The 72089-nt window shown below is 39.9% G+C and overlaps 1 protein-coding gene across 1 annotated transcript; it reads left to right on the top strand.

The window, feature by feature from the left end:
• Positions 1-22896: 22896 nt before the first annotated feature.
• Positions 22897-49427, top strand: tmem26.L (transmembrane protein 26 L homeolog). The gene is made up of 6 exons (XM_018225109.2): positions 22897-23352; positions 40121-40199; positions 41205-41294; positions 41823-42034; positions 45619-45695; positions 48407-49427. The coding sequence occupies exons 1-6, from the start codon at positions 23162-23164 to the stop codon at positions 48832-48834; spliced, it is 1077 nt and encodes a 358-aa protein (XP_018080598.1). The 5' UTR covers positions 22897-23161; the 3' UTR covers positions 48835-49427.
• Positions 49428-72089: the final 22662 nt, after the last annotated feature.

Genomic DNA, 72089 nt, shown 5'->3' with positions numbered 1-72089 from the left:
AACTGCCGCCTAGCTGTGTGAGCTTGTTCACATTCTGTCTAAATATCAATAATAATACCGTCTCCAGAAACACCACCTGAGTGACGTTTTCCAAGCAGCAATAATATATTCCGTATCCACTGCTGTAGTGTATACGTTGACCTTGCAGGCATTGTTTGCCCAGTGTGTTCTTCAAACAACTGCCGCCTAGCTGTGTGAGCTTTTTCACATTCTGTCTAAATATCAATAATAATACTGTCTCCAGAAACACCACCTGAGTGACGTTTTCCAAGCAGCAATAATATATTCCGTATCCACTACTGTATACGTTGCCCTTGCAGGCATTGTTTGCCCAGTCTTTAACCAAGTGCCACCTAGCTGTGTGAGCTTTTTCACATTCCGTGTCCAGAAACATCACCTGAGTGACGTGATTTCTGCCCTTTACAGCACAAAACGCAGCGCTGTGTCAACAATGTATTTTTCAGATACATTTTTGCCCTTGATCCCCCTCTGGCATGCCACTGTCCAGGTCGTTGCACCCTTTAAACAACTTTAAAATCATTTTTCTGGCCAGAAATGTCTTTTCTAGCTTTTAAAATTCGCCTTCCCATTGAAGTCTATGGGGTTCGCGACGTTCGCAAACCGTTCGCATTTTTGACGCAAGTTTGCGAACATTTTTTCCGCCGTTCGCTACATCCCTAATTACAGAGTGGAGTAAACATTATAACTGAACTAAAACAGTATCCTTGTACTATTGCCTTCTTATGAGAATGTCAAACAATAGCTGAACTTTCCAAGTCCAAGGGGCACTCATACTATGAGGGATGTAACTCACTGTCTTACTGTCTGACTCTTAGGCGGCCCTTATGTCTGCAACTCTGCTCTATAAAAGTTTGTTGATGTGCCTGTACTATTGCAGGGCAATCTCTGAGATTGTCCATCCCTATACTGCTCAACAACATCCAGTGGTTACCTGTGAGCCACATTTAATTGCAAAAAGAGTTGTGGAGCAACACAAGCATGAAAAATGTTCCTGGACGGGGTGCCAAATAAGGAATGTAATTGGCTATTTGGTTGTCCTTATGTGGACTGGCAGCCTACAGGAGGCTCTACTTGGCAATTCACCTGGTTTTTATGCAACTAAAACTTGCCTCCAAGCCTGGAATTCAAAAATACGCATCTGCTTTGAGGCCACTGGGAGCAACATCCAAGGGGTTGGTGGCCAACATGTTGTACATGAGCCACTGGTTAAGGATCACTGATGAAATCCTAAACCTGTGCCACATCCTCGGCCTCACTACCACTCTCTCTCTGTCTTGATGAAAAGAAAAAATAATATCAAGGGTAGTCTAACATATACATTTTTTACTTGTAGAGGGCCCTGGAGTCCTGCACCTGGACCCACAACCCGCATACTAACCCGCCTGGACCTGCTACCCGACCCACAAGTACCTTATCGTCAACCCGATCCGCAACATCATTAGATGTAGGCAAGAAAAAAAGGAGTAAAACTCGCTATTGAGAAGACCTGCGACCCGCAAAACCGCCGACTGACGTCTATACCCGCTCCTGAAACTTCTACCTGCAACCCGCAGGGGACCGCTGGTTTTTGCGGCTAACCCGCTGGGGTACCCGACCGGCTGTAAGACTCTAGTCCTGTCCACCAATGTTTTTTTTACTTGTAGGGTACCAATGTTTATCTTCTTTTTACTTTTCATTTTTTTTTAAAGGTATGTTTTATTTGTTTTAATAAACATTACAACAAAAAACATTGATATATCAATCAACATATGTACAGTTAAACATCTGTGGATGAATTACTTTCAAAGGTTTCAGCTTATTTTGAGATGGAATTAGTCTTGGAAGTCATTACAGGTACAAAGTAAAAAAGATGCATTATCAGGTTGCATAGTGATCCCTTGGCCCATTTTCCACCAAGGACTCCATACCTTCTCGAATTTATCTGCTGTGCCTCTCGCTTCATGGGTAAGCTTTATTTTGGGTATCGTAGAATCAACTACGTTTATCCAGGAGTCCTTTGTGGGAGGGGTGGGCCCCATCCAGTGCATATTCACACATTTTTTTAGCATAGAATAACAATGCTCTAAACCTCAATTTTGCATAGGCAGGGGGCACTAGGTGCTCCACTACACCCAGGAGACATACTGTGGGGGAGAGTATTTGTGGGAATTCCAAAATGTTTGCTAAGGAAGCCATTACTTGCGACCAGTAGGCATTTATTACTGGGCAAGTCCAGATCATGTGTAGAAAGTTGTCTTCTGGGGTCCCACATCTGGGGCAGGTATCATCATCCTTCTTATTTTCTTTTTACTTAATGTAGAGAGCCCTGGCCACCAATGTTTTTTTTAAAAAAATCTCCTGCTAACCATTTATGCAGTTCGATGTGGGACAGTCTTAATAATCCTTTTTCCAAAAGTGTTTTTACTGTTGATGAATCCTGTGTCTATACAGTGGGACTGGGGTGGCCCAGAGAATATTGTCATATGGGGCCCCGTGATTTCTGCTGACTGTACTTTGTGGTTTATGCCTTGACATCCTCCCCCTCAGTTCTCTATGGGATGCTGGGATTACATTATAATATCAGAAGTCCCTTGAGAGTGATCATCCCCACGCGCTCCAGTAGTTACTTCTTAACCATTTCAAGAACTGGAAGAATCGTCTTCCCTTCATTCTATTTCACAGGTTTCAGATAAATTGCATCAGTCTGAAAAATAACCTTGTGCTTTGATCAAAAAAAAAATCAAATCATCTCTGTATCCACGTCTTTTTACTATCTGATGCTAGCGGCAAGCTGTAACGTTAAATAAAAGAATTTCATCAAAGGACACAACTTTTGCAAAATAAACAGGAAAAAACCCCCATGTAATGTGACTTCAGAGGAAACAGCCAGAACTTGGAATTAACACTGGGAGATCCTGGTGGCAGATAATCTCAGTTATTACTTATAGGAGAAACTGAGACTCGTACGTTTATGGTCAGGGCACACGCTCAGATTCGGGGAGATTTTTTTTTTTATATAGTTTAATGATTTGCCTTCTTCTTCTGATTCTTTCCAGCTTTTAAATGGAATGGGGGTCACTGACCCCATCTAAAAACAAATGCTCAGTAAGGGCACATATCAGATTCGGGGAGATTAGTTGCCTGGCGACAAATCTCCTCTTCTTCGGCGACTAATCTCCCCGAACTGCCTCCAGCCGGCAAGAATGTAAATCGCCGGCGAGATGGCACTCGGAGCACTTCGTTTTTCGAAGTCGTCAAAGTTTCTTCGTTATTATTATTATAATAATAATCATCATCATTTAATAATCATTTTTGTAAATGTATACAGGTATGGGACCTATTATCCAGAATACTCAGAACCTGGGGCTTTCCGTATAACAGGTCTTTTCGTAATTTGGATCATCATACTTTAAGGGCAAGGCCATTGTGGCGTTTTTACGTTGCGTTTTTAAAAAAGCTCAGTCGGGCGTAAAAACGCCACTGAAACCACAGGTGACCGTCAACATGCGTTTTTCATGCGTTTTTCAGCACGTAGGTTTCTTTTCCCAACATGCACTTTTGTTCTCGTTCCCCATAATTCTTCTGGCTGGAAATAGAAAATAGAAAAGCTATTTAGAAATAGAAAAACTATTTACATGCAAAATGGAGAAGGAATAATCATCAGAACGCAACGTTATTACGTCACTGGCCCTAAAAACGTATATGCGTCATTTATATTGCGAGAATTTGGACACCATATTTAAAATACGCTGCTTATTTACATAAGGTGTGGTTTCAAACTTACAAAGTATAGAGTCTATTGATTTGGTCGTTTCTTGGGGTATTGGCATTTCTACTAAAAAACCCAATACTGGTGTCCTGTGACGGATTTCATTCGATCGATCGCTTAAAATCGTTCGAATCTTTGATTCGAACAATTTTATCATTCGATCGAACGATTTTTATTCGATCATAAAAAGTGCCCAAAACCAATCTACAATGTCCCCATAGGCTAACATTCAATTCGGTAGCTTTTATTTGTTCGATCGCACCTTTTGCACTAAAATCCTTTGAATTTGATATTCAAAGGATTTTACTAAGAGGGTCGAATTCAAAGGTTTTTTTAACCCTTGAAATTCGACCCTTGATAAATCTGCCCCCAAAAGTTAGCTTAAAGGTGAACAACCCCTTTTAATCTTTTGTATTTGTCTAATGTTCATTTTCATACCTTAACAAGTGATGGGCAATAAATTCGGCAGACACGAATTTGTGGCGAATTTTTGTTTTTTCGCCGCAAGCGAATGAATTCCCGAAATTGCAGCGACAAGTCAGTGGCGAAAAATCCGCAAAGTCCGAAAAATTATACGTGTGACTATTCTGACGTGCGTCAATATTTTTCAAATATATTTTCAAAATTATTCGGACGCCCACTGAAAATTGATGGGCGAATCAAAATTATTGTGACGCTCTTTGACTTCAATGCGTTTTGCAACTTTTTCGCAGTTTTGTGAATTTTCCTGTAAATTTGCACATTTTTCGCCAAAGCGAAACGCCACAGATTCGCCCATCACTATTACTGTGAGAGTTTTTGGCTCAGCTTGCAGCTTCAGATTTGCATGAGATGCTGTTGTAACTAGTACAGTTGAGTGAGCTGTTCTTTATAACAGGGCACAGAGTCCGTTAAATTGAGGAACTCGCCCCTGCTGATTCATGGCGAAACTTTAATGACACTTTTTAAAGCTGGGACAATATATCTGTCAGCAACGTGCCAACATATGAATTATCAAATGTCTGTTTCAGGAAGTTTCAGGCGCTGCAGTCTAGCGCTTATAACAAATGGAAATGCCCTTTGATCATTCTGAAGACCTTTTGCTCAGACTGAACAACAGACAATATAAGAAGCATCACAAGTTCACAACTCACATCCTGTTGTGGTTCCTTTACAAAATACGTCTAAAGAAAACACACTATCATTTTATTTCCCAAAATATGGGATATAGGATGCACTTAGTTTCCTGTCTAACACCCCCCCCAGGGATTTCATATTTCAGCAGCAAAATTACATCTGTTAATAATTTATCTTATGGCTTCCCTTAATGCAAACACCATAAATACGGGGGTTCAGTGTAAAAATACAGAATAAATAAAAGCACAACAAGCACAGAAACATCCCCCACAGTAAGTTGGTTATTTATTAAAACTCGAATTTATCTCAAATTTTATTTAAAAAAAACCATGACCAAACTCCCATGCCCAATTGTAGCTTATTTATTAATTAAAAAACTCGATTTAATCGGATCACAGAAAAACTTGTTAAAATAAAGCAAAAACCCGAATCACTCAATTTTTTCCCGAATTGCTCAAATTTTTCCAGATTTTCTCCAGAATCAAATTTTTCTAGTTTTTGCCCGAAAACCTAGAAAAAAAGTCAGATGTTCGGGTTAAACCCAGCACAGACCACAAAACATTAAATTGAGATAGGTGTGTCTCCCATTGATTTATACAGGACTTCGACAGGTCTGAGATGGCGGATTTTTGGATTCGGATTTTTGCAGCATAATGAATCTTGAAAAATTTTATTTTTTTTTCCGCTAAAGATTAGAGTTTTCTACTGAAAAAACCTCAAATTTTTCGAGACTTTAACATTCGAATTTTAATAAATAATCCCGTAAATATACAGGTATGGGACCTGTTATCTAAAATCTTCAGGACCTGGGGTTTTCCAGATAAGAAATCTTTCCATAATTTGGATCTTAAGTCTACTAGACAATCATGTAAACATTAAATAAACCCAATAGGCTGATTTTGCTATAGGATTAATTATATCTTAGTTGGGATTAAGTACAAGATACTGTTTTATTATTACACAGAAAAAGGAAATCATATTTAAAAATTTTGATTATTTGGATAAAATGGAGTCTATGGGAGACAGCCTTTCCTGGATAATGGGTTTCTGGATAACAGATCCCATGCCTGTGCAAAGTTCTACACTTTTTTATTAGAAATTAAGAGAATAACGCTATAGTAGAATGTGATATTGCAGCAATTATTGACAACATAAAAATTGTGTTTTTTTATTTAATTTGCCATTTAAATATGCAGAATCATATGACATCCTCAAAATAGTTATACTCTTTAATTCAACTTGTCCCCGTCTAAAGACTATTAGGGGCAGATTTATCAAGGGTCGAATTTCGAAGTAAAAAATACTTTGAAATTCGACCATCGAATTGAAATACTTTTTCACCGAATTTGGCAATTGAACGATTTTACTTAGATTTGAGCGATTTCAGCGATCGATCGAAGGATTTTCCTTCGACCTCTAAAGACTAATCTAAAGATCTAAAGAAAAATGTTGAAGAAGTGTGATAACTCACCCTGGTGGTCTAGTGGGAGGAGGTCTGCAGGGACACCTGCAGCCTCCTCTGAGGGGACGCCTGCCACGCCACCTTTCCTCTGGGCTGCAAGTGGAGTAATAGGGCGCGCGCCCCGCTACCTTATTTGTTTGCGCATGCGCGCTGGCATGTGACGTCAGCGTGCAGTGGCGCAAAATTTTTAATTAATTAAAGCCAAAACACACATCCACACATTGCCAGTTATAGGATCTTGTTCCTGGTGCTTCTGTGCGTTTGAGCGTCTGATTATTCTCCATTGATTCCTGTTGTCACCCCTGCCTGGCTTCTGACTATTCTGACCTCTGATTCCTGACCCTTGCCTGAATACCGACTACCTCTTCTGCGTAAACCCTCTGATTGTCTTCCTGGTTTGACCCTTGCCTGCCTGACTACGTTTATTCTCTGCCTGCCCCGTCCCGGCCGTATCTGACTACTCTTTTGCCTAACGTCTTGTACCACGACCTTCTGCCCAAAGACTTTACTAAACAGTTGTGCCCCTTTGCCTATCTAGTACCTCTAGCCTTGCACCTCTCGTTTAAGTCCTGGTGGCATCCAAGTAGCTGAGGGCTCCTCCCGAGGACAAAGGCGGTCACACTACAGGCGAAGCACGAGCCGAGAACAGGGTGCTTGGCATTTGTTCTGGTGTTGGGTGCCGACCGTGACAAGAAGGTCCCCATAGTCTAACATAGCACTTCGGCAGATTTAATTTGGCAAAGTATCGAAGTCGAAGTATATTCAAAGTCGTAGTATCCTATTCGATGGTCAATGTATCCAAAAAATTACTTCGAATTTTTTAACTTCGAAAATTCCCTCGAATTCCCTTTCGACCCTTGATAAATCTGCCCCTTAATATGTACTTGTTTTACTAAACTACAACAAAGAGCAGTTAGTCTAGTGCAGGAAGTAATGTGAACTCTGATTGTTATGGGTAAACTATTTTATAAACTAGCTATTAAAAGGCATTTACAGAATCCCCAAATATTTTATTTGGGGTGACATTTCCCCTTTCAGTTGTATTTAACAACATCCTTGAGGTACCACTATCTCACTATCTTACCGTTGAAAAAACAAAGGGCACGTAGCTAAAGGAAATAGTTGTTGACAATCTTGTATCCGATAAGGAAAAATGATGCAGAGATGAAGTTCCGGACTTTTCACTGATTTCCCTTACACAATTACACAGCTCCACATGACTGCCTCTTATTATTAGCTGCCCCCTAGAAATAAAGTCATTTATTATTACATTAGAGTTGTGGCACCCACAGAACTTGGTGCTGTATTGCATTTGGGCTAAAGATGAAATAACATCCAGGCCTGGATCAGACCAACCCTTCACCTACTAGGCCCCATGGCCGTCCCCAGCACTAATGGTTGACTAGCAACATGTTTTTTCCATTTACTTGAACGAACTGCAATAAATTAGACTCTGTTGCTGCCATTCTGTAACTGTTATGCCTGAAACGTGGATTCCACCGAATGAATTCAGTTACATAAAGTGATGTCATAATGTAGAACAGCTGTGAATTAGTTTCCTACCCCTGCTTTGCTTAGCTTTCTTATCCCACTATCTCCATCACTGTCCTTATTAATTATCATTAAAGGCTCAGCATCCAGCACTGATGGAGATCATGGGTTACCTGTAGCAACCCATTAATAGAAATTACCGGTCTTTGCATAAAAAGGAAACAATTGGCAAGAAACTCCTTTCTTAATGGACCTGGAATGGTTGCATTTACTGACAAATGGAATGCGTGAGCTACTTTGGCAGCTTTATGACTCTTTACACTTAATATAGATCCTTGGGGATCACAGCGAATGAAATTCCTTTAGCAGAGGATATAGGTTTTCTCATTACTCTATACCCAGTCCTTTTCTATTTGTTACACTGAGGCTTGGAAACTAGGTTCCTGTTAGTGATGTTCAGCTCAAGAAAGTTACTCAGTATTAATTAAGGGCCAGGTTTATTAAGGGTCAAGTTGTGTTTTCCACAAAAAAAAATCGAGTTTTTAAGGGTATTTTTGAGTCAATAGATTTTTTGGGTTAAAATAACTAAATTTTTTTCGAGATTTATGTTACCCCCACCCTGGAAATCGCTCAAATCTGAGAATACACCATTGAAAACCTGTCAAGGTCATATAGAAGTCAATGGCAGAGGTCCCTTGAACCATTTGAAGATGTTAATAGCCTTCAGTTTTTTCAGAGGGTTTTGCTCAAAAAACTCAATCAATTCTAGCGAAAATCTTTTTCACCCTGACTACACTGATACGAGTTTTTTTCTTAAATTAGAGACCATTCAAGTTGTGATTTCATTCAAGTTCATTTGCGGTCTAAAAAAGCTCATACATCTCTAAAATTCTACCTCTGATAAATAACGTGGGCGTCAAAATTAAGAGTTTCGAAAAATTCGCAGTAAATTTGCAAATTTTTTGACGAAATGGGAGAAATTTGGCCATTACTAAACATCACACATATCCACAGCCACAAACATGGTAAATATAGAAGAATGGTAAATACAGAATGGTAATTATTTTTAAAATACAGGTGTGGAATCTGATATTAAGTTCCATACTACAAGAAGGCCGTCTCCCATAGGCTCCATTTAATCAAATAATTCATAGTTTGAAAAATGATTTCCTTTTTCTCTGTAATAATAAAACAGTAGCTTGTACTTGATCCCAACTAAAATATAATTAATCCGTATTGGAAGCAAAACCAGCCTATTGGGTTTATTTCATGTTTATATGATTTTCTAGTAGACTTAAGGTATGAAGATCCAAATTATGGAAAGATCTGTTATTTGGAAAGCCCCAAGTCCCGAGCATTCTGGATATCAGGTCCCATACCTGTATTGTATTACCGCTGAGTATGAGGCAATAGGAAATCAGATAGAAAACAGATAATGGCCTTAGGCATTTCTCTAATGGAAGGTTTGTGCACAATACACGGGCTCTTTTCAGACGGGCGGATCATTCTGATATGTTTTCCCAATTTGCCTTGAATTTGAAACTGTGCGATGAAATGAGGCCCGGGAAGGAAGGCAGGTCAATGTCTACTTTATTCTGTTGGCATTCCTTCCTTTCTCATGTGCTCTAATCTGTTTGTCTTTCCCGGATGGGTGTCGATGTTTTGCTATTTGCAGCTATCAATACCAAGCCTGGAAAATAACGTTGGGATGGTTGGAGCCACATGGCAGATAATAACGGTACTAAAGTGCACTGGCCCGGCCCATCTGATGACTTGTTTACATTATACAGCAAGTCCAAATATATTTTTTCATTGCCTATCAGTGCAACAGCTGACACTTTACTACTAGGGGACTGTGTTGTACCCACAACCAGTGTCGGACTGGGCCGGCGGGAAACCGGAAAAAGACGGTGGGCCCTGGCCCTCTTGGGCCCCCGCCGGCACAGTCCCGGTCCTAGATTGGGCCCCCCGAACGGAAATAAAAATTGTGCGGCGCTGTTTAATCGCCATTGGTGCATGCGCGCGGTGGGCCTGACATTAGCGCATGCGCACAAGCTTTTGCGCATGTGCACGGGGCCCCCAAGGTTCACAACCCGGTGGGCCCCGACTGCGCCAGTCCAACCCTGCCCACAACTTTGTGAGTAGGATGCCAATAAGAGAGACTACTCTTGACCCCGCACATACTGGGGCATCACAGCGCATCAGCGAATGGTATGAGCAAAGATTTTGTTAAGTTATGCCAAAAAAAATGCCATATATTCCAAAGGATAGGAAAAAAATGATGCACGGTTTAAAAAAATGCTACATGGTTTATGTCTATGAAGGTTTTCATTTATGCAGGTCATGTTATATCCAGTAGAATAAATCTAGAGCAACTGGACTTGCTGATGAAGACGTTTCGCTACTCCTCCTCGCTGGTACGGGAAATCCTAGGCATATAAATTCTTCCACTATGTTGTGTAATAAAACGCCAATGCGTTTGGTAATTATTATTTTTTGCCATTTCGTGAAACAGGTCAGATTCGCCGATCACTATCCCATCACACTGGAAATCTAAAGTTAAATAGAGGTATGAGATCCATTATCAGGAAACCTGTTATCCGGAAACCCGTTATCCAGAAAGCTCTGAATTATGGGAAATAATTTTTTTTTAAATAGTTTACTTTTTCTCAGCTGCTTGTACTTGATCCCAACTAAGATATAATTAATCCTTATAGGAAGCAAAACAATACTATTTACCGTAGTAGACTTAAGGTATGGAGGTCCAAATTGCAGGAAGATTATTATCTGGAAAAACTCTGGATAACAGGTCCCATACCTGCATTATTATTTTTATATGTCGACATGCTTGGTTAAGGGGTTATTTACTAAAATCCGAATGCAAAAATCAAGAAAAATTCGTGATTTTTTTTATATAAAACTGGACTTTTAAAAAATCATGAATTTTTGGGAATTTATTAAACCCCGAGGATGGAAAAGTCTGAATCATAAAATCCGGCATCTCAGACCTGTTGAGGTGGCATATAAGTCAATGGGAGAAGTCTCAATGATTTTTTGATGTGTGCTGGGTTTTGTGCAATACCCTGAAGTAATTCGGGCAAAAAACATAAGAAATCTGAGTTTTCGGTTGAAAAATCCGAAAAAATCGTGTAAAACTAATTTTGATCGATTTTTTCCCGCAAACAAAATTTTCAAGAAAGTGTATTAATGAATAAGCAGAAAAAACCTGAGCAGATTTGGTCGGAAAATCTTCAAATGGTTCACGGAACCTCTGCCAGACTCCTACATGACCTTGACAGGTTTTAGATGGTGTATTTTCACATTCAACTATTTCCAGGGTCAGGGTATAATAAATCTCGAAAAATTTTAAAAAAATGTTTGTTTTTTTTTAACCTGAAAAATTAATCTTTGACCAAAACAAAACCTTGATAACTCGAATTTTTGTCGAACCTTAATAAATCTGATCCTATGGGGGTTATTTACTAAACTCTGAATGCAAAAGTCACGTAAAATTCGTGATTTTTTTTAATAAAATAGGACTTTTAAAAAAATCTTGAATTTTTCAGAATTTATTAAACCCAGAGGATGGCAAAGTCCAAATCTGAAAATCCGGAATCTCAGACCTGTCGAGGTTGCATATAAGTCGATGGGAGACGTCCCAATGATTTTTTGATGTGCACTGGGTTTTTGGCAACAGCCAGAAGTTTTCAGAGTTTTCGGGCAAAATTCGGAGAAAAACGTGAAAATCGCATGAAAAATCGGAAAAAATCGTGAAAATCCAATTTTTCATGATTTTTTCAGATTTTTTCCCCGCAAACAACATTTTCGTGAAAGTGTAAAAATGAATAAACCCAAAAAACCAGTGCGGATTTGGTCGGAGTTTTTTTTCAGAAAATATTGAGATAAATTCAGATTTTGATAAATAACCCCCTTAATGTGGTACAATTTCCACATTATTTTTATTTCCTTCTGCCTTTGAGCCGTCTGCCTGATGCTGTGTCATGGATCAAGTATTGTGTGTGTGTCAGTGAAACAAGGGAACGTGCCAGTCAATAGGGGGAAGGTGGGGAACCTTGGCTGCCGTACAAGCGGCTGTGCAGTTTGGCAGTCTCGGCTGTCAAGTTCTGGATTTCAGTGGCCATAAAAGAAAGCCTCTGTATCAGTTATCATGTTAGTGACAAGCCGTGTAGGTCATTTTTTCCGCGGGTGCGTTCCTGGGAGGTACTGTGGCATTAGCGTATCTCTTGCAAGTCAAAGACGCCCACTTTGCCACTGTCGGTTAGATAAGAAGGGCCCCTTGCAATGGGCATGAGAATTTTATATACACATATATATAATATGCTCAGACTACCTCTTCCTTCTGTAGAAGGGGTTGTTCACCTTTAAATTAACTATTAGTATGATGTAGAGAGTGATACTCTGAGACAATTTGCAATTGGTTTTCATTTTTTATTATTTGTGGTTTTTGAGTCATTTAGCTTTTTATTCAGCAGCTCTCCAGTTGGCAGTTTCAGCAATCTGGTTGTTAGGGTCCATATTAGCCGAGCCACCATGCACTGATTTGAATAAGAGACTGGAATATGAATAGGAGAGGGCTGAATAGAAAGATGAGTAATAAAAAGTAACAATACATTTGTAGCCTTACAGAGCATTTGTTTTTTTAGATGGGGTCAGTGACCCCCCATTTGAAAGCTGGAAAGTGTCAGAAGAAGAAGAAGGTAAACCATTCAAAAACTGTAAAAAAGAAAAGAAAGATTAGAGTTGGCCATTTTATAAAATGCTAAAAGTTTACTTAAAGGACATGTAAAGCCAATATTTCCTACCATGTACTGTATATAAATTGGGCATATCTCCCCCACCCAAGCCACATCATTTGTACTGTATATACCCCCTCCATATGCCAGCGCCATCGCACTTTCCTAAAACAAATAGCTTTCACCCGGCGGCCATTTTCCCTCTGACACATCATTAGTAACATTGACATGTGGAAACAGGACATGTGTGCCATAAAGATCATACAATGCAGAATGCAGGGTTACACAGGCACAACATACTTTGATAAAAAGTCCTGCTGGGGTTGAACAATGTAATGGTTAAGCTGAGCTCAGGAGAGGGGGTTAGGAGAAAAAAAATTCAGACATCTAGAGCAGAGTTTCTATGGGAACCAATAATGCTATCTCTATAATGCTAGTCTGTTAGACTGGAGGGTGTGTTTAGTAATCTGAGCTGAGAAGAACTGAGCATGCTCATAAATCAACAGCCAAAGCAAATTCCTGAATTAAAGGACAAAGTGGGTAAGAGGAGGAGAAGGATTTCTAAGTGATTAAGGTGATGCTGCAGCCTTACTGTTAACCTTTTAACAACCAGAGTAGCAGTTATCTAAAGATTTCAAAGAGGCTGTTCACTGATTCGATTTTTGTGGAGGGGGTTTACATGTCCTTTAAAGGTGAACCACCCCTTTAATATAGTCATGGAACGGAAAGTCATGGAAAATGTATTTGCAGTTTACTATCAGGCATATGTTATATATTACACTATATAATTAATAATTAATGATAATGATCTTGCTTTAACCACAGCCTTTTACCGGAATAAACTCTATACACTGTATAAATATTTAAGCACCCAAATAATCACAGAAATCCCTTTATTGCGCTAAAACTGCCCAGAAATGAATCATTTAATAATCCATAATGGGCAATGCACTTCAATTTCTGTGAATTTCAATGGTTTTGCTACTTATGGTCTCCAAGATATTCTGCCATCATAAATTCCTGTAGATCCATTCACTGGGACACGTGTAAAAATGTCCCTTTCTGTTTGATTTTAGCTACAGAAACAAGGTTTTTTTGTAATTTTACAGCTGTAGAGTATTTTTCTCATTTGGAATAACATATGGCAGGGTGTAGAGTGATTCACTTCAACCTCTAGAGGACTCATTGACTGCACAGCTCTCCGAACCCGAAATGTTTGCCAGATGTTCCCGGTGCAAAGGTAGTGCTGATAAATATATGGTCCTGAGCTAATATATGGGAAATGTAATGGAAGTGAATGTTATAATCTAAAATAATGTGTTTAGTGTTTAAAGGAGAACAAAACCCTAATAATGAATGTGGCTAAAAATTGCATATTTTATATACTGAGCTTATTGCACCAGCCTAAAGTTTCAGCTTGTCAATAGCAGCAATGATCCAGGACTTCAAACTTGTCACAGGGGGTCACCATCTTGGAAAGTGTCTGTGACACTCACATGCTCAGTGGGCTCTGATTGGCTGTTGAGAAGCTAAGCTTAGGGCTCGTCACTAATTATCCAGCAGAAAATGAGCTTCCCTGGCTGTAATATAAGCTGATGCTACAGGTTTGCTGATTATTAAATTCTGATGCTAATTGCACTGGTTTCTGTGCTGCCATGTAGTAATTATCTGTATTAATTACTAATCAGCCTTATATTGTGCCATTTCTATTCTATGTGTACTGTATATTGTGAGTGGGTCCCTAAGCTCAGTAAGTGACAGCAGCACAGAGCATGGGCAGTGAATCAGCAGAAAAGAAGATGGGGAGCTACTTGGGCATCTTTGGAGACACAGATCTTTACTGCTAAAGGGCTGTGGTTGCCTTGGGCTGGTACAGAAGCACAAAACACAATGTACAACATTTCTACCTACTCCTTTAGTTAGGCTTTAGCCTACCTCCCAATAGTCCCGTTTTCAGTGGGACAGTCCCACTTTTGACAGCTCAACCCACAGCCCCTCGTTTGTACTGAAAAGTCCCGACTTTCTCTGCACTGAACAGCCAGAAAAAGAAACAAAGTGTCTAACTTAATTGGCTTTCAGGAGAGAGCCCAGCAACTAAGTAATTGTAACAATTTAGATAATGAGGTCTCTTGCAAAAAGTTAGATTCGAGGAGATTTAGTTGCCCAGCGACAAATCGCCTCTTCTTCGGGTGACTAATCTCCCTGAAAAGTCTTCACGTCAGCTACAATCGAAATCACCGATGGGATGACACTCGGAGCGCTTTGTTTTTCTCTCATGGGAAACAACTTTGAAGGCCTGGATCATTACTACTATAGAGATGCTGAACGTTTAGGCTGGTTCAATAAGTTCAGTGTGTAAAATATGTCATTTGTAGCCAGGGCCGGTTTTAAAGATTTTGCACCCCTAGATCCCCCACTGCTCGCAAACCCGTCACTACCCCCCCCCCCCTTGCACCCATTCCCCCTCCTTACTGACTGTGCTGCTTCTGGCCAAGCAATATCCATTGAGATTAAAACCGCTGTCAAAATCTCCAGCCCAGTCCCCCCAATCTTTGCCGCTCAATGGCCTGGTCCTTTGTGACCTTCGTAGTCACTTGAAAAGGAACGGGAAATTGCAAGTTGCTCTCTTGACATCACATGACCTTTATTAACCCATTGTAGATTTTTCATAAACACCAGAACAATCACTGGGGGGGTAAACATTGTAGTCGAGATATTTTTACTTTTTGTAATTTAGTCACAAGGCCCTTCTCGTTAAGACCAAAATTCTGATTAAAGAACTGAAACAGAAATTGCGCCAGATTCCGTGACATTATTTGAAATTCCAAAACATAGAATTCTGAAAACTGCTGAATAATTTTGCCCATCTGGACTCTTTCAACTTGACTTTAAACCAGTATCCCGACCAAGGAACGGCCTGAATCCTTCGTGCCGTACTGACTCGATTATGTCCAGGCTGCTTTGTAAGTTTTCCATTTAGAGGGCTCTAATGAATTCTCAGCTGCTTCAACTAATCTATAAATGGTACGCTCCAGCTCTCCATTGTTCTGACATGTTGGTTTAAGTTAGTTTTGCCAAGGGCAGGGCCGCCACGAGTTCAATTCTACTGAACACCAATGTGTTTTGTTTTTTTTCTAATCCCCTGGCCACCAATGTATTATTTTAATATTCTATAGGCCCCTGCCACCAATGGTTTTTTTTTAAAATATTTTTTTTTTAACTTGTAAGGGGGGCCTGGCGCCAATGTTTTTTTAAAAAATATTATTTGGGGCCCCAATTTTTTTAATTTGTAAGGGGGGCCCAGCCACCAATGTTTTTTTAAAAAATAAAATTTTGGGGCCCCAATTTTTTTTAACTTGTAAGCGGGGCCCTGGCGCCAATGTTTTTTTAAAAAAAAAATTTTAACTTGTAAAAAGTTTTTTTTAACTTGTAAGGGGGCCCCTGGCACAATTGTTTTTTTTTTTTAACTTATAAGGGGGCCCTGACCATCAATAGCTTTTTATAACTTGTGTGTGGGGGGGGGTTACTTTTTTAGCACTGATTTCTGTGTGGTATTTGGGCAAGATGGAGTGGGGCTTGGGTGGAGTGGGCGGAATCTGGGGTGGGGCTTGGGCGCTAGTGTGGCCTCCTCAGATCTTCCCTAAAGAATCTGCATTTAGGGCTGAACTTGTGTTATTCCAGCATTATCTCAATCAGTCTGTTCTTCTGGTCCTTTATTATCTGTGTTTCCGCATCCTGCAGAACTACTAACTCTTTCAGCTGAAACACAAATACATCCTCCTTTGTGGTGAGTTCTTGGTTTCCGGTTTAATAAGAAAGAAAATCTGTAAATTTATACACTCGTTTTTTTTCACATACATTTATTTTATAGTGCAAGAATTTATGTTGATAAGGATGTAGTCAGAGTTTTCCAGCACATCTGAAATAAAGTCCAGAGAGATGGGCAAATAAATCCACAAATTCACAGCAAATTTCAGCTTTTTGCTGCTGCATCTGAATAAATTTAGCGAAACTCCGACAAAAATTTGCCGGCATCAAAAAGATTTGGACGCATGCCCGAAGAGCTTCTCGCATAAAAATCGTTGCGCGTCAAAACTATTGGGATGCCCATTAACTTTAACGGCAGCGACAAAATTGATGCGATCGACTTTTCGGACACGCGTCCAAAATTGACACGGGCGTCAATTTTTTCGTTTCCAAATTTACAGTATCCCTAATAGTTTGGACTTGTTTCCAAATGTATCCCTAATGTTTCGCGGGAAATTTGCACAATTTTTTGATGAAACAGGAGAAATTCCCCCATCACTACCAGAGACAAAGAAATCAATTGGATCTGAATAATGAGCATCTGTGACATCAAAATTAATCAGTAATGAATCTCAATAGTGTAACATGAAATGATCTCAAATGAGCATGAATCATTTTCGAATTGTAAGGGGGTTATTTATTAACGTCAGAATGGTAAAAACTCAAAATTTGAGGTTTATTATACTGTAAAATTAATTAGTTAATTAATTAAAATTTTAGTGAGAAAAAACCTCAAATTTTTCGAGATTTAATATACCCTGAGGCTGGAAATAGAATCCGAATATACTTCAACCTGTTGAGGCTCTGTAGAAGTCAATGGCAGGGGTCCTATTTGCAATTTGAAGATCTTATTGCCTGCGATGGGTTTTTGTACGATAACCCAAACATTTCAGTCTTTTTTGACGATCAGATTTTCTGTGGTTTTTTTTAATGATCAATATGGGTAAAATGTTGATTTTAGTTTGGTCTGACTTTTTTATTTAAAACGTCAGAAAAATTCGGATTTTGATAAATAACCCTCCTAATGTCCCGATGGCCCAGAAACAGTTACCGAAATAATACCCCAATAATAAATGCTACACATATACAGTAGAGTCAGTTCCTGGACTCCTCGTTTTCCTACTCCCTTGTTTCAATTTCCCTTTTCTCTTTTATCAAGGAAATGTGTTTTGTCACTTCCTGGCACTCGGGGTCCCTCCAACAATAAAGGACAAATCATAGACTTGCTTATCTTCTAGATAACTCTGTTGTGCTTAATGTTTAAACATTACTGAATGTAATAAAGGGGCAGATAAAGAACTAATAATGGCTTAGCAAGGATACATTCCAGAATCCTACTAAAAAATTAAATATTTAACCACTTCAGTGTATAAAAGAGAAAAAATGTCTAATTTATACAGAATATTGTTTAAAACATGCACTTTTTTTTGGCACTATGTATATTTTACTTTGCCGAAAACTCTTGTGTTCAGAAACAAAAACAAATTAATTCTTGATGATAATGTCAATTTAAAGAGATAAGGAATTCACTGGACGCCAATCAGGATGAGTTCATCATGTAATCTGGCCTACCCTTGCCTTCTGAGGGGTGGTGCTTGTTATTATATAAAAAAAGCTTGAAAAATCATGTTTTTGAGCAATACATCTTATATATATTCGAACTGTTATATATGTTTAAAACAAATGCATTCATGCTTTTCATAAACGTTAAAGGGAGTTGAAAAGGAAACTGAATAACCCCCAAGCAAATTAATGTAAAATTGCTCTTGGGGAAAACGTTTTCCATTATTATTTCTTTTAGCTTTCGTGATATAAACAGTTTTACACCGCTAAAATCATACATTTGTGACAGGAGTAGGGATGCACCGAATCCAAGATTAGGTTCGGGATTTCGGCCAGGATTTGGCCTTTTTCATCTGGATTCGGCCGAATCCTTCTGCCTAGCTGAACCGAATCCGAATCCTAATTTGCATATGCAATTTGGGGGGAGGGAAATTACGTGACTTTTTGTCACAAAACAAGGAAGTAAAAAATGCAAATTAGGGTTTGGTACGGTATTCTGCGAATCGTTCGCAAAAGATTCGGGGGTTCAGCCGAATCCAAAATAGTGGATTAGGTGCATCCCTAGAGAGGAGTGTCTGCCGCTGTTCTGTCCTTATGTCACGCAAGTTGGGGACAGGTGGGGGGTTGGAGGGGGTCATCAATGTGCCACCCCCAACACCTCTCTTGAATGGATCACTGCCTAATGCAGGTTCCATTTTGGAGCAAAGAGGCGCACACGCAAACAAAGGGTGCAAAGTACAAATAAAAATTGCCAATTGCAGTCTTTTTTGGCACTTTGAGTTCAATGAGGCCTCTAACGTTTCTACCATGTAACTTCCTTACAAATGGATAATATTAAAACTTCTACCCCTGCTCATATAAACCACCCCTCTTATCCAAGGTCATTAAACTCTATTTGGGAACTGATAAATGCGCCAGACTGGGTCCATCAAAGGAGCTGAGTCCAAGGGCTCCCACTTCTAATAACACCAACTACCTCATCCCCCATGACATCCTCCATGCCCCCTATGCAAAAACATTTGCAACGAACACCCACAACAAATTCTGTGATGGGATCTAGGGTGGAGGGTTCCACCAGGGTTAAGATCCACTGAGATTTCTCTGAGTTTTCCAGTGGCCAAGTCCAAACCCAATTATTCACTATTGGATAATTATGGTGCAGCATGAAGCCCACCTGACACCACTGCTTCTTACCTGGGGAGACTTAAAGGGGACCAGTCACCCAAAAAAAATATTCCAAATCCTATTTTATCATGTTAGTCAAGCAAAATTAGTTTTAATTAAACTGTATAAATTATTGGAATCTTGTTTCCTTCAGTCTTGGAATTCATAATTATAACAAGCAGGCAGGAGCCATTTTGTGGACACTGTTATTAAGACAAGCCTTGTATCATCTCAGAATCTTGTTTGTGCACCAGAATGGGGGACCTGATGTCCATCCCCATGCCCTGGATACACAATTAAATGGTTGAGAAAACTGGGGGATTTGGGGAGAGCAGTGACATGTAGGAAGTGCTGAATGGAAAGTGAAAGTAATTGCCTAAGGCATAGAGGAGGGGCAGCAATATTTGATTGACAGCTGAGACTTTGCATTTACAACAGCTATGATTGCTTCAATAAAAAAAAGAATTTGGATTTCATGTTTAATTTGAAAAGCTCTTTAATTATACAGCTTTTTATGTCCGGATGACGGGTCCACTTTAAGACTGCAAGATACTCTTCTAGTCAGTCTCCAGTACTGGAACCAGTATTTATATACTTGGCACGACGGCTCAGTGGTTAATACTGCTGCCTTGCACTGGCATATTGAGTTCAAATCCAGCCAGGTCACTATCTGCAAGGAGTCTCTATGTTCTCCCTGTGTCTGCTTGGGTTTCCTCTTCCCTCACTGTCTTACTCTCCTAGAGAGTCTATAACATTATATACCTGCCAATCACTAGCCTCATTCACGGGGTTCCTGTACCCCAACTTCCACACTAGAAGTTCAGGCCTCTAGGGCAAACTGGTTTTACTGGGCCTTGTTGTACCCAGGCTCCCTGGAAACAACGAGCTGGATCAGCAACCAGAAACCAAAGAGAAAGATCCACCCCTTCTCACTTACTAAACCAAAGTGGGACAGGGTGTGGTCACAACACCTCTTGGTCAATAACTTGGATATGTAAATTACAACTAGCTACATGGGCATCTGCCCAACAACTTAGGAAGTGTAGGGATTTAAAGCCATAGGGGTACATTAACCCTATGGGTCCCTACATATATATTTAGAATAAAAACATGCTGCATAAAAGGGAAACCATATGCCCCATTCAGCTAGGCAAAGGAGTTCTATAGTCAAAAAGCCAGAGCTACACTGAACATTCAAACAAATGCAGTAACACAATGAGGGGCATGAGTTTATGTACAAATGCAAGCGTACACAAATGGGCTTTCATCCAACTTGCAGCTTAGCCTGCTCAGACGGATTGCATGCAATTGGTTATGGATGCAAAGGAGTCCGGGATGGCAACTAACTTGCACCAGGAGAATTGGAGGCTGAGTCCATTATTCAGGTGAAACTGTGCCATCATGGTCTGCAATTTGTGTATGATTTGCCACAAGGAATATTAATTTGCATCCACATTGATGCATTGGGAATTGTGCACACCTGCATTGACACTGGAATTGTGGGTAAAACGCTGCATTGTGGGTAAAAACAACCATTTGGGTCTAAACTTTGTATGTGTAGTGTGGCACTTCATATGTAATCGAAAGGGCGCAACTGAACCGTTTTCCTTTATCTCTTCTCTAATTTATTGCTCTTGAAAAAACTCTCAACAACCACAAAAAGAAATGTTGGACATTTCCTGGTGATTTGACGATTATATAATGTACTTCCACATCCCTTAACCACCACTTAAGCACAACATAAAGGGACTTGGGTGTTCCATTAATAATTACAGATAAAACGTTGGACTTGTACTTTGTGCTTTTCTTGTGGCTGATCAGGTAATGTGTTTGCTACTCTGAGATTAAATAAACAAGGATTCTCTGAGCATAATGTGCTAAAAGGTGCGAGGGCTCATTTACAGACTACAAGGTAGAGCGAAAAGTGCAAAAAATGGTGCAATATGAACTGTGCCTTCCTGCTTATATGAATGGCCACAGGATTCTGGGCTACATTTTAGTAGCACAGGATAGATTAGTAACTAGTGATGAGCAAATTTTTTCACCAGCCACGGATCTGCAATTTTTTTACAAAACTGTGGCAAATATTCGCTGCGGAAAAATTTGCTGCAACAAAAAAAGTCGCCGAGACAAAAATGACGCCATAGGAAAAAACGCCCATTGACTTTTATGCATTGGGACAAAAAGCTGCCATAAGAAAAATTGGCCATTGATTGCACCTGGATCAAAAAGTTGCAGAGACAAAAAAGTCGCCACAAGAAAAAAAACCCACTTTAATGCATTTGGAGCAAGAAAAATTGTTGTGCGCGTAAAAATTGTTGCACATAAAAAAAATTTTGTTGTCAATTGACATCAATGTGTTTCATAAATTTTTTGCCATTTTGCAAATTTTTTATTTTTCGACGCTAAACTGGACAAATTCGCTCATCACTACTGGTAACATACAAATACAGTTGCTCTAAAATGGACTCAAGAACTGCAAAAACTTCTGTATTATGGGTAAAAAAATATGGCGTTTTGGCATCCAAACAGGGTCGGACTGGGATGGTGGGACACTGGGAAAAAAACCTCGGTGGTTCCTGCCGGCCCAGACTCACTCCCCCCGCCAGCCTATAACTATGCAGTTCCGAACTCCCCCCCCACCACAATGATGGCATTAGAGCAGGTACTAGCGGGGGGAGGGCTGTGGAGTTGGCGGGGTGGGAACCCCCAGTGGGCTCAGACCCCTCCAGTCCGAGACTGCACCAAAATTGCACTTTTCACACAGCTGTTGTATAAGTTAACAAACCCTATAGGGTCATAGACATAGGGAATTATGTGTCACTTATCTTATAGATTGTGAGCTCCTCTGGTAAAGCTCTCATTACCTACTGTATTAGTCTGCCTGTAATAATAATAATAATAATAATAATAAAGGGGAAACTGTTGAAAGGGTGAAAGCCTCCTCTGTTTTCATTTCTTCTCTAGAATGAGGCATTGGCGGCTCTGCATAGTGCCTAATATATACATAATGTTTTTGCCATCCCCATAGATTTATGTTGTATAAGTTTCCAATTCTCAGTTACTAATTGCATGGCATTGTGTTTTACCAGAGTATCAGCAAACCAACTCGGTAAAAAAATGTTGGGCCTATTTATAGCGTTCTGTGCATAAGGAGTCTGGATTATAGATCTCATACTATTCTTTTGGATTTATGATAGTCTGTTTATGGGTAGTTATACTAACCATGTGGACCCAGTAGGCTCTTCTGTATCACATGCTTACATATCACTTAACAAGGGAATTAACTATACAGGATAATAAATGTGAATTTACCTTGGAATATAAATATTTGCATTAAATATGCTCATAGAAAATAACAAGTCGGACTCACACTTAGGCAGTTTACAGTAGATAATAGCTGAGCAAATTTAATCTTAAACCCATATATACAGAGACTTCAGTATAAAGAACTTTCCTACCATTTAGCAGATATCAGTTCCCACTCAGTGCCCAGAAATTGGCATTAGGATCATTCTGATTGCATTAATAATTTACTATATATATATATATATATATATTGGACTACTCTGTTAATTGCTAAGGCTAGGGAATACAAATGACTAGATAATAGCTTTGTAATTATGGTCTTGAGAGCACCAGAAGGAATATATATAGGAAGAATTCCTGTGAGCTGGATAGAAAGGGAACAATAACTGGATAAAGTAATATATATTTTTTTAAAGTTGTATTTTTGTTATCAAGTCATCAGGACAGACATTTTTGGTGGTGTCCCTCACATATGTATATAGGCAGCTGTAAGCCAACATACAGCAGGACACATTCTAAAGCAGAAAGGATTTCAGGAAGTCTGGAGGAGGGGCGTTTATAGAAAGAGCTGCTGTAAGCTTCTTTGTTGTAAGAGAAGAGGGGAAAAAAGTCACTGCACATACACACACACACACACACGCGCGCATCCCATATCCCAAGAAGAACTTTCCTGCAGTCAGCGAGGAAGAGGGGGAAAGAAAGTCAAGAGAAGAGCACCGTTACACGATGGAGCTAATAGTATTTCTCAATGCAGTCATTACGAGACTCCTTTTCATGCTTCACTCTTTGGTGGGAGTTTGGAGAGTCACGGTCATTAAAAAGGACAGCATGTATTGGCTTTTGGCTCTTGCCAACCTCCTTTTGTGCCTGGAGATGGTGTTGACGCTGAAATTTAAGAAAGGCAGAGGCTTGAAATGGTAAGAAACCCCTTGCATTTAATTGCTGAATGAATGCTTTCTCTCTTCTTACTTTTCTACTTTCATGGAGCATCTTCTTTTTCCTTCAGTACAGAAAATAGTCATCAATATACCCGAACTGTTCCTTTCTTTTGCTACCTGTAATATATAATGTGTTAAGGAGTAAGCTTTAAATTACTTGAATGCACTTTATTTACTTATTACGATTTCACAAGTGAATGGCAGGCTGCTGTCACATTTCATGCATCTTGGTAACCAGCAGGTTGACAGGGGAATCAGGCGACGAGTAAAAGCTCCACTGGGGCACGGACTGATGTGAATGATGTCTGGTAACGTGCTGCAGAAAGTGTCAGTACTATGTAATTAAAGGATAATAATTAATAAAGTGGATGTAATTATCTTGAGTTGCAACACTCCACCTGATGGAGCTTTCTCCTTGTTGGATGGAGCTGGAGACTTCAGGTTCAACACTTGATTAAGGTAATAATTGAGAGATCAGTTATGGAGAGGGCTCATGTATTACTATGTAAACATTTCTATCAACAGTTAGTAGTAGTAGTTTAAGTATGGTAAGGTCATCACACCAAAAGATGCCTAAAGCAGTCAACTCCAAAATGAATTAGTATAAAATAAAGTTCTCCCCTTAGGCATTGACTTTACTTTGTAACTAGTGCTGCAAACTTGGGTTCAATACCAACTAGGAAGTACAGTATCTAAATGGGGGTCCTAGAGACATTGGGGGGTCTCTTTGATTTCCCCCATAGTCATCAAGTCCCCCATAGTCATCAAGTACACTGTCTTCCAGTAAATGTGCCCTTATGTGTATGAGCCTGTGTGAGAGGAATTAGACTGTAAGTTCCCCAGGGAGTGAAATGAATTAAGTGCTGAGAGTATGTTGGCTCTAATAAAGGATTGTAATGTTCAGCACAATACAGTTCTTCCCTAACACTTTGCAAGTCTACTCTTTGCAAAATGTATTGTTTCCAAATAAGGTTCATAATTAAAAGACACATATCATAAAAGAAGGCACTGATTCCCAGCCCTAGCCTATTCTTGCATTCGTTCAATGACACCCTACAGTAGAATACATGTAGTAATATCATTATAATACACAAAAGCCATGAATATCTTGTAAATTATATCCTTATAAACGGTGAGTTCTGATGTCATCAGTTATAAACGGTGAGTTCTGATGTCATTTCTGTCACATGACTCACTGAAACTTGTGTATTATAATAAATAAAGTACCCCCAGTTGCAAAATATGAGGATATTAGAAGTTACCTTGGAGTTCCATGATCTGTATAAAAACACTCGGCCTTCGGCCTCGTGTTTTTATATGGTCATGAAGCTCCTCGGTAACTTATAATATCCTTATATTTTACAAGAGGGGGTACTTTATTCACTATATAATCTGATTCTACAGTACAACTGTGACTATAAAATATTGGCTAAAATTGTCCTGGCTCAGTTACCGACAGCAGCCAATCAACTGTAAGATTTTGTCAGTGAAGCTAAACTAAACCAGTCAAAGCTTATTGCTGATTGGCTGGTGTGGTGGGGGGGGGGGATGAAGATAAAGCAGCTTTTCCTATATAAATACCATTTTAATGCCAATGTTTTTTTTTAATGCTTTTCAAAAATGTCATTTAGCATTGATTTGCTTTGTTTTTGGTAAAGTAAAACACTGTATACTGTAAATTTGAGATCAAAGAATGATTATATAAGTATGATTTTTAATAAAATAATTTGCTGTAATGCCCAGTAATATTTAGTTACGCCACTGGCTGGCTGATGACAGTTAGGGGGATCATTGTATAGAATGTCTATTTGCTCTACTAGATGAACCTGAAACCCAGCTTAGAGTGAGATCCGGGGCAAATAAATATTTGATGTCCTAAATATTATTGGATCTGACCTGAATGGCTGAAGCATCAATATTTGCTTTGTCATGTTATTCGCTATGGGGTGGTGGAGAGTGACCAAAGGGTGGACCTGCAGTGGAGGTTTGAACTGCAAAAGTCTAACAACCACAGCTCCAGATGAACGGTCTATCCATATGTACCCAAGTGACATCCACTCCTCTGAAATGCTCTTAGTCTGTGGTTTGGAAACACCCAACTACTAGTTATTGGTTGGCAGTATATAAAATTTCTCCTCATCCCAAATCCAGCCAATGAGTGATGTATGTGACATACCGACTAACATCATGCACTCCAGGAGAACCATTATACTTTCACGCCAAGCTGATATTCTAGCCAGTGGATGCTTCAGACCGCTGATTTATATATTGTATAGTAACTTTTATAGGTTCCACCTGCATACTTTCATTATGTAAAACCCGTGTTCCCCCCAAGCATATCATTTACTTTATTCCCTTAACTCCATAATTTACATTCAGGTCCAGCAGTCAAAAATCATCAGGCCCCAATTATTGCTGACTACTTAAAATATAATTTTAGTCTTTTGGCAGATCATGTGTCGGATATCCATACAGTACAGGGTCCAAGCACAGTAACAGCAATAAAAAAAATATCCAGTCCAGATTTTTTTGTTGTTGTGGAAGCAGTTATATTACATGTATATTAAACTGGAATTTAACGTTTCCATTAAACTGTATCTGCCAATATACATGTTATGAGCCACCTGCAGACCTTGGCTTCAGATATGGATCTCAGCCTTCTGGTCAACTCTACTATAAGAAGTGATGTCAAAATAAGTGAACGCAGAAAGTATTTCTGTGTAAGTTGGTCATTTCATTCCATTGTGTGTTGGAACATGGTCCTCACAAGACAAGACTCGTTCCAACAGCCATGCCTGTCATAAAGATAATTGAGCAATCGTCATTTTCCTTAATGCATTGTTCCCTAGGGGCCTTGCTTTATTGGAGTCCAATGACAACTTCTCTAGAATCTACATAAAGAAAATGAATTAGGGAGCATCATCCATCAGGTTTGAGAAACAAAGCCTTCATGCAAGCGGGTGAAACTTTTCTAATAATTGTTGGGCAGGGCAACAGAAAAAGACTTATAATGGGCAAAAGTTTACCACCTTACCGGGAGGGATGCTTTGTGGGTGAAGGGGTTGGCCTTGGTAGTTTAAGAAGGGGTAGCTGACATTTATCTTAACCCAGACACAGGAAAGTGCTTCAGATCCTAGGGAAGTACTACAGGCAGGCTATGCAACCGCTTCCACATCTGCACAAGATCGGCTTGTTACCTCTGGGAGGGGTTGCTTTGTGGGTGAAGGGGTTGGAGACCTACGGAACACGTAGGGGCATTCCCCATGTGAAAATCTATAGCTACCAGGTGCAGGCTCGCACTTTGACTAGGTAGATAGTTACTCGGTAACCTCCAGGAGGGGACGTTGTGTGGGTAAATGGGTTGGTAATGAAACTTATTGTGGAGGTCAAAGTAATGTTTTACAGTTGTAATTGCCGTATTTCACCTTAGGGGTAGTTGAATATATTGACTAGACAATCGTCCTACTCCTGTACATAAGATCACACATGTACCAACAAACCTACAGCCTCCAGTTATTCCGGCCCCCTGCTCTTTACCTTTGTTTTAATCAATTTTGCGTGTATAGTGTATATTTAGTTGCACATTAAAACTTAAATTTTAAATGCTACAAATGAGTCTTTGGAATTAATAGATGGGTAGGTAAAGTTTCATGGGTCTACTTTTTTCTCTTCGTCTATTTATTCTCTAGAATATATCCTGTGTCCAGTAGCCATATACCTTGCAGTTATTTGTTGAAGGAGGTCGATAGCCATATGGAAGAAGGTCATGGATTGTATCACCCCAAACTGCACATACATTGTTTACTGCATAGTTACATTGCTTCTAGGGAAAGTAAGCGAAGCAACTCCTCTGGAACTGCTTTGGCTCCTACATCTATGGCTTCACCCTCTGTGATGAGGGAGCTTTGCCACCCCAGGCTGGCAGAGATTTTACAACAAAACTTGGAATAACACTCCATTAGAATGCCACATTTGGATCACAGAGGATTTTAAAGAGGCACATCTGTGTATCTTTTTGTACAACCCAACAGTGTTTAGTTCTTGGCCAAGGATTTTCACCCAAAAACACAGCCCAGGCATTTTTAAACTGTTTCTTGGAAGTAATAACCAAATGCCTCTGTTCCTCAGGCTAACGCTGAATTTGGTTTTTGAAAGTGAGGGAGACCTTTTGTCTTTTATACCTCTGACCAACATTGGGAGAAGGCCACATCAATGTGCTGACCTCGCCAAATGATCTGAACTTAACATGATTTGGCCACCAATAGGTCTAATTGGTATGATATGATTGGTTGGTCCCTGAACCAATGATAAAATCATAATGGGGGCCTATAATGAATGGAAGGGCCTAGTCAGCAGCTTGATGGCCAGCTATAGAGGAAAAGATGACCTTTTGTTATTTCTATGAGGAAACGGCCCCCAATTATTCGTCTCTAATGCCTTCCAGTTTAATTGTGTAACCATGTAAAATTGCAATCACTTTTTTTCCATTAAAAACCAAACCCTAATTTCCTAATCTTTCCAAATAATTTTATTGACCCATTGGTCTTATCAGATAATACAAACTCCTGGTATGGTGAAAGGAAGTAAGTTTTCTCCACTTTACAGCTTGTCCTGTTCAGATTAGCTGGCTGAGCCCCAAGGTGAAACTCTATCCTCCTAGAGCAGAGCACACGGACAACCCCAAAACACCCCTATCTTGCAAGTCATTTGTACCAAGATAAGTCCATTGCCCACAAGTTGTGATGGATTCATGTTAGAATGGCATCACTCCCTGTGTGCAGCTTAAATAATTGGATTAGCATCTGATTCAATTGGTGCAGATCAGTTGTGACCATTGATGCAACTCGTTGAGGGAACCTTGGAATTATCTACAACTTCAGGCTGATGGTTATATCAGTGTTTATTTGTGTCAGTGCATGTACTTGTGAATAATTCATCATAACAGGCTGGGCGGCATATGATTCACCCTACATTTTACCGTAACTGTTTTCTGATTGGGCTTCAATGAATGTCAAGGAAATATGTATTTTCCCTAAATGTAAACCCTAATTAGCCTTTAGTCTTGGTCCCTCCTTCACTGCTTATAGGTGGGGCAGCTCCATAACTTTGGAACTCGGGACACAGTTGGTGTAATTTAGTTTGGGTCAAGTCTAGAAACCCAGAGAAACCAATCAGCAAGCAGGATTTTCTAGTCACCTGAAACCAAATAATTGGTTGTGTCCGACCCAGGTATCTTGCCTCCAAACATATTACAACCACATTTGGTTCATATAAACATTCCAAGAGGCAAAGGAGCAAAGAGAACCAACAGGTCGACCTTCTCCTGCCACATCTGGATGAGATGTTGAAACAATTATAAACTGAGAGGAAAAACACAGGAGCGGAAAGAAAATAAGCCACGAAATTAGCTAATAAATGTGTCTTCTCAAGAAGTGAGTCAGACTCAGTGGTACTTTGTCCTAAATCATAAATGGCTGATTCATATACCATAGCTCTGCCGGTTGGGAACAGAAATCAAGTGTTGATCATTGCTGTCCTGACCTGTGAGCAGCCATTCCATGCTGAGCTTTTAAAGATAATTTCTAGCAAATGTATGAGGGAATAAACACAAATAACCCATATCCATCCCATAATAATACGTTTTAAAAAAGTTATTCATAAATAAAAATAGAAATAGTAAGTCTTAATTTTATCACATTGGTCAATAATGTATGGGTCCCTTTTAAAATGACTAAAAATTAAACCTGTCATTCTGAAAATGTGTAGCCAAGTTGTCTTTTGTTGATTACTAATTTCTATAAGAAAAATACATCTTATTAACCCCTTCTGTCTACAGGCTGTGCACTAGAACCCCAGTTTTATATACTTATAGACAACATGAATGGATGAGCTTCTTGCACTGCATTGATCCCTTTATTCCTGGGCAAGGTAGTGGTATATGGCAAAAAGAGATATGCACAACCGCTGTAATTTAGGTATGAGGGAAGAATAGATGTTTGCATTGGTAACTACCAACCCACACTTCTGAAATGTAACTAAATCTATGGGTCTTTTGCTTTCGCAAAATTTCAGCTACCAACATACTAAGCCAGCAAGGGATTGGAAGGGAATGTGACTGTGGGATAGCAGGTATAGTAGGGAGAGATGGTGCCTATAGTAACAGTGGATAATAGTCTCTGGGAAGGGAGTGTGACTGTGGGATAGCAGGTATAGTAGGGAGAGATGGTGTCTATAGTAACAGTGGGATAATAGTCTCTGGGAAGGGAGTGTGACTGTGGGATAGCAGGTATAGTAAGGAGAGATGGTGCCTATAGTAACAGTGGATAATCGTCTCTGGGAAGGGAGTGTGACTGTGGGATAGCAGGTATAGTAGGGAGAGATGGTACCTATAGTAACAGTGGATAATAGTCTCTGGGAAGGGAGTGTGACTGTGGGATAGCAGGTATAGTAGGGAGAGATGGTGTCTATAGTAACAGTGGATAATAGTCTCTGGGAAGGGAGTGTGACTGTGGGATAGCAGGTATAGTAGGGAGAGATGGTGCCTATAGTAACAGTGGATAATAGTCTCTGGGAAGGGAGTGTGACTGTGGAATAGCAGGTATAGTAGGGAGAGATGGTGTCTATAGTAACAGTGGATAATAGTCTCTGGGAAGGGAGTGTGACTGTGGGATAGCAGGTATAGTAGGGAGAGATGGTGTCTATAGTAACAGTGGATAATAGTCTCTGGGAAGGGAGTGTGACTGTGGGATAGCAGGTATAGTAGGGAGAGATGGTGTCTATAGTAACAGTGGGATAATAGTCTCTGGGAAGGGAGTGTGACTGTGGGATAGCAGGTATAGTAAGGAGAGATGGTGCCTATAGTAACAGTGGATAATAGTCTCTGGGAAGGGAGTGTGACTGTGGGATAGCAGGTATAGTAGGGAGAGATGGTGCCTATAGTAACAGTGGGATAATAGTCTCTGGGAAGGGAGTGTGACTGTGGGATAGCAGGTATAGTAGGGAGAGATGGTGTCTATAGTAACAGTGGGATAATAGTCTCTGGGAAGGGACTGTGACTGTGGGATAGCAGGTATAGTAGGGAGAGATGGTGCCTATAGTAACAGTGGGATAATAGTCTCTGGGAAGGGAGTGTGACTGTGGGATAGCAGGTATAGTAGGGAGAGATGGTGCCTATAGTAACAGTGGGATAATAGTCTCTGGGAAGGGAGTGTGACTGTGGGATAGCAGGTATAGTAGGGAGAGATGGTGCCTATAGTAACAGTGGATAATAGTCTCTGGGAAGGGAGTGTGACTGTGGGATAGCAGGTATAATAGGGAGAGATGGTGCCTATAGTAACAGTGGATAATAGTCTCTGGGAAGGGAGTGTGACTGTGGGATAGCAGGTATAGTAGGGAGAGATGGTGCCTATAGTAACAGTGGATAATAGTCTCTGGGAAGGGAGTGTGACTGTGGGATAGCAGGTATAGTAGGGAGAGATGGTGTCTATAGTAACAGTGGGATAATAGTCTCTGGGAAGGGGGTGTGACTGTGGGATAGCAGGTATAGTAGGGAGAGATGGTATCTATAGTAACAGAGGGATAATAGTCTCTGGGTAGTACAAATAATACAAATGACATTGGGCTAACTCTCTTGCTTTACAGGAAGATTGACAGGAAACTGTTTCTTTATACCAGAGTGATATCTGTCAGATTTGGGTGCTGGCCAATTCAGATTTGCTCTTAATAAATTAGAATTAATTTTTTCTCATTCTAATAAGTTCAATGGGTTTATTTTGTTCCTTCTATCTATCGGTTTGGGATAGAGATCATGAGAGCTGTGTGATGCCTTGGGCTATTAGGCATTCCATAATGGTGTTTATATACAAACCGCGCTATTAAAATATATTGTAAAACGTTGCCTTGTAATCTGTAGATCATTGATTGAGCTTTTTCATTAGAAAACCAGAGACTGAAACAGTTTGATTCACATGTATGTGTATGGCTGACGGTACTTCACTTGGAACAAACAGCCCAGCAGCTCAATTAATCAGTAATTTCACAAGTTGGCAGGTCCAAACAGTGGTGTAACGTAATATTACTGGGCCCCACAGCAAATTATTTTTCAGGCTCCATAAATTTCTAGAGATGGAACTGTTTTCTTAATATTTATTGAAATTGTATATGAATTAAGACCTCGTGGGGCTCCTATACCTCCTGGGCCTCCCCTGCAGCCACAGGGTCTGCTTCCTCTGGGTCCAAACGAATACAGATTGGTTGCTGGAGCTTAACGCAGAACTAAATCCTAAAAATGAATATGTTTAAAAATGTCATATTTTATATAGTGAACTTATTGCACGAGGCTAAAGTTTCAGCTTGTCAATAGCAGCAATGATCCAGGACTTCAAACTTGTCACAGGGGGTCACCATCTTGGAAAGTGTCTGTGACACTCACATGCTCAGTGGGCTCTGATTGGCTGTTGAGAAGCTAAGCTTAGGGCTCGTCACTAATTATCCAGCAGAAAATGAGCTTCCCCTGTAATATAAGCTGGTGCTACAGGTTTGCTGATTATTAAATTCTGATGCTAATTGCACTGGTTTCTGTGCTGCCATGTAGTAATTATCTGTATTAATTACTAATCAGCCTTATATTGTGACATTTCTATTCTATGTGTACTGTATATTGTGAGTGGGTCCCTAAGCTCAGTAAGTGACATCAGTACAGATCATGTGCAGTGAATCAGCAGAAAAGAAGATTGGGAGCTACTGGGGCATCTTTGGAGACACAGATCTTTACTGCTAAAGGGCTGTGGTTGCCTTGGGCTGGTACAGAAGCACAAAACATAATGTACAACATTTCTTGCTACTTCTGTAGTTGAGCTTTAGTTCTCCTTTAATGGAATAGATCAGGTCAAATGACATTATTCATTGTTGCATGAGCCCCTTAGTCTTTAATCCTTTTTATCAGAATATTCAGTATTCACAATGTGATCTTTGGAATGAGAATGCTAAAAGATTTGCCAATTGAGATTGAAATCTCTGTATTGAGGTAATTGAAAGTTACAAAGTCTTTACACAGGGAGAACATGTGTTTGACAACACAACCGCGTTACGAGGGTTGCTTTTTGGCAAACCAACGCTTTCTTCAGCACATGATGTCATTTGCAGGAGGAACACGCAGCTTTGGGAGCTGTAGAAAGCAACGAATGACCTTTGAAAGATTTTACAAGACTGGTATGATGTCAATGACAATAAACAGGCTTTTACCAGCAGGGACTGAGGAACTCATGCCATAAATCTGTTTCACAGTTGAACCACCCACCTCCCAAGCCAAGATGTGCCCAAACTCAAATAATAAACTTATATATCTGTCTGTGCCCATCTCACGGGAAGAGGATAAACAGTTCAACGGGTTTTTCTCCTAATTCTTTATCCTGAATCCTCGTAAAGGGTTGGTGCACCTTTAAAGGAGAAGGAAAGTCGTCTTGCAATTGGGGTTGCAAAATGTTAGGCACCCCCAAGTGATTGTATTTACTTACCTGAAACCCCGGGCCGGTGCTCCTATCAGCAGAAAACTGCACCGGCCCAGGGTCATACTAGTGAGCACCACGGATCGATCCATTGGCGGCCATACTTGCACTGGTTTATGGAGCAGAAAGACCAAACTTTGCTTCAGTACTTAACATCTATAGCAGCCAAGAGTCCCCCCTCCCCCCATGGGACCTGCTAGGGATACTATAGGCACACACAAGTGGTTGGTGTCCAATTCATTAGGCTTCCATAGATCTGACGTGCCAGTGGCACCAGTGCGGTACTTCTCCTGAGGTTCATTAGTGCCCATGAAATTGCATGGGATTCATCACCAAGATTTAAACAGACCCAATGGTGCTTACTACAAGTTGCAAGAAGCATGTATGGTTGTAATTTCTTTTATGAATGCTATAAGTTCAACTCAATTTTGCATACAAACTAGTACTCTGCAGTTGCATTGGCGGCTATAAATGCACCAGTTTATGTAGGAGAAAGACCAAACTTTGCTTCAGTTCTTAACATCTATAGCAGCCAAATGCCCCCCTCCCGATTTGGCCTGCTAGGGATACTATAGGCGCACAGAAGTGGTTGGTGTCCAATTCATTAGGTTTTCATAGATTTAACTTGATGGTACGGTACTTCTCCTCCTGAGTAGTGATGGGCGAATCTGTGGTGTTTCGCCAAATAATTTGTGAATTTCCAGCGAAATTCGTGAAACTGTGAAAAATTCTCAAACCAGTGTCTCGTTTTTGGACTCTGGCGTTGAAAAAAAAACGATGCAGGCGTCCATTTTTTATGCCAGCAAATTTCGGCTGGCGGTTTCGCAAATGTATTCGCTAGCGGCGAATCGCGAGAATTTGCCGCAAATTCGCCCATCACTACTCCTGAGGTTTGTTAGTGCCCATGAAATTGCATGGGATTAGTCATCGTGATCTAAACAGACCCAATGGTGATTAACTACGTTGCAAGGAGCATGTATGGGTACAATTGCTGTAATACTGTACATATTATCAATTCAACTAAATGTTGCATACAAACCAGTGTTCTGCATTTGCATTGGCGGCCATATATGTAGGAGAAAGACCAAACTTTGCTTCAGTTCTTAACACCAATAGCAGCCAAGAGTCTGTCCCCCCCGATGGGGCCTGCTAGGGATTCTATAGGCACAATCTTACCCCAATAAGTGTTGAAAAATTAGCAGCTGGCCTCTGGGGCTATAGATTACAATTATAAACAGTATATTTTATGCCAACCAGACCCAAACATCTGCCTACAGGCTCCATAAATAATGATGTCAAGCTACAAATTTCCCTGCCTGCTATTCGTATTTTAAATACATCAATAAAGCCATATATGTTTTTAAAAACTTGGTTCCACCATGGATGATGTTCCAGAAGTCCCTATGGTCCCGCTTTGGATTCCATGGCACTCTTCAGCAGCTCCTCCAGTATTTGCCAGAACCCACAGATTGCCAGTTGGGTCCTGCAACCAGGGGAGCAGCTTTTCTAACAGTCTACACAGATTTCTTTAGCCAAAACAAGCATTATGGGAGCTCTAGCACTTATGTGTGAGTGGGAATACGCAGTGATGGAATATTCCATGTATGCTGTAAGCTATGCCCCAACTTTTCCATCTATTTAAGGAAAAATAAAGAAAAGATAAACCCACCTGTCAGTATGGTATACTTTAATTGTAGTTGGACATTCATGCTAACTGCGAGCTGCCGTATAAACACAGACATTTATATATCATGGTCTGCCATACCTATGGCTATATGTTTGGAATCAGAAAAAATACTGCAGTCCCCATGGGTTGTGTTAATCCCCGGACGGCCTCCATAGTGACTGACAACTGTGTATATCTATCCTTACATTGGTGCAGCGCAGAGAGAGAAAGCAGTTTGGGCAGATTGTAATCTCGTCTGGCAAGAGGAAGCCTGACTTGGTGATTTATACTGCGCCGCAATTACAGGTACTCGGAGGGGTTTACAGAATGCAAGGACAAACGGCCAGATGAATGTTGCTTTAGTTACATCTGGCAAGGCTCACTCATACAATTTACAGAGCTGTTCCAGCAAAGGCTCGGGGAGAAATGGAAAGATTTATGTAAATCATTATTTATATAAATATATACAGTATTTTACTACTGTGCCTTGGAGGATTCATTCTGCATACGAACCAGGCGTATGCAACTAACCTGAAATTATTATAATACATTAAAATACCCATTTCTAGATATGGACATGCATTATTATTCAGCCTTTTACAACTGGCAGCAGGAAAGATGTTCTGCAAGACTGCAACGTGACGGTCACTAAGGAAATCTGATATCAGTTCCTTGTGGCTTTGGAGAAGTAGATCAGTGTCACTGTGTGTCAGGCCTCCAGTTCCAGAGAATAGAGAACAATCAATCAAATGACTTACGGCCTTTACAGGGGTGACATGTAAGCAATCTGCTATGTTAATCACATTCGGTTATATTCGGAATCTTCTACAGAACATGTGATACTGATGACTCATTGGCCAACCTAGAGTAGTGGTGTAGCCAGCGAAAGGGACAGAGTTTTGCCCAACTGTGGGGCAGGCCCAAGGAGTTGGCCGGCAAGTTGTGGTGAGGTTTGGTAACATTTTATTTTCCTGAAGGCAAATGATGTTAATGTTTGTGACTAACATCAGTGATGGGCGAATCTGTGCCGTTTCCGGTGAAAAATTTGTGAAATGCATTGAAGTCAATGGGCATCAAAAAATTTGCAGCAAATTCATGTGTATTTGTGTCACTAAGTAACATTTATTTTCTGTCCTAGTTCATCTTGGAGTCTGTGACGATTTTCACCCATTCAGGTCATAGAATACCTAGTAGAAGTAAATGTAGACCAACTCAGCGTCATACGGGGCCCTCATATCCCCCTGGGCCCACCTGAACCCACCCACCGCCCCCACTGATCCCCCACCACCACCCCCACTCAGGGCCGGAACTAGGGGTAGGCAGAGCAGGCACGTGCCTAGGGTGCAAAGCTTGGAGGGCGCCAGGCACGTACCTTTCTCCGCTTCCTACCCCTAGTCCGGCTGAGTGCGCTCCTCTCCTCTTCAGTCCTGCGTACTGTTTGTGTACCTGTGCATGCGTGCGCGTACAGGAGGAGAGCATACCGGAAGGGGATGCCAGTCAGTCAGCGCACATGCGCACGTACTTCCAGTGCGCACGGTGGAAGGGGCGCCACGGCTGGCTGGGTTGCCTGGGGCGCCTGGCCGGTGTGGCCCGGCCCTGCCCCCACTGGTATCCATCTCTTAGCAGAGCCTGACCTATCCATGTCTGACATCATCAGAAGCTGCAGGAAGGCCAAGGATATATAATGGTGGCCACAGATGTAGAGATCCACTCGGATCTCTCCCCGATATGCTCACACTGAAGTGGGCGATATCAGGCTGATCTGATTGTGGGCCCTAGGGCCCAATGATCGGATCAGAATGGATCCGATACGGGCGGTCGGATCATGGGACCACAAAAACTTACCGATGCGGCCGCGATCTGATGGGATTTTTTAACCTGCCTGATCGAGATCTGCCCGACTTTCAGATATCGATCGGGGAAGCCCATCAGATGGCCCCACACACGGGCCAATAAGCTGCCAACTCGGTCTGTTGGCAGCTTTTATCGACCCATGTATTTCGAGATTGCGGCTCTTGGGTTCGATCAGAAGAGTTTGGGCTGGAGTGGACCACAAAAACCACCTAGGTTTTTCCTTGTACTGTACTCTAGTGTGCCAGTCCATCTGAAATATACCAGGAGCTTAAGGCATCAGTGGTATGAGAGCAAATGCTCTATGCATGGGACTTGTGGTGCCCCTTAGTGCTCAAGCACTTGCACCTGTACCATAAGTAAATGATTCTTGTGTCTTTATACAGTTTTTAGACATTTTACATCTAAAACTAACAGCAATCCAGACCTGCAACTGGCAGCATCCCATCAACAGTTCAGGTGATAGGAAGCTCCTATGTCTGAGGAACGCTTCACTCAAAATGTATTGCTTTGTAAAGTCAAGAAAACAACCAGTTGTTCATGAAAGTCTGCCCATAAGAGGGCACTGTTTCTTTTATAGTCTTGGGATGAGTCACAAATAAGGTTGCTCCCACTTATTTAAAGACGTGCAGCTAAATAATACTTTTAGGGAAGGATATCCTTTATGAATACGTTGGGGGGGTTTGTGTAAAGAGCACAAATCTATCATCACTACTTTCATAAAAATGCTCACGATGTTTAACAGCCCTGCAGTAGCTACTGGAGAATCATGGGAGATGTCATTGATACAGACCAGTCTCCAGTGTTATTTGGGAAGTCCGGGAAAATACTTGCTACATTATGGAAAGAAATGATTGGTCTTCTTACAACATAAAAACAATTTTCAAGCAGCAATTATAAAATATTTCTCAAGTGAACGGTGCACGTTAATAAGAGGCAACTGTCACCGTGTGTCCATAAGTGGATGTTGTTGGTATAGGTTTCAGGAGTTTTAACAGATGGGCCAATTTTCCATTCTTACAAGGGAAGGTGAAAGGAGCAATTAGAAGGCTCTGTGCAAGGTCTTTGTTTTTGTGACTCTCCTGATATATTCCAGATGCATTCTCATAACCTCTATAAAGATATATCTGTGACGGGAATCATTTCTAGACAGAATTTTAAGGTAAAAATAGGAGTTTTACCATTGAAAGTGGAATACTGTATAAGGGGTCTTTTTGAACCCTCCAAGGCATTGACCAAAAATGAAAAAAATGAATATAATGTGCCTGTCCTCCTGTATTTTGGAGTGTAATGACCTGTGGCTGCCCCCCATGGGCATGGGGCCCCCGACTGTAGTTCCCTTGTGTAACCCCCTGAGGGCTGCCCTGGTCATGTATGAAAATAAATCCCTTACATTCCCATTTTGCTTGAATCTGTTCGTTGATGTGGTCCTGCGATCCGACCACCCATTACCCTTCATTATGATCACCTCAAGATGGGCATATCGGGGAGATATCCGCTCGTTTGGCGACATCGTAAAACGAACGGATCTCTCAGTGTATGGCCACTTTAAGCAGGGCCACCATCAGGGGGGCACTGGGGGTACTTTTTTCCCGGCCCGGGTCTGAAGGGGGGGTCGGCTGTGCTTCACTTTTGAAATAGTCAGGCCGACCCAAATCGGCAAAAAGACCCAAAGTCCTGAATCGGTGAAAAGACCTGAAGTCACGAGAACATTCAAAATTGAAGTCCTGAAGCGACGAAAGGACCCGAAGTCACGGAAGGAGGCGAAGTTGAAGTCCTAAATAGTGATGGGCGAATTTGGGGAGTTTCGCTTTTTTTAATCCCCTGGCCACCAATGTATTATTTTAATACTCTATAGGCCCCTGCCACCAATGTTTTTTTTAAAAATATTCTCTGGGCCCCAAATTATTTTAACTTGTAAGGGGGGCCCTGGCACCAAGGTTTTTTTATAAATATTCTCTGGGGCACCAATTTTTTTTTACCTGTAAGGGGGGCCCTGACCACCAATTTTTATGGGGGCCCTGGTGCCACAGTTTTTAACTTGTGAGGGGGCCCTGACCATCAATAGTTTTTATAACTTGTGTGTGTGTGTTACCTTTTTTAGCGCTGATGTCTGTGTGGTGTTTTAACTGTGGTGTGGAGTGGGTGGGATCTTGGGTGGGCGGGGCCTAGGGGCCCCTGAATATTTTGTTGTACGGGGCCCCATGATTTCTAATGGTGGCCCTGACCTTAAGGGTTAGGGTTATGCACACAAATTGACAGCAGTATGAAATAAAATACCACATGTATTGTGCCGTAATGGACTGCAATGGGTACAACAAGGTGCCCCTGGAGTTGTTCCAATGTTTTGCTCCAAACCACCAGAGTGGAAGAGTGTTCTTCATAAAGAAGCTGCTGCTGGGGAAAAGTCTGTAGCACTTGAATCCAGGGTTAGCACATCTCTCAGTATTAGTGATGGGCAAATAAATTTGGCAGACACAAATTTGCTGGTAATTTACGCATTTTGCCTCAAGCAAAATGATAAGCAAAACTGTGGCGACAATTCGCAGGCAAAAAAGCCGCTGCATCGATAAAAAAATTGTTGCGCGCATAAAAATTTTGTGCTTCGAAATTATTTGGACCAAATAATTGCGCGTATAAAAATTGTTGCTCGCGTCAAAATTGCCGCGCATCAAAATAATTTTGACACCCATTGACCAATGCATTTTGCAAATTTTTCACAGTTTCAGAAATACCGCACAGATTCGCTATTGAATGACCCCCACTGCATTCAGCAGAAATACATAGGCGGAACTGCCACTTATTATAGCCATTTCAATGTCAATCTTCATCTTTGATGCTCACATTGTGAATTTATTATCATGACTTTTACTGCTTTGCCTTTTATGCCTACGAGTGACAGTTTTTCAGCATGGGATCTTGGAAGCCAGCCTTTTAATGTATTTTTTATTTTTTAAATAATTCATATTTATTCATCTGCTGCCCTGCTTATAAATATTTGCAGTAAATTATCCCGATTCATCTTTCCAAAAGGGCATTTAATTCATAAAGATTCTTTTTCATTCTAATGAAACGCTTACTTGGTGATAAGGGGGGGGGGGAAACTGATTATTGCAAAAAATATATAATTCCAGAGCAGCTTCACTGATAAGGGCTAAGAAATTATGTAATTGCAATGACTAAATATCAACTTGGCTTCTAATTTCCTTTGTCATTAAAGGAGAAGTAAACCTGCCAAAGCAGTTTATTCCAAGTAGATTAGCCACAATAGTGCAAACTGTAAAACTACATTTATTCTGTAGAATGCTTGACCATACCTGAGTAAACAGCTCTAGAAGCTCTCTGTTTGTTTGGGATAGCAGCTGCCATATTAGCTTGGGGTGACATCACTTCCTGCCTAAGTCTCTCCCAACTCACTCATAGCTCTGAGCTCAGATTACAGAATGGAGGGGTCAAATGGAGGGGGATAGAGGAACAAACTGAGCATGCTCAAGCCCTAGCCCTGGAGGTATAAGCTGAAAACAGGAAGTCTGATACAGAAGCCCATGAGTACACAATAGAAGGAAAGGAATGTGGTGTTTCTTTTGACAGAGGACTCAGAGCAGCATTACTTTGAGGGTTACTGGTATATTTATATAGATCTTTCTGATAAAGCTTACTTAGTTTTAGCCTTTCCTTCTCCTTCAATAGGTTCATTTGACATATGACACTTATATATTCACAGGTTTTCACCACCAATATTCTGCTACCTGCTAAGTATTGTCCCATCTCTTTGGCTTCTTGAAATAAACTATGACTCAGAGGTAAAGTATTATAATAATAATATAATAATAATAGTATAATAATAAAACCAATGAATGATCTTCTTACATATCGTATGTGTTAATTCATCTAGATTCAGAAAGACCTGAAATACTGTATAGTGATGGGTGAATCTGTGCCGTTTCGCTGAAAAATTTGTGAATTTGCAGTGAAATCGCGAACCGGCGGAAAATTCGCAAAACGCATTGAAGCCAATGGGCAGAATAATTTTGATGAGGAAGATTTTTCACATGCGAATTGTTGCCGTAGTTTCATGTATTAGATCGCTTGCGGCGAAACGTGGAAATTCACTGCAAATTCGTGTCTGCCGAATTTATTCGCCCATCACTACTGATATATATATTTTGCCTGCACATTGAGTTTTCTTTCTTATGTACTGTCTATACTGCTTGGGTTTCTTTCTCATAAATACACTGTACATTGGATTTTATTTATAATATATTGTATATACCCTGCCTATTCATTGGGTTTTCTTTCTGTCTGGGTATATAGATATTAGGGATGCACCGAATCCTGGATTCGGTTCGGGAATTCGAATTTTTTCAGCAGGGTTCGGATTCAGGCGAATCCTTGTGCCTGGCCGAACCGAATCTGAATTTGCATATGTAAATTAGGGGCGGGTAGGGAAATGAGGTGACTTTTCATCCACTTTTTCCTTTCCTGCCCCTAATTTGCATATGCAAATTAGGCTTCAGATTCAGTTCAGTATTTGGCTGAATCTTTCATCAAGGATTCGGGGATTAGGCCGAATCCCAAATAGTGGATTCAGTGCATCCCTAATATATTACTATATCTATATATATATATATCTATATATATATATATATATATATATATATATATAGATAGAATGATAGATATATCTATATAGATAGTCTTATATAGATAGATATATACATCTAGTATATACAATTAATGGAATCTGCACTAATAAAGATGGTCCAATGTTGCTATTAACACAATTTTTATCTTTTTCTTTATTTCAGCCGTGTAATAAAAACAAAACATTGGACAATCTCCCAATGTTACAGGATAACGCTACTCTCATTGGAGACCCAGTGGCTGTTGTTAAAACGGTAAGTGTGTTGTAAGTGTTCTGTTTGTAACACTTGGCTGAATTTTATTTTGTTAAGTCATGATGTCATTATATCCCCATTTCTACTAATTTATCTGAGAAATTCTGATGTTCTTTAACCTACAAGTAGAAGAAACCACCACCAGTAAATGAGCTGGCACTGTTTTTTTGGACATTAATCATGAGATATGGCAAAACCTTGGTGCGCCTGATGTTGTATCTATGCTAAAATAGTAAGTTAAGTTGAAAAAAGACACACGCTCATCAGGTTCGACCTTTTAGGTTTATATATAACCTGCCTAACTGCCAGTTGATCCAGAGGAAGGCGAAAAAACCCATCTGAAGCCTCTCCAATTTGCATTCAGATGGGGAAATAATTCCTTCCTGACTCCAAAATGGATCGGACCAGTCCCTGGATCAACTTGTACTATGAGCTATCTCCCATATCCCTGTATTCTCTCCTTTGCTAAACACCATCCAACCCCTTCTTAAAGCTATCTAATGTATCTTCTTCTCTCTTACATCACAGGCCGTGGCTTTCGTTAGTGCCATTTGTGAAACTGTTTGGACCCTTGGACTCCACCAAACATTCCTCCTGCTTCTGATAATTGGTAAATGGCTCCTTCCCATCGGATCAGGAACAACACGGGACCAGCTTTCTCAGCTGCTTCTCATGTTTGTGGGTACTGCAGCCGACATCTTGGAATTCACCAGTGAGACCCTAGAACAAGACAATGTAAGGTACAAAACTATTTGGAGTTCAAAATTATCAACAAAAAAAAAGGAAACCCTCAAAACAAGACAAATTAATGTAAAATTGATCCGGACATTCTTCAGGGAACTTTTGCAATTTACATGTAATATAAAATATATTGAACGTAAAACTTCAGCGCCACCTGCTGTTCATTTCAGTCAACTGGCTATAGTCATCAGAAAATTAATTTGTTGAGAAACGGAAAGCTTATAACTGACCAGATAAAATGTCAGATGACTCTTCTCTGCTCACTAACTTCATTTTTTAAGCAGAGCAACATCCAAAAACTTTGATTTTCAAATCAAATACATTTTCAGAGTACTGTAGCAAGGCAGCCAAAATAAAGTACCGAATTGTTGGTACCCTGTAGGATTGATGTTTGTAAAGGTCTATTGTGGTCAGATTGATTTGAAGATAGTGGTATTGGGTCCCTTTATTAGGTTGACCAGTATCCAGTGGGATGTGGAAAGATTATTCTAGATTTACAGTGGGTTTTCTATTTTCCTTTCAGCATGGATGCAGAAATGATATCCAAAATCTGGGGAAATGTCTGAGCCATCGAGTTTTTCTGTTCGTTCAATGTTAAAAAGGTCCCCAATGAAAGAAGCTGAGTCGATTTGCAAGTCTTATATGATGCAGAGGGATTTTGTTGGGTTCAGGACCTTGTAGATTCACTTGCAAAACAGCAGGCAGAGGTTTCTCCTGATTGATGTCATTACAGTTTTTGATCTAAAGACTGGTGTAAAACAAAACAATCCTATTGGGTTCATTAAATATTTAAATGTTTATAGCTGACTTCCAATATACAGAAAACCCCCTTATCAGGAAAACACCCATTCCCAATTCCAGATAATAAAACTCATAGCAATATTTTTCCTATGAAATTAACCACATACACCAACTCAAAGGGGCCGATTCACTAAGGGTCGTTAATTAACCCTCGATATTCGACTAGGAATTAAAATCCTTCGACTTGAATATTGAAGTCGAAGGATTTAGCTCAGATAGTTCAATCGAACGATAAAATCCTTCGAATCGAACGATTCGAAGGATTTTAATCCAACGATCGAAGGAATATCCTTTGATCAAAAAGTTAGGCAAGCCTATGGGGACTTTCCCCATAGGCTAACATTGACTTCGGTAGCTTTTAGATGGCGGGTCGAATTTTTTTTTAAAGAGACATTCAAATGGTCGAATAGTCGAACGATTTTTACTACAAATCCTTCGATTCGAAGTCGTAGTCGAAGGTCGAAGTAGCCCATTCGATGGTCGAAGTAGCCCAAAAAAAACTTCGAAATTCGGCCCCAAAGTGTATGTGAGGTCTCTTGCTTCCTGGGGCAACTTGACCCTGTACATCTGGGTTGCTAGAGTAATTCTCACTTAATTGTTGTCTGGTTTATTTCCCCTTTAAAAAAATATGTTGCTTTTTTTTTTTTACTTCCACACTGCACTTAATAATAATAATGATGGGCGATTCGCCGCAGGGAATAAATACACAGAAACGTGTTTTTTGGACGCCGGCGCATTTTCGACAGTGAACGAGACACCGGCACTGCTTCGCAAATTTTTCGTCGTTTCGTGAATATATCGCCGTTTTGCGAATTTCGCTGGAAATTCACAGATTTTTTGGCGAAACGCCCCAAATTCGCCCATCACAACTTAATAATACTAAAAGAGCAGTCACGTGTTACACCATGAAAATAAGGACAATTCAATTGCCAGAGATCAAACAAACAGTTCGTTGTAATTTGTAAATAAGTCTTGAGGTCAAATGACTTCATTTAAAAAAAAAAAAAGGAGATTTCTGGGGTTATTATTCATTATTGTCATTTATTATGCACAGCAAGATCATGCTGAGATTTCATTCTTGCACAGTTCCCGAAGAGTTCACCTTGCCTTTTTATAACCAATATAGTTCCTAAAAATGCAAGAATATTATATTTTGATTTTTTTTTTACTATTAAAATGACTATCCGTGTTGGAATATTGGTCAAGAATATCTGAATGTTAAAGGAGAAGAATAATTTTTGCAGGCAGGGGTAGAGATGATAACTGATTGTGTAATGGAACTAATGTAAGGAAACTATGAATATTAAAAAGGGAAAATATACTGTAAGTAGGGACACAAATACATCTTATGTGTAGGTTTAAAGTGCCTTGAGCTTTTATATCATTTAGCCTAGTAGGCAATTCTATTATGTGCTTACATCTCAGGGCTCCATGCTTAAAGAGATTCTGTCATGATTTTTATGATGTCGTTTTTATTTCTAAATCTTTACACTGAAAATAATTCACTCTACAATATAAAATGTCATTCCTGAACCATCAAGTGTATTTTTTAGTTGTAATATTGGTGTGTAGGTACATCTCAGGTCATTTTGCCGGGTCATGTGCTTTCAGAAAGAGCCAGCACTTTAGGATGGAACTGCTTTCTGGCAGGCTGTTGTTTCTCCTACTCAATGTAACTGAATGTGTCTCAGTGGGACCTGGATTTTACTATTTAGTGTTGTTCTTAGATCTACCAGGCAGCTGTTATCTTGTGTTAGGGAGCTGCTATCTGGTTACCTTCCCATTGTTCTGTTGTTAAAATGCTGGGGAGGGGGGTGATATCACTCCAAATTGCAGTACAGCAGTAAAGAGTGACTGAAGTTTATCAGAGCACAAAACACATGACTGAGTGAAGCTGGGAAACTGACAATATGTCTAGCCCCATGTCAGATTTCAAAATAAAATATAAAAAAATCTGTTTGCTCTTTTGAAAAATGGATTTCAGTGCAGAATTCTGCTGGAGCAGCACTATTACCTGATGCGTTTGGAAAAAATGTGACAGTATCCCTTTAAATGCAGGGCCCTGCATGGGATTAGGAATGGTGATGAGCACAATGTTTCTATCAGGCATGAATTTATGGAAAGTAAATGATTTTTGGCTTGATTGCTTCTTACCCAGAATCATGGAATTCAGGTAAATGCTTGAAATGCACATGATTCTGTTTAAGAAAAGTTTGTGCGAAGCAGCTGGTGAAGGCACATGCTACACAGATAGAGTAGAAAGGGGCACACACAGGAGGAGCTGCATTTCCTCTTCACTTTTATTCTTTTATTCTTCTGATGCTCCATGCGCTGATTGAAGTGGTGTATTAGGTATCGGTCTGGGTTGCACAACCTCCATACATGAACTAAAAATTGTAGGAAAAATTAATTGGTTTATGTTTGTCCAACTGAAGAAGCATGAAACATGTCAATCTGACACTCTCGATAAAAGTCTGCATATTCAATAGCATGGATGAAAGAGAGATAAAAGATAGATATATAAAAAAAAAAGGGGCATGCGATGGCGGCCCCCCAATTGTATTCATACATATGAATATTGTGTAAGCTATGCGTTAACACAGTAATGCAACTTCACCAAGAACTGGCACAGGCCTCCCATTGTTGATACAACACCATCTAAAGACTGGGCGAAGAGTTTTGAGTGCTAAGGGGTCGCAAGGGTTTAACATTTGTTGTAGAATTGAGATTTATATCACTTTAAAATTGTCACTGCTTTTAACACAAGTTGTTTCTCTTTCAGGAATAATATGATTCTGGTTTATTCTATCCTTGCTGTCTGGACATGGAGTATGCTGCAGTTCCCTCTTGACCTTGCTGGTAAGCACTCTTTCAATCACCCCTCTAATTGATCTCTATTGAAACGTGCGCTCTAAAGTGCCTGAAATCTCTGATGCCAAAGTGCCTGTGCCCTGTGGGTCATAGGGGCAAATTTACTAAAGGGCGAAGTGACTAACGCTGGCGAAAATTCGCCAGCATTATGTCATTTCGGTACTTTGACGATTTACTAACGTGCGCAGGCGTAACTTCACTAGCGAAGGAGATAACTTCGCACTCTAACGCCGGGTGAATTTTCGCTCTGATGACCGTACGTAACTACGCAAATTCACTAAGATGTGGATTTTACTGAACGTTAGCTGTTCCGCCAGACTTGCCTTTGCCAGCTCAGACCAGGCAAAGTGCAATGGACTGTATAGGAAATCCTCAATTTTCCCCCAAAAAACACCGGCGTCTTTTCACTTTTTAAGGGTGATAGGCTGCAAAGGTCCGTGAAAAATATTTTGGGTATCCAGGCTTCCCCCTACATTTCCTAACATATGGCACATAAACTATACACTGAGCTCATGTGTAGGGCAATATAATGAATCCCTCGACGTAACGACGCTGGTTAGATGTTAGTGAATTAGCATTGTTTGGGCGAATTTACACTGGCGAAGTGTTGCGATGTGAGCGAAGCGGATGCTAGCGCAAATTCAGCACTTAGTGAATCTGCCCCCATAGAGTCAATCTGAAATACATAGACAGCAGCACTACCTTCTCACCTTAGAGTGCAGTAAACCCCCGTGTTGAACATGAGTGCAAAGAACAGGGCTTGTGCTGAACATACATTTTGCCCATTGTTTTAATCACACAAATCTATGTTTTTTGTTATTTCTTGAGCTAGGCAGTGAGACTGATAATTAGATTCCCAGTGCACAGATAATTCCTCTGAAGAATGGACTGCTAACAAAACAGTCACAACAAAGGCTGGAATGAGAGGAAAGTTCTCACGACATCATTGCTGACATCAGACCAATTGTCTGCCCAGTGATGTCATAGGCTGAAAGAAAATCACCCTGGACAGCTTGTTAGATAGACTTTAGATAAACCACCGACGGTTTCATTACTCTTTCATTACTATTTTTCAGACAGTCATCAAGCTAAATGTCATCCTAATTTACATTTAGGGGGGAAGCTGTTTCCCTAGCCTGAGTTAAAGTATTCTCCAGGCAGTTCAGTCACTGGCCAGTGGGTGTCATAGTTTTTAACAGGGGAAGTCAACAAGTGCTCAGCCTCTCTTTGAATCCTACCTGCTGCAGAACATGGAGGTGGCCTAAGTTAGAGTCCTGCGCAGAACCAATTTCTAAGACCCGGACCCGACGCGAACTGCAATCCGCATATTTACCCACTTTGATCCCCTACCCAACCCGGACCCGCAACTGCCTTATACGCAACCGGCTGACCACCATCAAACAGGAAGTGGTGTTGCTGCAAACCAGAAGTGACATCATCAAAAGTGGGCAGCAACAGCAACAAGTTTTGGAAAACTTTAAAAGGAGTAAAATATATACAATTTAATATAAGATACGAAATTTAGATGAGACCCCATCCACAGACCCGCGACCCACAACCCACAGACCGGCATCTATACCGGCACCTGAAAATCCTACCCTTATTCCGCAGGGTGTCTGCTTTTTTTGCGGATACCGGACCCGCTGCAGAACTCTAGCCTGAGTGGAAGTAGGCCCAGTATGTGTAGATAATTTGAGGTTCGTTAGTAATAACTAACTCCAGGAGTGAAAGTTAAGATTAGGGCAGCTAGTGAGCAGCCTGAGAAGCCAGAAGCATTAGAAATCCTGGCAAACCATTCACAGAGTAATGGCTAAATACTTGGGATTGAACATTTCTGAGTTTACTCAATCCACTTTAATTATTGATCCCTGATGGGTAAAGCACTGGTTGTGTTCTTTGTACCAGCAAATGCTGAATATTTGTACTATTTATTGTCCTTCTGGAGGTTGCGCTATGTTCTGTAAATAAAAATGTATCATTTGTTTTAAGAACCAATGGCAACCCAATTGATTTAATCAATCTGAGCCTTGCTCCACTAAGTCCGCGAGGCCCATTCCATAGATTTAGGGGGTTATTTACTAAAATCTGTTTTTATCTCATTATTTAATTCAAAAAACCACGACCAAACTCCCATACCCGATTTTTTCTTATTTCTCATTTAAAAAAACGCAATAAAATCAGTTTGGAACAAAACTTGAAAAATTGGTGTTTTGCTTAAAAAATAAAAAAAAAAAATAATTTTTTCAGGTTTTATGCCCGAAACGCTCCAATTTTTCCTGATATCATGTAAAACCCCAGAATTTTCAGATTTTTGGACGAAACTCAGCGCAGACCATGATATCTTCATATTTGAAATAGGACCACTGCCATTGAGTTCAACAGGACCTTGACAGGTGGGAGATGGAGGATTTTCTAATTTTAGCTTCGGTGTATAATAAATTTGGAAAAAAACATTTTCTCTAAAAATGTGTGCTTTCTAGTAAAAACAACAAATTTTTGAGTTTAATAAATAACCCCCTAAGAGTCCCTGTTTATTTGCAAGGTTAATGGATAGTTATGGAATATCATGATTCCATTATTTATTCCAACTATTGGGTTACATATATACTGTACTTATTTTTCTGCAAATAGTTTCGATTATGGGATAAATGATGCTTAAACCATAGATATTTTATAACACATTATATTTTTATTCACAGTGCAAAACATTGCGTGCCAACCAACTACTGTGACAAAGAACCGCCTGTACATGTTGGTCTGCAGATACAGCGCCGACCTTTGGAACATTGGAATAAGCCTGTTGATCCAGGACGGCCCTTTCCTCGTCTCCAGATTGATACTCATGGCCTACTTCAATGTCATAAACCAGATGTTGGTGTTTTTCACTGCCAAGAATATTTTGGTAGTGATGTTGCAGCTTTACCGTCTCGTAGTCCTGGTGATGGACTTCCGCTCATCCTTGGAAAATCAAAAACACAATACGAAAGGAGAAGAAAGCTACTGTCCATGTGCATCAACCGATGAAGAGGGGAATTTCCCCGTGAGCAATACTGATGCAGAAACAAAGAGTTTGGAAAACAGCAGTGCAGTAGTTGCTCTTGAAGATTCTGAAGGTGGAAATCTATGAACCCTACACTGTGCGCCACTTTCACATTCTGGGATGGCACATTCTGATTATGTTTGATTACCAAAAGGATGATAGATCTTTGTTCAGGGATGGACTGGCCTGCCTGAGGACCAGAAGATCTCCTGAACTTAGTAGTGGCAATTCCCATCAGCCCTTTTCTTATAGGCCTTTAGAACTATTTAAACCTATAACATTTTAACACTAGTCATATCTAATTGGGAGATAGGACCCAGGATATCAGTTTGTCTGGTGGGTGTCTGAAAAGGATGTCCAACCTGGGGTTCTCCAGATGTTGATGGGTCAGTTGGGCATCCTGGAATGACACATATATTGTTTACTTAGATTTAGGCACCTACATGTGTATCTTTGATTCTGAGCAGCACAAGAAACATTTATATTTTATCTATTAACAAATACATTGGGTCAACACTAAAAAAAAACACCCAACGCAAGACCAAAAAGACAGTGTGGATCCCCTTATTTTTCATTTATACAACTGACACAATTTGTCATTATTGTTAGATAAAAAGTTGCAAAAACATTAAAAACAAAGTACTGTATAAGTTTAAAAATAATAAAATCTTGTTTTTGAATTGGTTGTAGTTTTGTTTGTTTGTGTGTCATAAATGTACATATGTGGTACAGGTATGAGAATAACATTTCTAGAAAGCTCTGAATTATGGGAAGGCCATCTTCCATAGACTGCATTTTAAGCAAATAATTTAGATTTAAAATGTATTCGTTTTGTCTGATTCGTTATCCAGAAACCCTTTATCCAGAATGTTCCTAATTATGGGATGGCCACATCCCTATAGATTCCATTTTATCCAAATTTTTAAAAATTATTTCTTCTTTCTCTGTAATAATAAAACAGTACCTTGTACTTGATCCCAACTAAGATATAATTAATCCTTATTGGAAGCAGAACCAGTCTATTGGGTTTATTTAATGTTTACATGCTTTTCTAGTAGACTATTTAAGTATGAAGATCCAAAGTACGGAAAGATCCCTTATCCAGCAACCCACATGCCCCCAGCATTCTGGATAACAGGGAGTAGTCCTGACCTAGGGTCCTGAGCTGTAAAATATGAAGGGATGGGCGAATTTTTTCACCTTGTTTCTATGATGACCATAGAATTGTATGGCGGCGTGCAAGAAAATGACATGCGTCAAAAAAATTTGCTGTGTGACAAAAAAATTGACGCCCATAGACTTTAATGGGCATCGTCGACATTTTGCTGGCGGTGAATTTTTGGCGAAGCGAAACAGGTCAAATTCGCTCAACCCTATTTTCTCCTAGTGAGATCAGATATGGAGTCTTCACTAATTCATACAGTATTTTGCCTTGTTTACACCATCATATCTTATGAACAAGAAACATTATCCTTTGTGCATTAATAACATTGAGTTATGTTGGCAGTCTTTCACCGAAATGGAATTACTAATGCTTTTTTTATATCATAGTTATTTTCCAATGAATGCTTTCAATAGTGATGATCTTGTTGTTGGAGAGGTTTTTTTGCATTATGTCGAGGAATCAAGTTCTGATAAATGTCTCTTTATTTTTTTAGAAATGATCATTTGCAGTTTGCTGTTATTGTTTATGGAGACACTTTTTTATATATTGCATTGGGTGAAGTCTGAATTTTGCTTTATTTTCTAAACCTAGGAAAATAGGAACCTGGAATTTAGTTGGCATGAGATTCTGAGACCTGGATAATGGTCCAGTTCTCTACATCATGCTGGGGGTCTCTGCTAAGGGGAGTGTGTACAGGGATGCAACCTGTTATCCCCAATGCTTGGGACCTTGGGATTTTTGGATAACAGGTCTCTCCATAATTTGGATCTCCATACCTTAAGTCTACTAGAAAATAATGTTAATATAAAACAAACCCAAAAGGTTGGATTTGTTTCTAATAAGGATTAATCATATCTTAGGTTGGATCAAGTACAAGGCAGTGTTTCATTATTACAGAGTTTTTTTTAAAATTTGGATTATTTTGATAAAATGGAGTCTATGGGAGACGGCCTATTTGTAATTCAGTGCTTTCTGGATAACGGATCCCATTCTTCTACTTTCTTTTTGGGAGAACTGATGGTTGAATGGTTCTAATATGGTCCACTATGCTCCAAAAGTTTGAACGTTTCATGCATCAGATTTTAGTCCCTATTATTCTAATTATTCTATTTTACACAGATAGCATACAGCCAGGCAGGAATTGTATCAATCTTTTACATACAGGTTGGGTATGAGAAATGGAACACGTGCCCCATGATTTTAGTGCAAGTAGTATCACTGATATTGGTTTGCTTGAGGAACATTGAAGATGAACATTTGACAATTATCTCCCAAGAGTTGATGAAGAATGTCCCTTGGCAAAAGGGTTCCATGGCATCTCTTAATCCTGCCAAAGTGTTGCAGTAGGAGCTCTTCATCATCAATAGGTGTTCTTCATCATCTTGGAAAATTGTGATGCCATTTTGTTCTGTATACATAATAACGATTAATATGTTTATGATTACAAGACAGAGAGTCCTAACAAAATGTAAGCAAACATTATTAAGAGAATCCAGGAGAGGAAACACTATTTGTGGCATCCATGTTTGTGAGACCGTAATTGGTCTTTTCAAGAAGAAGATACTGGCCAGAATCCTGTTGGCACGAGACAAGAATTCATTGTACGTAAGTCAGCTAGCACTTAACATCTGTTTTTACCAGAAATAGGTAATGAAATACTAGTCTATGCTTTAAGTGCACTCAGGTTGTATACAGAGGGTTTTGCATTGGATATAAGACAAGTGAATGGGTAACTAGTGCTGCCCTGATGCTAGTTAGTGATATTTGGTGGTTGCTTGTAAGTCAATGTGTTTGTAGTTAATTGAGTGGGTTTGGTTATCTGCTAAGATGCAGTTTTTCCCCACAAGCATTCTAGTGTCATTGTTCAATATTTTATGGCCACAGTTAGATACCAACACTGATTTACACCTGATCCTACTTGTAAGTTGCATCTGCAGCATTATTGTGGAACACACGCATGTCATGGCCATTCTCTTGCACAACAATTGGTTGGCACAAAAGAAACAGTGTGTGGGCACAGAATGTTAGAAGATCCCTGGACATATTACCTCATCAATGGCATTATGATTAAAGGGTCAAAAAGGCATAGACATGCTAAGACACTGGGTATCAAGAATAAATGGCACAGGGAGAAGATGCCCGGTCATTGTTATGTTTGTCATTAATTAAAAGTAACCCTTAGGTTCTGTTAAAATTACGACATACATAAACAATAGAGGTAGATATAATCACTGCAGCTTTCATTATAGACATGCAGTTAAAATAGCAATTACCGGTCTACACCCAGAATTATCAGGATATCCTTTGATACTCAAGAATTCACACAAATTTCCTGTCCTGAAACTTTCATTTTAGACACAGTCAGTTCAAAGACAATGTCATGGAATCTTCAGTGATCTAATAAGTATCAAAATTCAGGAACGGCACCTATTAGTGGGAATGATTGGTTCCCAAGGTTTCCAGATCGTGCCATAGGATGCCTTTAAGCAGGGGTCCACAACCTTTTTCACAAAGAGTTGGGAGCAACACAAGCACAAAAATGTTCCTGGGGGTGATAAATAAGGGTTGTGATTGGCTATTGGTAGCCCCTATGTGGACTGACAGCCTACAGGAGACTCTGATTGGCAGTACACCTGGTTTGTATACAACCAAAACTTGCTTCCAAGCCTGGAATTCAAAAATAAGCTCCTGCTTTGAGGCCACTGAGAGCAACATCCAAGGGGTTGGAGAGCAACATGTTACTCATGAGCTACTGGTTGGGGATCACTGCCTTAAAGGATGAGCCAAGCCAAAACTGTAAAGAAGGTTCTATTTGTAAATTACCCGGTGGCAGGCCCTGACTGGCAATCTGTGGGTATTGGCAAATGCCAGAGGGGATGCTGTAAGATGCCATAGACAGTCACTATTTATTGGGCTGGTTGAGGGCTGTTAGGGCCTCTATTTACTTGAAATGGCAGGGACTATTTTGACTCCTAGTCAAGACCTGCCCGGTGGTGACCCCAGGAACTTTCTTTTTGCATGGCAGTGCTGCTCTTCTGTAGAAAAAAAAACATCTGGCCATCTTGGTCATTCTATTAGTCTACTGCCATGCCTTTGGGCAGGGATCCCCAACCTTTTGAAGCCATGAGCAATATTCAGAAGTAAAAGGAATTGGGGAGCAACACTAACATGAATAATGTTCTTGGGGTGCCAAATAAGAGCTGTGATTGGCCATTTGGTAGACTCTATATGAATTGTCAATCTACATTGAGACTCTGTTAGGCAGTGGAGGCTTATGGGAATGCAGAGAGTCAAGGGCAGCTTGGCAGAAGACTAGCCAATCTCTCAAGATAATAAGTTGAAATTCCATAGAGAGATGGAGAGAGGTTAGTGGTAGAGTCAACTTGGCCTTACAAAATGATAATCTCTACATTTTTACTTACATCTTTTTTTAATGTTTGATAACAATTACTTTAGCATAGAACTGTGAAATAGAGAAATCCCAGATAACGTTTGTCTAGACAATAGATCCCTTACCTGTCCTACTGTAAGTTGATTTGATGTTGAGCAAGGATCCCATATATCATTCTCTCATTATTTGTATTGGAAACCAGGAAAAGCAAAGCTTACAGCTGTTGGTATCTGCAAAGGGAACTCTTTTTAACAGTTTTGGAAATAGAAAGAGAAGAAACAGCTAGATTGACTAAAACTGTAAAAAAATGTCCAGACAATATTTGACCTTTAGTTAATGTAGCTATTACTGTTTGAGCTCACACATATGGAGAAGAACAAGGCTATGGTATTAGCCCTAAGGCATTTGGAGTGAGTCCCTGGTTGCATGAGACTATTTACAATGATTACATTTCCTGATCTCGAGCTATTGAGTGGAAAATCATAACAACCCTAAAAAACCAACAGAGTGAGGAGATTTGTATATTTTACACAACTACCAAGCACACCCACAGACAGTGAGTACAGTAGTAGATTTTACTGGAAGCGATGGACACAAATACAGTCCCGATGAGTCTTTATTTCCTGGCTAGTCTGAGCTTTGTTGTCTTGTTTATGTCTCTTTCTTTGCCCTCAGACAGCAGTTCATGTCCTACAAGTAGGGTTTCCCCCTTTTCTGGACTAAAATACCGGCCTTCCTATATATTTATCTTTTTTCCCTATTAATAACATTGGGATCAACCATAATTTTTACCAGCCAGGCAAGTAAAATACCGGTCAGGTGGCTTTTCAGGAATATCGGCACAATCTCAACAAAATTCATTCATATTAACAGTACACGTATCCCTTAATATCTTGGAATTTAAAAAAGAATAAATAATAAATGTGCATTGCAAAAATGCTTAAAATAGCAGCCTCGTCATTTTTACATTCACTTATTTTTAAGGTTAACTTATCCTTTAAGCATAAGCTGCCTTTTAGTGATGAGCGAATTTATTCGGCAGGCATGGATTTACGGGAATTTCCGCATTTCGCTACCTGTAAATTTTTTTCATGAAACTGCTGCAAAGAAAAGTTGCACTCGTAAAAATTGTTTGCGCATAGAAAATACTTTGACGCCCATTGACTTTAATGCATTTGGACAAAAAAGTCAAGCATCTAAAAATTGTCACGCATAAAAATATTGAAAATATTGCCGCAAAGCGAAACTGGACAGATTCACTCATCACTACTGCCCCAAAATTTCTTATCATCTCCGAAGGTGTCATAACCTCCCAGAAAGGGGGCAAAAGGGACATAGAATGTCAGATTCTTAACAAAACTAAGAAAAAAAAATGGAACTAACCAGGTACAACTCATCTTGCTTATAGTCTGTAGAGAAGGATACTAAACAACTGTGTCATTATGTCATCAAGCATTCCCATGCTCAAGGCTTAGTTCTTCAGGAAGAGTCCCCTAGGTTTGCTCACAAATCAAAAGTTCTGGCAACAATGTCCCACACATAAAATGGTGGCCCATAACTTTTAAGTTACCTTGCCTTTTAAAGGGGATAGCTATTAAAAGGGAGGGGAGCTTATATTAAGAAAAAATGGTGTTTTCATATATTGCCTGCTGTTAAATAATAGATTTTGGTGTTGGTCTGATTCAGTCTATGCAAGCGATATACAGGCAAAATCAGGGTCGGACTGGGCCGGAGGGACACCAGGAAAAAACCCAGTGGCCCCAAGCCCTAGTGGGCCCAATCCCCATGGCTGCCTGAGCTACTCTCTTAGGCAGGGGTCCCCAACCATTTTTACGTGTGAGCAACGTTCAGATGTAAAAGGAGTTGGGGAGCAACGCAAGCATGAAAAAGGTTCCTGGGGTGCCAAATAAGGGCTGTGATTGGCTATTTGGTAGCCTCAATGTGGCCAGTCAACCTAGAGGAAGATCATTTTGGTAGTAGATCTTATTTTTAAGCAACCAAAGCTTGCCTACAAGCTAGTAATTCATAAATAAGCACCTGTTTTGAGGCCACGTGGAGCAACATCCAAGGGGCCAGGAAGCAACATCCAAGGTGTCTGAGAGCAACATGTTGCTCACGAGCTACTGGTTGGGGACCACTGCTCTTAGGTATATGCTGGTGGGGGGTGGGGAATAGGCAAAGGTGGGTTGTAACTAGGGATGCACCGAATCCACTATTTTGGATTCGGCCAAACCCCCAAATCCTTCGCGAAAGGTTCGGCCGAATACTGAAGTGGAAAAAATTTTTACTTCCTTGTTTTGTGACAAAAAAGTCATGAGATTTCCCTCCCAGAACCTAAGATTTGTTTCGGCTGGGCAGAAGGATTAGGCCGAATCTGAATCCTGCTGAAAAAGTCCGAATCCGAACCGAATCCTGGATTCGGTGGATCATTAGTTGTAACTGGGGCGGTTGTCGGCCCCGGATGCGCCAGCTTTGGGGGACCCAGACCTCCCCAGTCCAATACCTGCAAAAAACGAAGCTTTCAAGTACAATAACTATAAATGGACCAGTTCTGTAACTTGCCCTTAAATAACATCAGTTTCCTCTTTAAGATCAAAACAATGATGTGGAAGTTCACAATGCGCTACACATTCAGTTTAAATGGATTGTTATTTCTAATTAAACACTTCACACCTCGAAGGCGAGCGGGTGCCAAGTATCCCGCACAGCTGTTATTGCCTCAGTTGGGAAACTGTTCGTGGCCTGGAATAAAACTCAGTAACATACACATTACATGCTGGGCTGCCGAGAAACATATGGGAAATATATCCAAAGCGATTTCTTTGTCAGCTCATAACGTTTAACAAAAGCTATAGGATTCCAGCCAGTGAGCATGATGACTTGCTCATACACAATACAAAGATATGCTTGGCTGAAAGTACAGCTTTTATGCCTAAATCAATCCTTGTCATTTAAGCAGAGATGTTTCCTATTCGAAGGTTTCCCATTGTTTTCTCTATTTTTATGGGCCAAAATGAGGTCTAGGAAATATTTGGTGGAGATTTTAAGCATTGGGTTTGTGCATATGAGGTGCCTACTTTACAAGGTTTAGGTTTTCTTTTGGGAATTAAACTCGTTTCTTTTGTTCTGAAGAAGCCTGTTGGTTTATGCAGATACTGTACGACACATATTAGCTGGAAAGTGTGGTCTCGGTAATAGTTGTCATCTGGAGACCTGAGGGCCAGGTCCAGCTCTCCAATGGGAACTGACAGTCCTTAGAGAAATGCTGTAGCTCATAGACAATGGCTCTTGCGCACAGACAACTGCCTCCTCTAAGCCTCCCCAAGCAGTTTTAATACCATCCTATGCTATATCCTTATATTATAAGTAAACCTTAAAAATAAGTGGATGTACAATTGATGAGGGTGCTTTAAGAACTTTTAACATTTACATGCATTCATTATTTTTTTTTTAATTCAAAGATATTAAAGGATACAGGTTCTGTTAATAGGAATTCATTTTATGTTGGTCATTTTCTGACCAGTCTGACCACCAAGTAGTCAAGGAAGTTGTCAGGAGAAAGAAAGAGGCTGCTCTGATGTTCTTCTGCTTAGGAAAAAAAATAGAAACCTTTCTCAAATCTTACATTACAGAGAAAAAGGAAATCATTTTTAAAAACTTGGCTTATTTGGATAAAATGGCAGGGGATGGGAGACGGCCTTTCCATAATTCAGAGCTTTCTGAATAATGTGTTTCCGGACAGGGCCGCCATCAGAAATCACGGGGCCCCGTACAGTAAAATATACTGGGCCCCCTGGTCCCTACTCACCCCAGATCCTGCCCCCAAGCCTCACCTCACACCAGCGCTAAAAACGGTAACCCCCCTCACTCACAAGTTATCAAAAGCCATTGTTGGTCAGGGCCCCCTTATAATTAAGAAAAAAAAAATTGGCTGCCAGGGTCCCACATAAAAGTTTGGTGTCAGGGCCACCCTACAAGTTAAAAAAAAAAAATTTGTGGTCCAGGCCTCCCCCCTATAAATAAAAATTCAAAAAAAATTGCGCCAGGTTCCCCCATAAAAGTTTTTACAAAAACGTTGGTGGTTAGGGCCCTCTACAAGTTTAAAAAAAATTGGTGACAGGGGCCTATAGAGTATTAAAATAATACATTGGTGGCCAGGAGTTTAAAAAAAAAAAACACACACACACATTGATGTTCAGTAGAACTGAACTCGTGGCTTCAGGACTTGAACTTCGTCTATTTTCGTTACTTCAAGTCTTTTGCCACTTGCCACTAGTGATGGGCGAATTTATTCACCAGGCGCAAATTCGTGGCGAATTGCCGCCGTCCGTCTTTTTTTTCAAAAAAGGACGCCAGCGTCAAAAACGAGATGCCGGCGCTGTTCCACAAATTTTTTGTAGTTTCACGAATTTCGTGGGAAATTCGCAATTTTTTTAGCAAAGCGAAATGTCCCAAATTTGCCCATCACTATTCAGGAGTTCAATTTCGTCTATTTTCGTCACTTCTGGTCTTTTCGCAGCTTCAGGCTTTCGTGACTTCAGGTCTTTTGCCGCTTCAGGAGTTCAACTTCGGGTATTTTCGTGACTTCAGGTCTTTTCGCCGCTTCAGGACTTCAACTTCAACTATTTTTGTGACTTCGGGTTTGTTCGACTTTTCGCCGCTTCGTGACTTTGGAAGAGGCGGCACTGCTTTGGCGCTGCCAAGGGGGGCCGGCTCTTTCGAAAAGTGCAGGAGTACCCCCTGTGCCCCCCAGATGGTAGCCCTGTTTCCATATAACTGATTCCATACCTGTATTATAGAAAGACGTGGATAGCCCTGTCACCGAGCTTGGGGGCAAAAGAAATATATTGGAGGGGGTGAAGTTGTAGAGTTCGGGAAGACGGCACCAGATGCACTCCATCTGTATTTAAGCACCGCATGCAGCTCTTTATTAGTCCTGTTACTGTGCCAATTGCTGAATATTGTTCCAAATGAAAATAATCACTAATACTCTGTTATGTCTCAAGGAACAGACAAATGTTTCATTTCTGCCGTCTGGTTTTATGAAACGATTGCATCACGTGTAATAATCCAAAACATTTACACTTTACTCTTGCCCGTCGTTCTCAGAAATTACAAAGGCAAGCTGTCCGTAGCTAAAAATAGGAATTAAATATTGGGCAATAAAAAAAGATTTTGTCCTCAGCCCTGTAACGGAACATTTCCCACTAAATTCTCTCCTTTAACGGCATATTGTTTGTATTTCTGGTTTTAATCAGCACTTTAACAAGTTTTATTACTAGTTGGACAACAGACAAATATGTACATTGTTAAGTTCTGCACCAACCGCCAGCATGGAAAACATATTGAACTCTCAATGCATTCAGATATTAAACTGGACTATTAAACTGGACTACATTTAGGAAGGCACTTATATTTAATAGCTTTCTGTACAGTTATTTCTTTTAACATATGGATCACAAAATAGCAAAATATGCTATTAAATATTTTTTCTTATAATGTTTATTATATATAGTTACATAGTTACATAGTTAAATTGGGTTGAAAAAAGACAAAGTCCATCAAGTTCAACCTCTCCAAATGATAAACCCAGCCCCATACACACACCCCTCCCTACTTTTAATTAAATTCTATATACCCATACCTATACTAACTATAGAGTTTAGTATCACAATAGCCTTTGATATTATGTCTGTCCAAGAAATCATCCAAGTCCCTCTTATAGTCATTAACTGAATCAGCATCACAACATCACCCGGCAGTGCATTCCACAACCTCACTGTCCTGACTGTGAAGAACCCCCTACGTTGCTTCAAATGAAAGTTCTTTTCTTCTAGTCTGAAGGGGAGGACTCTGGTACGGTGATCCACTTTATGGGTAAAAAGGTCCCCTGCTATTTGTCTATAATGTCCTCTAATGTACTTGTAAAGTGTAATCATGTCCCCTCGCATGCGCCTTTTTTCCAGAGAAAACAACCCCAACCTTGACAGTCTCCCCTCATAATTTAAGTCTTCCCTCCCTCTAACCAGTTTAGTTGCACTTAGTCTCTGCACTCTCTCCAGCTCATTTATATCTCTCTTAAGGACTGGAGTCCAAAACTGCCCCCATACTCCAGATGAGGCCTCACCAGGGACCTATAAAGAGACAGAATTATGTTTTCATCCCTTGAGTTAATGCCCTTTTTTATACAAGACAGAACTTTATTTGCTTTAGTAGCCACAGAATGACACTGCCCAGAATTAGACAACTTGTTATCTACAAAGACCCCAAGATCCTTCTCATTTAAGGAAACTCCCAACACACTGCCATTTAGTGTTTACTAAACAAGTTAGCCCCAGCAATCTCAATATATAACCCCCTGAAAAAATATTCTTGCACAACTGAACTGAAATTTCTTAAAAAAGACACTTTTAGTTACAAAGTTTGTACAAAGCATGCACAAGCTGATGCGCCCCGTCAAGGCAGTGTTCATGCGTCAGTCCTATCCCAAGTGACACTTTATTTTTTTCACTTAGGATTCGACTGACGCATGGACACTGCCTTAACGGGGCGCGTCGGCTTATGCATCCTTTGTACAAACTTTGTAACTAAAAGGGGCAGATTTACTAAGCCTCAGGTGAATATTCAAATTTCAAAAAGTTTGAATTTCGAAGTAAATTTGATTCCGTTTCGAACGATTCGAATAAAAAATCCGTCGACCATCCGATAGTCGAAGTACTGTCTCTTTAAAAATCCTTCAAATTCGATACTTCGCCAAGTTAAACCTACGGAATTGCATTATAAGCCTATGGGGACCTTCTACAAGCATTTTCTACGTTTTTGGCATCGAATAAAAATCCTTCGATCGATCGCTGAAAATCGTTCGAAAGATACTAGAGGAAGGGGAATGGGGGGGAGAAGATTTTTATTTTATCGATCGAATGCTTATTTTAGCGCTAAATCCTTCGAATTCGATATTCAAATTCGAAGGATTTCAATTCGATGGTCGAATTCGAGGGTTTTAACCCCTTGAAATTCGACCCTTGATAAATACCCCTCTTGATAAATAAGTGTCTTTTTTTAAGAAAGTTACAGTTCAGTTGTTCAAGAATATTTTTTTAGGGGGTTATATGTTGAGAGTGCTGGGGCTAACTTGTTTAGTATGTAAATGAAGCTTTGCCCACGTGCACCCAATAAGAAAGGTGAGGAGCGGCATTTCAGCTTGTTTGTTTAAAAATTCAGTTCTCAGTTTTCATTTTTAATGGGTAGTCGGCCACAGCTTTTATTAAAACCATGTTTGACAAAAACCGATAACCCTGTCCTTGCCATGTTATACTAAGCCTAGGTTACGCCAGATGCCAGCCACTGTAGCTGCAGTGGGCATGTAAAGGGAAAACCTATTGGCCATACCCAAATGGCAAGGACCAAAAACAATTATCCGCCAACAGCGGTGACAATAATAATATTTGTTATATAACACAACAATATGGAAACCAGTCCCTTAAAACGTTATTAGAACAAATACGTAAACTAACATGACGGGCAGAGGGGGGGGGTTGATCGACCACCATTAGTGCTCCATGTGCCAGTGAGGGTGCAAGAGGAAGAGGGTAAGCAACGCCCCCTTTTATAATAGCCCTCCCTTTGTGCAATCAACCAATCCTTCCCCCCACATAGCCAGTCCCAGGGTTCCCTCTGCTCCCAGCACCTCCCCACAGTCCCAGGCACCTTTCGTTACCCACTGGTGTCTTGCAAACTTAAGTCCACTAGTAGTGATGGGCGAATTTATTTGCCAGGCAGTGAATTTCCGTGTTTGCTGTGAATTTCCGGATTTGCCGCGAAATTTCAACGCCAGTAACAATTAACCAGACACTTATTGACTTTAATGTGCGTCAATTGTCGCCAGCATCTAAAATCCCATTTCACAAATTTTTCACCTGTTTCGCAAATTTCGCGGGACAAATTCGCCCATCACTATCCACTAGAAAATCATGTAAACATGATCCGACACTGACTTCCGTACTTCCGCATAGCGAAGGACCAGCCTGGTGCTTAGAGTTCAGTGTAACACTTGCTCTATACCTATAGCCGGACATTAACCCTTTTGGTCTAAAATAGCCTAAAAACCTGTTACAAATTTTTTTTGTTCAAACAATTGTTTAGGATTATTTAAATACATAGATTTTTGTCATGCATCTAGTAACAGTTTCTGGGGAATCTCAGTTATACAAACCCTGAAGTATTTCATCATAATTTACAATAGTATAATACACTATTATATTTATATTGTTTTTTTCTTTCATCATTGCTTATAGTTTTTTTTATTATGTATACATATTTCTTTTTATTGATCATGTATCTATTAACAGTTTTTGGTTAATCTCCGGGACACAAGCTGGAAATTGCTTAATCATAGTTCAGAGCTTTTTTTCATCATGAGGTTTCCACTGAAACATCTGGATTCACTTGCAAAATGCTTGAGTAACGGCCTGTGACCTTAGGAAGAATCTTAATATTACGTAGACAAAAGAAAGATGACTCACACGCTGCTGCTGAATTTACAAAAACTTAAAGTGACCTAAGGGTATTTAGTAAAACTCTACTTTTTCTCACTCTAATAAAAAAAAATCGACCAAACTCCCAAACCCGAATCCCCTTAATTTTCCAATAATTCTTTTTTGAAAAAGATGGTGCTAAAAAACGTTGTAACAAAATTGTCGCTCTGAAGACTCTACTCAAATTTATCAGATTATCAGAATTAAAACCTGCACAGATCACGGTGTCAAGAAACAACTTCATATGCCATTGACTTGTACATGACCTCGACAGGTTGAGGATTTTTAGAAGCTTTGGGGTATAATAAATCTCTAAAAATTCTAGTTTTTCCCCTCTAAAACTCAACCAGCACGGGGCACTCACCAGGGATGCCCCTTGTCACCACTTCTTTTCTCCATATCAATTGATCCTCTGGCCATGCTAATTCGACAGGACAACAATATCTCAGGCTTAGTATAATACACTGTTATATTTATATTGTTTTTTTCTTTCATTATTGTTTATGGGTTTTTTTTATTAGGTATACATATTTCTTATTTATTTATCATGTATCAATTAACAGTTTCTGGTTAATCTCCGGGATACAAGCTGGAAATTGCTTAATCGTAGTTCAGAGCTTTTTTTCATTATGAGCTCATGAGATTTCCACTGAAACATCTGGATTCACTTGCAAAATGCTTGAGTAACGACCTGTGACCTTAGGCAGAATCTCGCTGCTGCTGAATTTACAAAAAGTTAAAGTGACATAAGGGTATATACTAAAATTTAACTTTTTATCACTCTTAAAAAAACCAAACTCTCAAACCCAAATTCCCTTATTATTTCCAATAATTCTTATCGAAAAAAGATCTCCCCGAATGGCTTCCCCCTCTTTTCAGCCTGCTAGAGTGAGAAATCGCTTGCGGCATGGCACTCATAGTGCTTCATTTTCTGAAGTCGCCCGAAGTTGCCTCACAAGGAAAATTCGGACGACTTCGGAAAACAAAGCGCCGTGAGTGCCATGCCGCACAGGGGGAGATTAGTCGCCCAAAAGAAGAAGCAATTAGTCGCCGGGCAACTAAATCTCCTCGAATCTCCAGGTGTGACCTTACCCTTTAAGCTGTGAGTCTTCTCCCAAGGGACCTGTTATCTTATATTGTTACAATTACTTATTTGCTTATCTAGATACATTTGAACTGTTAGAAATGTATTTTATCTTCTGTTGTGGCTGTTCTGGGCTTTACAGTACAAATGAGGGACTGCAGGTGGAGCTGTCAAAAAAGGGACTGTCCCTCTAAAAACGGGACAGTTGGGAGGTATGGAATAAGAGACTGGAATATGAATAGGAGAGGACTGAATAGAAAGACGAGAAATAAAAAGTAGCAATAACAATAGATGTGTAGCCTTACAGAGCATTTGTTTTTAGATGGGGTCAGTGACCCCCTTGTAAAAGCTAAAAATGGCAAATAATTAAAAAATTATATAAAATAATGAGGCCAAATGAAAATTTGCTTAGAATTGGCCATTCTATAACATACTAAAAGTTAACTTAAAGGTGAACCACTCCTTTAAACCTACAACCTTCAGACATTAATCTGCAGAATCTGTGGGGAAAGCTTGTACGGCTTCTTGCTAAAGCGTAGAAATTGTACATCACTGGAAAGCCAGTGCTCCTCTTTGACTTGTGATGAATTAGTGTTTCAAAGGCATGTTTTGATTTAAACCAAAAGGACTATCAACTGTCGAATTGATCTTCCTCAGCCTTGCGCTGACAGTCGGGGAGAAAAAAAAGTCTTATTAGAAAGCCGATAAAGGGCCTTTTTACAGGCCGTATTTTATTTATTTGTTGGAGAATAGTAAACTTTTGTGATGCCTTTATCTCGGACGACAAAGGGACCTTCAGCGTTGTGCCCTTAGCACTAATAATTTAAGCGGGTGCCAGGCAGGGAAATGAACACTGGCTACTGAATTATCGAATTATTTCAGATTTGACTTGATATCTCATTGCTTTTTTTAAATGCAGTAATTGAGCCATCTTTTGACATCTGGACTATCCCTAGTATAACATGAGGCAGGGTCTGATATAATGACATTTAGAAGAACAACACTTTATTCTCTATGGAATGAAATCAACACCTGGAGCTGCTGGAAGACAATTTATCTCAGTTTTGTATAAAAAAATAACATAAAGCAGACAACTCACAAAAATGTCACCAGCAAGTTCACAACAAAAAATTCATATTACCGTATATACTCGAGTATAAGCCGACCCGAGGTACCTAATTTTACCTACGAAAACTGGGAAAACGTATTGACTCAAGTATAAGCCTAGACACAACTACAGCCCTGTCTCCCAGCAGCGCACATTCCGCCAAAGCGACTACCCCGGGGATCAACCGGACTTCTTTGCAAAGTTGATGGTGACAGAGAATTGCTGTGTGCATTGTCCCACTGTCCCACTACCATGTGCAGAGGGTGCTGTGTGATATTGCCATCACTGTTAATCCTTCATATAACCAACAGAGGGTGCTGTGTGATATTGCAGTCACTGTTATTCTTTAATATAACCAACAGAGGGCGCACTGTTATTCTTTCATATAACCAACAGAGGGCGCACTGTTATTCTTTCATATAACCAACAGAGGGCACTGTGTGATATTGCAGTGACTGTTATTCTTTCATATAACCAACAGAAGGCGCTGTGTGATATTGCAGTCTCTCCCCAAGCAAACTGTTGGTATAGGAATGATTAAAAGTGACTGCAATCTCAGCTACTGCCCGCGGACCCGAGTATAAGCCGAGGTAGAATTTTTCAGCACATTTTGGATGCTGAACAACTCGGCTTATACTCGAGTATATATGGTACATTTCTCAGAAATTCAGTTATGTCTCTTGATTATGCAAGGTTGCATACAGTTTTTCAGAAAGATTGAAAACTATTAATTTTATAAAAATCCACTATATTGGGTGTTTAATACAGGTATGGGACCTGTTATCCAGAATGCTTTTGATATGGGGGTTTCCAGATAACAGATCTTTCTGTTATTTGGATCTTCATGCCTTAAAGGAGAACTAAAGGTTAAACTTAAGTATATTTCTATCATATGTCTGCTGGACTCATAACTTACATAGTGTAGTGAATGCTTTCACCCTGGTGTCTAGAAGAAGGAACACCGCTCTGCAGAGAATGTAGCATTGGACTCGGTTGACGTCACTAATTTTTAAGGCAGCTTCCTCCCTGCTGCCCGAGGCAGCCTTGAAGCGCGTCGGGCTCAATTCTTGTTTAATGCGCATGTCTCAGAGGCGCAGGCTTTCTCCTTTTTTTTTTTCTCCTTTTTTCGCGCATGCGCATTACTGTTGTAGAGGCGAATCCTTTAGTAAGATGGCAGCCGCCTTGTACAGAAGCAGCGCGGAACATAAACCATTATTTTCTACTTTTGTATTTGCAATGGTGAGCAGAAAATATAGCGATCAAGGTCATCAATGTGAATACTTTAGAAGGAGGTAGAGCATGAATTTTACCTTTCCTTCTCCTTTAAGTCTACTAGAAAATCGTGTAAACATTAAATAAACCCAATAGGCTGGTTTTGCTTCCAATAAGAATTAATTATATCTTAGTTGTTATCAAGTACAAGTTACTGTTTTATTATTAGAGCGAGAAAAGTAAATCATTTTTTTTAAATGTTTAATTATTTGGATAAAATGGAGTCTATGGGAGACAGATTGTCTGTAATTCAGAGCTTTCTGGATAACAAGTTTCCGGATAACCGATCCCATACCTGTATATCTGCTACACAGTTTTGTCTAACAGTTTTAATGAATGATTTGTCAGTTCCTCAATCCAACATTTTATTTTCCAGGCTGCACCCAACACATTTTTATTAAGTTATAAAATGGCCAATTCTAAGCAATTCAATTGCCCTTCATTTTTTATTGATAGTTTTTTTTAAAAAATTAATTGCTGCCTTCTTCTGAGTGTTTCCAGCTTTCAAATGGGGGTCACTGACCCCATCTAAAAAACAAATTCTCTATAAGGCTACAAATGTAATGATGTTTATATTTTTTTTCTCACTCATGTTTCTATTCAGGTCCTCTCCTATTCATATTCCAGTCTCTTAATCAAATCAGTGCATGGTTGCTAGAGTAACATGGACCCTAGCAACCAGATAGCTGAAATTACAAACTGGAGGGCTGCTGAATAAAAAGCTAAATACATTTTAAAAAAACACAAATAATAAAAAATGTAAACCAGTTGCAAATTGTCTCAGAATACAATTCTCTACATCATACTAAAAGTAAATCTAAGGGTAAACAACCCCTTAAACTGTCAGATTCCAGCATGAGTTGCACCCCAAGACAATCTCAGCCTGTGAAATTTAAGGTGAAACATAAAAGCAATTTAATTGATAAATTGAAGTAGACTTCTACCAATATGGGGTGGAGGTTGCACCTTCAGAGGATCCTTCCCACCAATAAAACCACGGGTGGAAGTTGCACCCTAAAAAAGAATCTCAGCCTGTGACAGTATTTTAAATGTTTTAAACAATAGTTTAAATGCAGTAACAATTTAATGCAAAACTTGAAGTGCAGCTCTGCTTTTTTGTGTTTTGTTTTGGGCAAAGCAAAATTCTTGAGAAATGACTCAATTCCCCATGGACATGGAACAATAAGAAAGCTACAATATGATCCATTATTCAGCAGAATTGTGGTTTCCTTCTCTATGAGTAAAAATAGGTCAGAATAGTTTCCTTTTCATATATATATATATCATGTTTGTTTGTTTTTGCTCCTGACGAAGATCCAATGTAACCAATGTGACATACCTGAAACCTCAACTTATCATAGTGTTTCCCTTGTGAAATACTTTCCGCAAACAACAATACCGCACAACAATCTTTTCTATGTCATAAATTTAGAAGTGGTACGTTATAGTTTGTGCTGTGAAATAGTGCTTAAAAAGATCAATACAATAAACTCTCTGATACACCAGACCCTGTTTTTTTTTTTGGAGTGTTTCTGTTTTGGATTGCCAGGTAGATTTTTACAATAAAATAAAATCTGGGGGTGGAACTTGCACCCTTAGAGGATCCTCCCTACCAATAAATTCTGGAATAGCACCCCTTAAAGGATCTTAGTCTGTGACAACATTGGCTACTTTCAGCTGAAACACAATAGCAATTTAATGGAAACATCACTAAAGTAGAGTTCTACAAACCTAGGGTTGACAATGCACCCTCAGTGGATCCTTCCTATGAATAAAATCTGGAGTGGACTTGCGCCCTCAGAGGATCCCTCCTATGAATAAAATCTGGAGTTAAGGTTGCACCCTCAGAGGATCATTTCCATAAATTCTGGGGTTAAGGTTGCACCCTCTGGGTTCCTACCTACCAATAAAATCTGAAGATAAGGTAGCACCCTTAGAGCATCCTTCCTATCTATAAAATATTATAAAATCTGTAGTTAAGGTTGAACCCTTAGTGGATCCTACCTACCAATAAAATCTGAAGTGGAGATTGCACCTTCAGAGTATCCTTCCTATCGATAAAATCTGGAGTGGAGGTTGCACCCTTAGTGGATCCTACCTACCAATAAAATCTGGCGTGGAGGTTGCACCTTCAGAGTATCCTTCCTATACATAAAATCTGTAGTTAAGGTTGCACCCTTAGTGGATCCTACCTACCAATAAAATCTGGCGTGGAGGTTGCACCCTTAGAGTATCCTTCCTATATATAAAATCTGTAGTTAAGATTGCACCCTTAGTGGATCCTACCTACCAATACAATCTGGAGTGAAGGTTGCACCTTTTGGGTTTCTACCTACCAATAAAATCTGGAGTGGAGGTTGCACTATAAGAGCATCCTTCCTATACATAAAATCTGGGGTTAAGGTTGCACCCTCAGTGGATCCTACCTATCAATAAAATCTGGAGTGGAGGTTGCACCTTCTGGGTTTATACCTACCAATAAAATCTGAAATGCAGGTTGCACCCTCAGAGTATCCTTCTATCAATAAAATCTGGAGTGGAGGTTGCACCCTCAGTAGATCCTACCTACCAATAAAATCTGAAGAGGAGGTTACAATCTCAGAGGATCCTTCCTATCCATAAAATCTGGGGTTAAAGTTGCAACCTTAGAGGATCCTACCTACCAATAAAATCTGGAGTGGACGTTGCACCCTCAGAGAATCCCTCTTATTAATAAAATCTGTAGTTACGGTTACACCCTCAGTGGATCCTACATACCAATTAAATCTGAATTGGAGGTTACACCTTCAGAGGATTCTTCCTAGCCATACAATCTGGGGTTAAAATTGCACCCTCAGAGAATCCTGCCTACAAAATCTGGGGTTAAGGCTGACAATATGTCTAGCCCCATGTCAGATTTCAAAATTGAATATAAAGAAATCTGTTTGCTCTTTTGAGAAATGGGTTTCAATGCAGAATTCTGCAGGAGCAGCACTATTAACTGATTTTTTTCCCATGACAGTATCCCTTTAATAATAATAATAATAATAATAATATTTGATAAATAAAACATATCAGAAAGTCAAACATCTCTTTATATTAACAAGGACTAAATGGTATTTCTGTGAATGTAAAAATTACAGCTTCGTCTTTCGGTGTCAGAACCCATTGGAGCGCATAGAGAGTGCAGCCTACTATAATTCAATGTTTTATTGAAGCGATCTCCATTGACCACACTGAAGGACATTTCTGCAGTTAAGGGGACGTTTATGAATTGCACACTTTTTGTTTTTATATCTAATATTGATTTTTCAAGTAATGTCTGTTTTTTACTTAGCAGGTACAAGAACTGCTGTTCATTATACATGGAATTATTTTATCACAAAAGAGTGTTAAACATTCGCTTGAATTTTCATAGTGTTATTTTTAAGACAAATATATTGAAAATTTTTGTTGCAACTTATAACAAAATAGGGGTCATTTCCACTGATCCGGGATAGAAGTAGAAGAGCACAAAGGGGCAAAAAAGTACAGGAGAATTATGTGAGCAAAGCCCCTTAAAGGAGAAGGAAAGCTACCGAAGCAGTTTATTGCCAATAGATTAGCCACAATAGTACAAGCTATAACACTATATTTATCCTGCAGAATGCTTTACCATACCTGAGTAAACAGATCTAGAAGATCTTTGTTTGTTTAGGATGGCAGCTGCCATATTAGCTTGTTGTGACATCACTTCCTGCCTGAGCCTCTCATAGCTCTAGGCTCAGATTACAGCAGGGAGCAGAGGAGAGAGGAGCAAACTGAGCATGCTCAAGCCCAAGCCCTGGAGGTTTAAGCTGAAAACAGGAAGTCTGATACAGAAGCCCATGAGTACACAATAGAAGGAAAGAAATGCTGTGTTTCTTTTGACAGAGGACTCAGAGCAGCATTACTTTGGGTTTACTGGTGTATTTATATAGACCTTTCTGATAAAGCTTACTTAATTTTAGCCTTTCCTTCTCCTTTAAACCCGACAGATAGATATGGTTACATCAGGGACAGACTCCTACATCCGATCATAGGTATCCCAACTTTTGGGTTCAGTAACACATTTTTAGGTACAGCTATGGGATCCGTTATCCAGAAAGACCAGAAATATTGGAAGGCCGCCACCCATAGACTCCATTTTATCCAAACAATCCGCATTTTTAAAAAAGATTTCCCTTTTCACTGTAATAATAAAACTGTAGCTTGTACAGGTATAGGATCCGTTATCTGGAATCCCATTATCCTGAATGCTCTGAATTACGGAAAGGCCGTCTCTCATAGACTCCATTTTATACATATAATCCAAAGTTTTAAAAATGATTTCCTTTTTCTCTGTAATAATAAAACAGGAGCTTGTACTTGATCCCAACTAAGATATAATTAATCCTTATTGGAGGCAAAAACAGCCTATTGGGTTTATTTAATGTTTATATGATTTTCTAGTAGACTTTAGGTATGAAGTTCCAAATTATGGAAAGATCTGTTATCCTGAAAACCCCAGGTCTCCGAGCATTCTGGATAACAGGTCCCATACCTGTACTTGACCCAAACTAAGATATAGTTCATCCTCATTGGAAGCAAAACCAGCCTATTTGGTTTAACATTTAAATGTTTTTTTTTGCAGACTTAAAGGGGTGGTTCACCTTTAAAGTAACTTTTAGTATGTTAGAGAATGGTCAATTCTAAGCAACTTTTAAATTGGTTTTCATTATTTATTTTATATAGTTTTATAGTTATTTTTCTTTTTCTTCTGACTCTTTGCAGCTTTCAAATGGGCTTCGCGGACCCCTTCTAAAAAACAAATGCTCTGTAAGGCTACAGATGTATTGTTATTGCTACTTTTTATTCTTCATCTTTCTATTCAGCCCCTCTCCTATATTCCAGTCTCTTATTTAAATCGATGCATGGTTGCTAAGGGAATTTGCACCCTAGCAACCAGATTGCTTCAAATGTAAATTGAAGAGTTGCTGAATAAAAAGCTAAATAACTTAAAAACCTTAAATAATTAAATATTAAAACCAATTGCAAATTGTCTTAGAACATCCCTCTCTTTATCGTCCTAAAAGTTATCTCAAAGGTTAACAAACCCTTTAAGATATGAAGGGCCAAATTATAGAAGGATCAATTATCCGGAAAACCCCCGGTTCTGTGCATTCTGGATAAAAGATCCCATACTTGTACTTTGTTCAGTTGTAACAACCCTGCCTTGTTTGCCTTGACCTTGACCTGATCTTGCCTTTCTGGTTCCTGGTTCCTGTTCTGTTCTGACCTGTACCCTTACTATATCTTCCCTGGTCTCGCTCTGCATCTTGCCCTGCCTTTTCCTTCCTCTTGTTATCCAGTCCTCTCTAGTGTCGTAACTAGAGGGGGGCGGCCCTGGTGCGTGACGTGCAGCCGGACGGATTTCCCCCCGCACCCCCTGCTCCCCCGGTAGTTCTGCCACTGGTCCTCTCGCTATCCTGCCCTTCTGCTCTGTACTCTCCTGCTTTTCAGCCCTTCTGCTCTAGTCTCCTTCTGCTCCAGTCTCCTTCTTCTGCTCTAGTCTAATTCTTCTGCTTCAGTCTTCTTCTTCTGCTCCAGTCTCCTTCTTCTACTCTAGTCTCCTTCTTCTGCTCTAGTCTCCTTCTTCTGCTCTAGTCTCCTTCTGCTCCAGTCTCCTTCTGCTCTAGTCTCCTTCTGCTCCAGTCTCCTTCTGCTCCAGTCTCCTTCTTCTGCTCTAGTCTAATTCTTCTGCTTCAGTCTTCTTCTTCTGCTCCAGTCTCCTTCTTCTACTCTAGTCTCCTTCTTCTGCTCTAGTCTCCTTCTTTTGCTCTAGTCTTCTTCCTCTGCTCTAGTCTCCTTTTGCTCCAGTCTCCTTCTGCACTCTATCCCCAGTTTGATCTGATCTATGTCCGCACCGTCCTGTCCCATCCAGTCTGTTCCTGTTCCAATCTTGCTCCATCCAGTCTGTTCTGTCACCCTCTTCATCCTGTCTAGTCCAGTCCTGATCTTCACCCTCTCCGTCCTGTTCCTGCCTTCCCTTTACGTGTTCCCTAGGCACATACAGCTCCTGTCCCAAGTACTCGCCCTTCCCTCATCAGTCTCCACAGCGCCCCCTACCTAATCCTGGACACTTCCTATTTCTGATACAAAGGGAACGGTTGAAGCATTCCAAAGATAATTCAAGCAGACGTAAAGCATCATGAAAATGTGACTGTTTGTAATTTTGCCAAATGCATTGTGATGTCACTACTCACTGTGCCATGAAGGCAACTGATTACATCACTAATCGCTGTTCATTTTGGCTTTTGTGTTTTATTGTTTCATGAATATTGTAAAAACCCATAAGAACTGCAACTTTCAAGGAAGAATTTGAAACAAAAGTTCACTTCTATTACCTCGGCGACGTCCTCATCTGTGGGACATAGAAATCAAGCGCTGACAAGTTTGTATATTATCTAAACCCGCTGAAAAGTTGGAATGTCAGCTACATCTTAAAATTGCTTTCAGGCAATATATCTCTACACAAAGATAAATTGTTGTTGGTTTCCTTAAGGTAAACGTTCTAGATAATCCATCAAAAGAACATCTCCCTTCATCACTAAACTCCCAAGAAAATTGAGACGCGTTCTGCCAAGTCAGACAGAGGACGGATGAGATTCTTATATGGAAAAGCTATTGCAAATAAAGTAGGAATCAAATGCCCAGTATTTATAAAGGAAAATTAGGAGAAATAGAGAGGGACATATTCCTGATTGTTTAAATACATTTATGAACAGTAGGTGCACCTTGAAGTTTCCAGG

The sequence above is a fragment of the Xenopus laevis genome, chromosome 7L (assembly GCF_017654675.1).
Source record: "Xenopus laevis strain J_2021 chromosome 7L, Xenopus_laevis_v10.1, whole genome shotgun sequence".
Taxonomy (NCBI): domain Eukaryota; kingdom Metazoa; phylum Chordata; class Amphibia; order Anura; family Pipidae; genus Xenopus; species Xenopus laevis.
This window is presented reverse-complemented; position numbering and strand designations above follow the sequence as displayed.

Coding starts and splice junctions, on each gene's coding strand:
- tmem26.L (XM_018225109.2), top strand. CDS start 23,162: ATGGAGCTAATAGTATTTCTCAATGCAGTCATTACGAGACTCCTTTTC. Junction 23,353..40,120: donor AAAGGCAGAGGCTTGAAATG/GTAAGAAACCCC, acceptor ATATATTCACAG/GTTTTCACCACCAATATTCT. Junction 40,200..41,204: donor AAATAAACTATGACTCAGAG/GTAAAGTATTAT, acceptor TCTTTATTTCAG/CCGTGTAATAAAAACAAAAC.